Source organism: Lemur catta, chromosome 2 (genome assembly GCF_020740605.2).
Source record: "Lemur catta isolate mLemCat1 chromosome 2, mLemCat1.pri, whole genome shotgun sequence".
In the NCBI taxonomy this organism is placed as follows: Eukaryota; Metazoa; Chordata; class Mammalia; order Primates; family Lemuridae; genus Lemur; species Lemur catta.
The window spans coordinates 46570545-46631492 of NC_059129.1; the positions used below are offsets into that span (position 1 = coordinate 46570545).

At 44.9% G+C, this 60948-nt stretch overlaps 3 protein-coding genes and 2 non-coding genes across 6 annotated transcripts; 2 read left to right on the forward strand and 3 right to left on the reverse strand.

Moving 5' to 3' along the window:
• The first annotated feature begins 13779 nt into the window (after positions 1-13779).
• Positions 13780-18952, forward strand: PIM1 (Pim-1 proto-oncogene, serine/threonine kinase). Of its 2 annotated transcripts, XM_045541868.1 has the most exons (7): positions 13785-14268; positions 14375-14481; positions 14586-14636; positions 14733-14777; positions 14943-15099; positions 16528-16704; positions 17469-18952. In XM_045541868.1, exons 1-7 carry the CDS (start codon positions 14187-14189, stop codon positions 17624-17626), a joined length of 777 nt encoding a protein of 258 aa, XP_045397824.1. In that variant the 5' UTR covers positions 13785-14186; the 3' UTR covers positions 17627-18952. The 2 variants fall into 2 exon arrangements, with proteins under 2 accessions (XP_045397823.1, XP_045397824.1); XM_045541867.1 differs by having other exon boundaries at positions 13780-14268; positions 14733-15099.
• An 11799-nt stretch (positions 18953-30751) lies between these two features.
• LOC123633698 lies at positions 30752-30858 on the forward strand. Its single transcript, XR_006733719.1, has one exon. It is a non-coding gene; the product is annotated as a U6 spliceosomal RNA (small nuclear RNA).
• Positions 30859-37741: 6883 nt separating this feature from the next.
• On the reverse strand, positions 37742-37885 carry LOC123633619. Its single transcript, XR_006733648.1, has one exon. It is a non-coding gene; the product is annotated as a U4 spliceosomal RNA (small nuclear RNA).
• A 5586-nt stretch (positions 37886-43471) lies between these two features.
• LOC123632082 (transmembrane protein 217) lies at positions 43472-44018 on the reverse strand. Its single transcript, XM_045542204.1, has one exon. The coding sequence runs from the start codon at positions 43991-43993 to the stop codon at positions 43472-43474; it is 522 nt and encodes a 173-aa protein (XP_045398160.1). The 5' UTR covers positions 43994-44018.
• A 14913-nt stretch (positions 44019-58931) lies between these two features.
• TMEM217 (transmembrane protein 217) lies at positions 58932-59539 on the reverse strand. The gene has a single exon (XM_045541869.1). The coding sequence runs from the start codon at positions 59537-59539 to the stop codon at positions 58973-58975; it is 567 nt and encodes a 188-aa protein (XP_045397825.1). The 3' UTR covers positions 58932-58972.
• Between the last annotated feature and the right edge of the window lie 1409 nt (positions 59540-60948).

The window sequence follows — 60948 nt, forward strand, 5'->3', positions numbered from 1 at the left end:
AATGAGCCGAAATGGAGAGGCAGTGATAAGCAAACAGAGATGGGAAAATGCAAGTCTCATTCTGGGGACAGCAAGTACTATCCTGCCCTTACCCTCTCTTCATACTCATAGGGAAAGAAAGACATGCATTGTGAGCAGAAGACCTCAGAATAGCTGCACCTTAGTTTCCTCATCTGTAAAACTGGGATAATGACAGTATCTGCCTCATGGAGTGCAGGTGCGGGTGGGGAGTGGAGGTGTTACAAAGCACTTAGCACTGTTCTTGGCATACAAAAAGGACTCAATAAATGTTAACCATTATTTGCTATATTAGATTAATTCCATCCTTTCATGGGGGAATCATACTGCTTACCAAGGGGATGTTTCACAGGTACCTTGGGATCAAACCTATTACTCAAACTTAGACTCAAGATCTCTGAAAGATACACGTGGTACTTTGGGGCTTTTCTGTGTTACTGACGATTCTAACAGTTGACCGGCTGAGCAGTACTGAGGGAGACCTCCCGGGACTGAGACTACCACAAAGATGGGAGTAGGGGTGCACGATCTATGTGGCCACACAGAAAGGGCTTCATGGAGAGAAGTAGCCTGGTTCTGAATTCTCCAGAGGCACAATTAAGACCAAATGAAGGGTAGTTACAGGGAAACATTTTAATTTAACATTAAAAAGCTGGCCAGCCATGGTGTGAAGCCAGGCCTCCCCGAGGGTTGGGATTACAGGCGTGAGCTACCGTGTCCAGCCCTCCTTCATTTTGAGTAATGGTAATCCGGGTCTGGATACCCAAAAATGATGTTCCAGGACCCTCAGCTTTAGGATTTTTTTTTTGTTTTAGGCTAGTCAAGTGAAGCAGTGGGAATAGAGAAGGAACAAATAAATCTATAACTGGTTGTGATCAATTCGTTGTAAACACCACTGTCCTGAGACCAGCCAAGATTCTTGATTCTGAAATATGAAAGGCTGTTAAGCAGCTGTTACTTCCATGAACTTGGGAGTCCAAAGACTTGCCTTTAAATCCCAGATGTGCCATTTGACTATGGGCTAGTCACTTACCCTATCTTTGACTCAGTTTCCTTATCTGAAATGAGCAGAAGAGCTCCTACTTTCCTGAATATCAGAGAATTAGCTCTTTTAATATAAGTGAAATGCTTAGCACAGTTACTATGTTAACATAGTTAACACCTGATAAAAGGCAGCTATATAGGTATTATCAGGTTCAATGTTCTTTCATGTGTGTGCTCATATAAATTCACATCGATGTCTAGGATCTTTTTACTTGTGAAGATTATATTACCAGTCCCTCCTCAGTGCTCATTCATTTTGGTTCAGCTAAGCACTAGTCATTCAGCTATCCCTGGAGAAGGCCCTAAGTCTCTAAAAACTTTTGTATTGTTTTCAGAGTTCATTTTGCCACAAATCATAGGGCATTAACTGATGGTTTCTGATTTGAATTCTATGTCTCCTATTCTTACAATTTTAGGTAGAGAAGAGTCTTCTCTAAGCTCAGGGAATGTGTGCCTTCTGGGTGAGTTCCAGAGTAAATGCCATTTTCCTTTAAGTGACATAAATAGTCCAGCCACTGCTTCCAAGCTCTGTTAAGAAGAGGAACAGACCCGTTTCCTCTGGTGTCCCCTGAGTGCTGATAACGGGATGCCAAGGCGCTGGCCAGATCATGTGGGATAGGCAGCTGTCTCCATGGTGTAATTTGAGGGGTTTGAGGAAATCCCCCTTCTTAAAATATCTTCCCCAGTGGCCCTGACACATGCCTGAAATGTATTTCTTACTCTTCAGAGAAAGGTGCTGCTGAAATGCAATTTTTATCCAGGAGTGGACTTACATTCAGCCATTATCACTCGTTAGCACCTCAGTTTAAATCTATTTATCAGATTAGTTGCCTGCTAGAGTCCCCAGGACAAGCAGCACAAGACAGTAGTTTTAATGGGGAAGGCGATCCCAGAGGGTCCAAAGTATCGGGCACTAGGCACTAGGTGAGAGGCGGCTACGAGGATGGTTGGCACAGTGTGGGGGCAGCTGGGAGAGCCTGGGCAAAAGGCAAGAGAGGGGAGATGTAGCATGTGGGTTGGAGAGGATCCGAAGATGATCCCAGAATTTCTCTATTCTGAATATTACTACAATAAATATGTTTTTTTAAATAGCACTTTTTTTCTCTTTGGGGTTATTTTCTTAGGTTATTTCCCCAAAGTGGAATTCCCAGGTTAAAATTAAAGTTTTGATTGCACAATATCAAAATGCTACAGAGCCACTGGTTCTGTGTAAGTATACATGGGTTGAAATGTCTTTGTACAATTTGTATGATGATCTTTGCAGAAGGCCATTCATTCTTTCATTCAACCGAAAGTTGTTGAGCTTATAGTAAGTGCCAGGTGTCGTATTAGGCACCAGGGATACAAAGACAAAATCAACAATCCTACCTTCATATAGTCTAATTACTCATCAATTAGAGGCAATTCAACTATTCTTGAGTGTTATATCTTTCTATTACATTCCTGACTTTCTTATTCTGTCTTTTATTCCCCTTGACTCTGCAATTCATTTCTTCTGAAAAATACCATTGTCATCTTATACAATCTTTTAAAAAGTTACCATAGTACTACATGTTTGTTGAACTGACCCAAACATTTTAGTAAAATTTTGCTGTAATCCCATCTCCCAGAGAGAGCCAATATAAATAATTTGGTTAATTATCATTTTTAAGTCACCATGTACTGAGTGACTATGATATACTTGCCAATTATTGAATTACGTCTAGGAGGGACCTATTATTAGTCTCAAATTACAGAAGAGGAAACTGAGTCTTTGGAGTCTAAGATTACACAACTCCTAAGTGGCTGAGTCAGGACTCAAACCAACCTTTGTCTGACTCCAAAACCTGTGCTCATGAGGAGTATGAAAGAGTAATTTCTTTTTTCTTTCTTTCTTTCTTTTTTTTTTTTTTTGAGACATAGTCTTGCTCTGTTGCCCAGGCTAGATTGCAGTGGCATCATTGTAGCTCACTGCAACCTCAAACTCCTGGGCTCAAGCAATCCTCCTGCCTCAGCCTCCTGAGTAGCTGGGACTACAGGCGCACACCACTGTACCAGGCTAACATTTTCTATTTTTAGTAGAGATGGGATCTCACTCTTGCTCAAGCTGGTCTCAAACTCCTGGCCTCAAGGGATCTTCCCACCTCAGCCTCCCAGGGTGCTAGGATTACAGGTGTGAGCCACCACGCTCGGCCGAAAGAGTAATTTCTTAAACACTTCAATAGTTAACATCTAAAAATAAGATTGTCTTGTCATAGGCTTGGATGGGAGTTCCTGGATTTCGGTCAGTGTTTTAGTAAAATTTTTTATATAAAGTATACACTAGTTTGATAGAGCTGCCATAGCAAAGGACCACAGTCTGGTCGCCTTAAACAACAAAAATTAATTTTTCTCACAATTGTGGAGGCTAGAAGTCTAAGATCAAGGTCCCTACAGGGTTGGTTTCTTCTGAAGTCTCTCTCCTTGGCTTCTAGATGGCTCTCTTCTCCTCTCTGTATTTGCACATGGTCTTTTCTCTGTGTGTGTCTGTGTCCTCATCTCCTCTTCTTATAAGGACCCCAGTCACGTTGCATTAGAGTCTACCCATATGACCTCATTTTACCCAAATTACCTCTTAAAAGCCTTATCTCCAAATACAGTCACATTCTGAGGTACCGAGAACTTGTGACATCAACACGTGAATTTTGGGAGACACAATTCAGCCCATAACATACAGTAAACCTAAGGTACTAATCATTATACGAAAAGAATTGTAGAAGGGAATGTTGATCATCTGCCTTGCCATGTTCACACCTACAATTCAGTTTCAGAAATATTTATTAACATCCTCTCTATTCAAAGACGATACTGGCTAGGGAAACAAAACCTGCAGAGGACGTAGTCCCTGCCTTCAAAGTTCACAGCCTCTCCGGAGAGCCATTAGATAGAACACGGGTTCTCAGACTCCAAAGCACATCAGAGTCACCTGGAGGCTCATTAAAACACAGATCACCGGGCCCCACCCCCGGAGTTTCTGATTCACTGGGTCTGTGGTGGGCCCAAAGATTTGCATTTCTGCTAAGTTTCCAGGTGCTGCTGGTCTGGAGACCACACACTTTGAGAACTCCCGAGCGAGACATATCAAGATCACGGGTGATGTGTCTGACTGAGGTGGCACAGGTGCACAGGAGCACAGAGACGGGGCTATTTGTTTTTGTGCTGAAGCAGCTGAGGAAACAACTGGGAAAGTCCCGCTGCACCTGAAAATTTCCCAGAAAAAGTTTTAGTTAGCATTTAGACCCTGAACTTGTAAACATATGACGGTAAGAAGCACACATTACCTATACCATTAATTTTCCTCTGGGCAGATACCATCTTTCATTACTAATTATATCTCTATCAGAGAATAGAAAGAGCCTGGGGTAGCAGTCAAGTCTAGTTCTACCCTTGCTCTGCAAATGCTGTGGCAACTTTGGAGAATCACTTCCCATCTCTGAGATTTGCTTTTTTTGGTCCTCTGTAAAATAAAGAGATTAGATGAGAAGATCTTTAAGTTTCCATCTAGCTCCAAATCTTTATAATTCTCTGTACACACACACACACACACACACACACACACACACACACACACACGTGTATCAGATTATATATGATCCTTATGCAGGAACTGGGACCACCACGTTTTGCCTCTATGTATCTCCATGGTACTTTAAACATGGTAGCTCTTCAGCAAATGTTTATTAATTTAGTTATTGAATCAGTCAATACCACAAGAGCTTCTTTTCTCACTGCTATAAAGATTATAGCTTCCCCTTATGCTAAGGCTAACCCTTACCCCACATGCCTAGCCACTAAAAAGTCTCATTTTCAGCAGACATTCCTCTTTGACACCACTCATCCACGTAGTTTACTTTTAACATTGTTCCAATCCCCATTCATTTGTCTTGGACACAATATTGAAGGAAATTATCCACTGACTCTATTGTCTTTCCATTCATTACCTTACTTCCTGATTTTATTTAATCTGGCTCATAGCCCTCTGTGCTCTTAACATGACCTCCAACACACAAAGAGCTATCCCATACATTGTCCATGAATTAGGTCTTGTGTTTGTCTTGTGTTTGACCTTGGGAAAGTTATTTGCCTTCCGGGGTATCAAATTAAGAGAATTAAAGAAAAAATATAAAATATATGCCATATGACATATAACATATGAGGTCTGTCCAGAAAGTATCCAGCTATGTAATATGAAAAATAGAGACATTTACTAAAGAAGATACAAGATACAGGAAACATTGTACATACGACAGTGACACCTCAGTCCCCCTCAAAGTAGGCACCTTGGAACCTCCCACACTTCTCCCAGCGTCTCTTAATCTAACCCATAGATGTTTAACATTCTCAGGTGTTCTGCTTGTTGCAGGCCTTCCAGAACGTGGATCACTTTTGACAGATTCTCCATCATCTTTGAAGCATTCGTGCCACACTTTTATTCACACTACACTCATTGCATTGTCCCCGAAAGCCTTCTGAATTATCCGAATAGTTTCTGGGAAGGAATGTTCAAGCTTAACCCAAAATTTGATGCAGATTCATTGCTCTACTCACTCATTTTGAATGCGACGGCCACAGCAGTACACATGCTCACTCAGCGGGGTGTAGTGTCCCACTGACTAGCACAGTGAAGTCGTCATTGTTCCTGCATGCACATACCAGTCCACTCTCCTTGGCTGCCAGGTTACACTGATGTCTCACAAACTGTTCTCATTATATTAACAATGGTTGGATACTTTCTGGACAGACATCATATATATGAATATATATGTGCCATACATGGCACATAAAGTGATTACTTAGAATGTTGCTTAGCACATAATAATTGCTCAATTAATATTATTATTATATTTTGGTTTTCCTCTCAAAGAAAATTATTATTATTATTTTTTGAGACAGAGTCTTGTTCTGTTGCCCATGCTGGAGCTCTATGGTGCAATCATAGCTCACTATAGGCTCAAACTCCTAAGTTCAAGGGATGCTCCCGGCTGGGCGTGGCGGCTCACGCCTGTAATCCTAGCTCTCTGGGAGGCTGAGGCGGGCGGATCCTTTGAGCTCAGGAGTTTGAGACCAGCCTGAGCAAGAGCAAGACACCATCTCTGCTAAAAAAAAATAGAAAGAAATTAGCTGGACAACTGAAAAAAAAATATATATATATATATAAAAAATTAGCCGGGCATGGTGGCACATGCCTGTAGTCCCAGCTACTTGGGAGCTGTGGCTGGAGGATCACTTGAGCCCAGCAGTTCGAGGCCATCTTGGGCAACAGATGGAGACATGGTCTCAAAAAAGAGGCCGGGCGCGGTGGCTCACGCCTGTAATCCTAGCACTCTGGGAGGCCGAGGCAGGTGGATAGCTCAAGGTTAGGAGTTCGAGACCAGCCTGAGCAAGAGCGAGACCCTGTATCTACTAAAAAAACAGAAAGAAATTATCTGGCCAACTAAAATATATATAGAAAAAACTAGCCAGGCATGGTGCCACATGCCTGTAGTCCCAGCTATCCGGGAGGCTGAGGCAGTAGGATTGCTGAAGCCCAGGGGTTTGAGGTTGCTGTGAGCTAGGCTGATGCCATGGCACTCACTCTAGCCTGGGCAACAAAGTGAGACTCTGTCTCAAAAAAAAAAAAAAAAAGAAAGAAAAGAAAGGAAATTACAATATAGTCTCTGCACTTGAGCATGTGATGGTCTCATTGGGGAAACATGGGTCCTTTCAAGGTGGGCACTCAATACTTGTTCTCTTAAAGATGACATTATAATCATTACAAGGATCGTAAATACTTGAATACTCTGTCAGATTACTAGTACAAATAATTGCTGCAATGTTAAAAACTATTGGCTGGTAGTAAGGGAAAGCTGCAAGAAGTCCAAGTGGCCTGAGTTGGTCTGAAAGGACAGACTCAACTTGGGGATATGTGTGCAATTTGGGTTAAAGAATGTAATCTGTAGAGCAGGGCAGTGGCTCCTGCCTGTAATCCTAACACTCTGGGAGGCTGAAGCGGGAGAATTGCTTGAGCTCAGAAGTTAGAGACCAGCCTGAGCAAAAGCAAGACCCCTGTCTCTACTAAAACTAGAAAAAAAATAGATGGGCTTGATGGCATGCATCGATAGTCTCAGCTACTGGGGAGGCTGAGGCAGCAGGATCGCTTTGAGCCCAGGAATTTGAGGTTGCAGTGAGCTATGATGATGCCACTGCATTCTAGCTGGGGCAACAGAGGGAGACTCTGTCTCAAAAAAAAGAAAAGAAAAGAAAAAAAGAAAAAGAAAGAAAAGAATGTGATTTGTGTTGTCTTTACAGCCCTGCATCAGAAGTTTGGCTATTTGCCAACATAACTCCCATTCATAAGAGTGACTTCAGATATAACTCTGATGACTGCCAATGATAAGTTTGAATTTCTCACCTAGTGAGTGGGTGTCTCTTTAATAAAGTAACATCACTGAACACAGAAGCAAGATTAACCTATCCAGGGAAACATAACACCATTTCTATAAAGGGAACAGCACAACTCACCAGTTCTCCAGAGTGAGCAAAACTGTATTTAGACATTCAAAGAATCTTTGACAAACTTATACATTGAAGGCCATAGAAAATAGTTTTGTGTCTATAGTATAGCTGTTCTAGTTCTGGCTGTAGTGAGCTATCCATGTTTGTTTTAGCACCATGCCACATAAAAAGAGAACTAAAACAGAGCTGGAAAAGAGGAAGTATTATGTCGAAAATGTAAATTTCTCCAAATTATTGAGTGGATTTCATCCAATCATGTTAATGCATGTCTGTTGCCATTTGGAGCTTGGACACCCTATGTATTCACCACAATGTAAGGTAATATTCCTAAAGTATAAGCTTCAAAAGATTATTTGAATAGAGAATATTCTTAGTTTCTTCTTCAACAAAGATTGAAATAAAGTCTATCATCTTTTTCATCTTTCTTTCACCTTTTGCATCATGACATCAGGAGGTCCTACTGATTCTTTCTCTGGCTTTCTGCTTTTGATTTATTTAAAGAAACTTTTATTCATTCATTTCACATGTATTGGGGAATACAAAGAACATAACACAAAGCATCTTCTGCTTCAGTTCCTGACTTTACTCACCCCATTACCTCTCTCCTCTCTATCTGCTCATATCTTACTCATCCTTTAAGATCTGAGTTAAGGGGCCAGGTGAGGTGGCTCACGCCTATAATCCTATCACTTTGGGAGGCCAAGGCAGTAGGATCCCTTGAGCCCAGGAGTTTGAGACCAGCTTGATCAACATAGGGAGACCCTCTCTCCACAAAAAAATAAGAAAAATTAGTCAAGTGTAGTGGTATTTACTTGTAGTCTCAGGTACTTGGGAGGCTGAAGCAGGAGGATCACTTGAGCCTAGGAGTTTAGTTTGAGGTTGCAGTGAGCTATGATGATGCCACTGTGCTCTAGCCTGGGCAACAGAGCTCAAAAAAAAAAAAAAGATCTGAGTTAAGGTCTACCTCCTCCATGGAGCCTCCCTTGACCTCTTCAGCCTCCTCTGAACCCTGCTCTTGTGGATAATACCATCAGAACTCAATCATAGCATACCCTGTTAAATCCCTTAAACTCATCTCATGTTCCTTGGAAAAACAGAGAGGCAGGGTGGCTAGGAGATTACTCTGCCTCTTAGCTGTATAGCCTTGGGCAAATTACTTCTCTCTGTTCTAGTTTATCTGTAAACCAATGAAGATAGTAAAACTGCCCATGTCATAGGGTTTATATGAAGATACAAAGTGCTTAGAACAATGCCTAGCACATCGTTGATGCTGGCTGTTAGTACAGTGTCTCTTTTTGCCCCTTCCACAACCCATTTTCAGCACTTAGCCTTTTTGTTCAATGAAAGGATGATGGTTTCTGCCCTCAATACATTTATAATCTAGTTGTAGAGACGAGACAAATACAGAATAATAAGGCTGTATACTATCAGATGACAAACGAGATATGCAATAAAGAAATGTTTTCATTAGCATTTTTGTAGGGCTTAGTAAGATGTTCCACAAAATCTTTTTGAGCAAATATTGTTTTCTCTTACCTAGATGCACTTTGTGGTTTTTCCGAAGTCTTAATTTTATTCTACTTTTTAAAAGATGGCAGACAATCCCTTCACCAACTCCCAGACATACGACATGCTCTGTCTCTCTCCTACACACACACACACACAGACACACACACACACACACACACACACACGATGGCCCCTTTTCTTTGTCAGTTAGACATGCAGCGTTTTTGTTCATGTGCCTGGTCTTTTTGATCTGAGGCATACATTTTCCTAGTCTTCTAATAAGGTATTTTATAACAGTCTCCAGGCTTCCTGTAGCCTTTATATGTTCTAAGCTACTCCTTTTTATTTTCACCTATCCAGCAATACTCTAGGAACTATAAAATCTTTGCGTACAGTGCCTTCAATAAATATTGATTATTTTTACTCAAATTGTCAGTACTGAATGTGTAAAATTCCAAAAATAAATCTAGGTTATCTTTATTTCCTTTAAAAAAACAAGTGAATTGGGAATGAATTTAAATATACTTTACTGTAAAATAAAAACCCTTTCTTTCTCTAACCTTGCTGAAGAAACTGAAAACTGGCTCAAAGAGATTTATAAACTTGAAACAAATGTCACATCTTATCAAGGACAAGAACCAGTTCTAACCTGACTGCACAGACTCCCCGCTCATTCTGAAGTTGGGACAATCTGGGTTTCCTAGCTGTCCGCCACTATCACAATTATGACAACTTAAAATTTTAAATTTAGAGGCTTTAAATTTTTAAATTTAGAATGCTTTATGTCTTACAATTGGTAGTAGATTTTCAAATATATGTGAACTTTTAATTTCTCTAAATAATTTTACAGCTGTTGAGGTAATTTTTGATATTTTGAGTTATGGAAAAAAGTGTATTGCAGTTGGTTTTCTCCAAATTTTCCCCTTTCTTACTTCACCAAATAATGAGAAAATATAATAAAAAGTGATGGGTTTTTCAAAATTAAACTTTAAACTTAAAAAATGGAGTAATTTATTTTAGGAGAAAAAATAAGTGATACACACTCAAATCATCTCCACCTGAATAACTGTGAATCATTAAGAGAGAAAAAGCTATACAAGCCTAGTTACATAAATGCATTGGCTAGGCTTAGAGGTACTTTTAAAAAAATTGATATACAGGGATCCCCTTCAAACCTACTTCTAAACTTCTATGATTGTAGAAATTGCTGAAGTCATTCCTTTGACAATGACTTGATTAAATCCATATCAGGCAGATTATGGAAACCATCTAACGATTAATTTGGATATTGTTCAAATTAATATTAACAATCGCTCCTCTTTCCAGAGAACTGTTAGCATAATTGTGGTCTTTATCTTTCCAAAAGCACTTGTCATTTAATTATTCAGGTGATTTTTCTGATTCTTTGTCAGATTCTTTGAGACAGCACAAGTGGTGCTTATTATTAAAACTATATTTTGATGAATCAAAACATCAAGTTCCCTACCCGTGAAGAGTAACTTTTAATGCAAACGCACTTGAATGTTTAATAATTCTTTAAAAGCATTTTTTTTTTTTTGAGACAGTCTCACTCTGTTGCCCAGGCTAGAGTGCTGTGGCGTCAGCCTAGCTCACAGCAACCTCAAACTCCTGGGCTCAAGTGATCCTTCTGCCTCAGCCTCCTGAGTAGCTAGGACTACAGGCATGCGCCACCATGCCTGGCTAATTTTTTGTATATATTTTAGTTGTCCAGCTAATTTCTTTCTATTTTTAGTAGATATGGGGTCTCGCTCTTGCTCAGGCTGGTCTCGAACTCCTGAGCTCAAAGGATCCACCTGCCTCGGCCTCCCAGAGTGCTAGGATTATAGGCGTGAGCCACCGCGCCCAGCCTAAAAGCAGTTTTAAGTAAATAAAAGCTCTTTGCCAAGCAAGGTCCATGTTTTATAACTTCCAGCTGTGAAGCACCCCCCCTTATAAAGCAGATATATATTAAATGTTAATCACTTTAGCTCTAACTAGTTAAATATTTAGTTCTGCAAAGACCTGGAGAAAGTGAAAAAATAACGTTGAACTTGATTTAATGTATCTAACTATTTTGAATCACGTTCTCTCCCAAGATGGTTAAAATCCAACTATCTATCTAGCATTTCACCTTTGGAACCTACAAAGTATAAGACCGTTCCAAAAATCTTTTTCATCATCATTGTCACAACCACCATCAGCATTATTACCAGTATCACAGCTAATATTTATTAGATGATTACTCTGTGCTAGGTTATACACTTTACAAGCAGAATTTTATTTGCTCCTTACAACAGCCCTGTGAGGTGGGTGCTATTATCTGCATTCAGTCTAAAGCTTAGCAAGGTTAAGTAACTTGACCAATGTCACATATCCAGTAAGTGCCAGAGCCCAGATTTGAATCAGGCTAACTCAGTTTAAAGCCTTTGCCCCTAACCTTTACTTCATTTTGCCTAAGCCTGCTTAATTCACTTAAATTTGGTTTAAATTGATTTTAATTATGATCTTTTTGTTGGGACCCATTATGGTTTTCTCCCTCATCGACAAATGTTGGATAAAGTATGCATTCAAGGAATAAGAAGACAAAGTATAAATAATTGAAACGTTAACGAACAAAAAGATTTTTTTTTTAACCCCACAATTGTCAGATGAGTGAAATGGACAGTCAACCAATGCTTGGAGTTTGTTCAGTAATCTGTGGTGGAACTGCAATTGTTTCCTGAAGGGTGGAAAGGCTTTGGATAAAAGCGGAGAGAAGAGGGCACTCCCAAGCCAGGCGGACCGGCTCTGCAAAGGCAGAAAGTCTGGAAAGTGCTAGGTGAGTGGGAACCAGGTGGAATAGTCCTGTTTGGCTAAATCTGAGGGCTGGATAAAGGAATGGGAGGACAGAGGGATGGGGGCGGGAGTCACATGCATTTGCTGATGTCCTGTTCAGTGCCGAGGACAGTTTTAGACCAAGATAAGTGGAAAGCTTTGATATTCAGGAGTTGAATTTGGGCCATTTCATTCTCCTCCCTTAGCTGTTCTATTAGCTGTTGTATGACCCTGTGTCATCCTACTTATGTTTCATTTTCCTATCTGCAAAAAGGGAATAATTGTTGTTCCCTTGGGTTTTCTCCTAGTCATTAAATATGAATGAGTTAGGCCACAGCACACAAACAAAAGAAAAATATATAATATTTTATAAGGTAAATTCATAAAAGTTGTGAAGTATCTGGGCTTTTTATAAAACAAGCGCTGCTGAAAACTTTTAAAGGAAACACTTAAATTCATTAATGATTGCAGCTATACAGATGCTCATTTTTCCTTTAAACTGCAGGATCTTGAAAAATTAAAACGTGACGTAGTTAGCTTTCAACTACTTAGGCCACTGACAATTCAATTTATGGATTACATAGAATTTTAATTTACTCATTTCACACGTCGTTATCAACTCTACATGAAGTTTAAAAGGACAAAGGATGAAAGTGGAATCGGCCAGTTTTCCGTGTTATTTCTATGGTGGTGGGGGAGGGTGGGGGGAATTTCCTTTGAGACAAGGCTGGGGTCGGCTAATAATTGCTGGTATTGCCTGACTGGTAATAACAGGCTGATGAAAAGGTGACTACAACGTGAAAACTCTGATTAAATCAATCGCACCCTCCCACCCTCGTTTTAGATGAGGAATTTTCCTCCCCCTCCCGCCCGCGCAGAGGGGGCTGAGGCAGCACCTGGCATCATAATGCTAATGTTTCGTGATTTCCTCTTTATCGGGCACTTTGACACACATCACTTCTTAGGAATCAGGATTCACGGGCACCTTTCTGCATTTCTAAATGAGAATCCCGGGGCCGACCTCCTAACCCGCTGCAACAACCGAGGTCTGCACCCCTCTCCCGAAGCAGGAGCGGAGCTCCCCCCAGTTTCGTCGCAGGCCTGGGACTCCTCCACTCCCTGCGTGACACCGCCGTGACTCACGTCCTGCGGATCCTGCGCCCCCCACGCGCCCCCGACACACAGCCCCCGGGATCCCCAGCCTGCAGCGCGTCAACCCGCCCAAGCAGACGCGGAGGTCTCGGGTCTGAGTCACACAGAAAGACCACCCTCGTCGGCATCCCCACACACAGTCCCTCACACCCCGGCGCGCCGGCCTCCCCGCCTGACACACCAACGCCCGTCCTCTCCGCGCAACTTGTTATGTTCCAGCTCCAGCCCTAGACCCAAAAACCTCCGAGAAACCGAGAGCCGCAGAGCCGGCCTCCGGCGGCCTTTGATGGCTTTGTTATTGTTTGGGTTTGAATCGCTACGCCCCTCCCCATCCTTCCTCCCTCGCGGCCCTACACCCAGCTCCCGCCTCCCCTCAGCCCTGCGCCCCTCCCCCTCCATTTTGGCGCCTTTTCCTTCCCGCCACGTCGTGGCGGCGTAGAGACCATTCTGACCGCGAGAGCGGGGCGGGGCGGGGGCGGGACGCGCGGCGCTATGCAGATCAGTCGGCCTCTGGTTGGCTGGTGGCGCGCCGGCCGGGGCGGGGCCGGGGCGCGGCCTGGAGCGCGCGGGGCGGGGGCCGAGGGGAGTCGCCCCGTCCCGCCGCTTCCCCACCCCCTCTCCTCCCTCCGCGGGCCCTGCAGCCCCGCTCCCCGCCTTGGCCTCCCGGCGAGGCCCCGCCCCGTCCCCGCCCGCCCGCGCTCCCTCCCTGCCGGCGCGCTCCGCCCCTTTACTCCTGGTGGCGGGGCGAGCCGGGCGTCTGCTGCAGCGGCCGCGGTGAGGGAGGAGGCCTGAGAGGAGTCGGCGGCAGCGGCGGCGGCGGGACCCGCAGAAGCAGCAGCAGCAGCCACGAGCCCCCTGTCCCGCGGCGCTGCCGCACAATCCCCCACGAGCCACTCACCCCGCCGCCCTCGGCGCTGCCTGACCCCACGGGCGCGCCCTCCCGCCGCCAGTCCCGGCAGCGCCCCCAGTTGTCCTCCGACTCGCCCTCGGCCTTCCGCGTCAGCCGCAGCCACAGCCGCAACGCCACCCGCAACCCCAGCCCCAGCCATAGGCACAGCCGCCGGCACAGCTCCAACCCCTGTTCCCGCTGCAGCTCCTCCGGGCACGGTCCCTGCGCCGACACCCTGGAGGTTGGGATGCTCTTGTCCAAAATCAACTCGCTTGCCCACCTGCGCGCCGCGCCCTGCAACGACCTGCACGCCACCAAGCTGGCGCCCGGTGAGACCCCCGCCAGCCCGGGGATGGGGGGCGGCGGGATCCCCAGGCTTGGGAGCTGGGGGCTCGCGGGCCGGCACTGAGTCCCCCGTGCCTCCCCCTTTCCCAGGCAAGGAGAAGGAGCCCCTGGAGTCGCAGTACCAGGTGGGCCCGCTACTGGGCAGCGGCGGCTTCGGCTCGGTCTACTCAGGCATCCGTGTCGCCGACAACTTGCCGGTGAGTGGGCGCCCCGCCGCGGGGAGGGCGCGCCGGGCGGGGGGCGCTCGGGCACGCTTTAGCCTAGGCAAGGGGACCTCACAGAGACTCTGGGGGTCTTTCAGGTGGCCATCAAGCACGTGGAGAAGGACCGGATTTCCGACTGGGGAGAGCTGGTGAGTGCCCCGGAGGGAACGACCCCCGGAATGAGTGGGTGGGGTGAGGGGCGCCTCTAACTCCCGCCCTAACTTGCGGCTCCCTCGCCCCTGCAGCCCAATGGCACCCGAGTCCCCATGGAAGTGGTCCTGCTGAAGAAGGTGAGCTCAGGCTTCTCCGGCGTCATTAGGCTCCTGGACTGGTTTGAGAGGCCCGACAGTTTCGTCCTGATCCTGGAGAGGCCCGAGCCGGTGCAAGACCTCTTCGACTTTATCACTGAGAGGGGGGCCCTGCAAGAGGAGCTAGCCCGCAGCTTCTTCTGGCAGGTGCTGGAGGCCGTGCGGCACTGCCACAACTGCGGGGTGCTCCACCGCGACATCAAGGACGAGAACATCCTCATCGACCTCAACCGCGGCGAGCTCAAGCTCATCGACTTCGGGTCGGGGGCGCTGCTCAAGGACACCGTCTACACGGACTTCGATGGTGAGCCGGGCCTGGGGGGGAGCTGTCCAGGTGACTCGGCCGGCCTGGAGGCCTCGGCCCTTTGTAAAGGTCATTGGGCCGCCTGGCCCGGTGCTAGCAGGGGTGGGACGAAGGAGGGCTTCCCGGCGTAGTGAAGCCGGGCATTGCAAGCCAGCTGAAGCTGTGATATTTCTGGCATGATTTTATTCTTCGAGTGGAATTCGGTGGGTTCCAAGCTTTCCCCATGAATAAGAGGTTGTGGGCAACCGGCGGTAGCCCAGATTTCTGAAGTCTGACCCAGTTTCCCCGCCAGTAAAAGGATTGGGAGGGGGTGAAAAATTCATGCCGGTTTTGCAATTTTTGTTTTGTTCTGTAAGGGAGTTTTCTGCTAGGTAGTTTTTAGAGCTTCAGTTTATTTCTTCTCTTTGATCTAGGGAAGGTTAAGGGATAGGAACTGTAGTTTCACTTTTTTTTTCCTGTGTTACGGGGTGAGGGAGTCAGGAACAAATGTTGTGAAATAAGATCTGTTGCTGGTTTGAAAATTAGTTGGGTGTCTGCAGAGGATGAAAACCTATCCTAGGGAGGGGCTTGGAGCGGGTTCTTTCAGAAGAGAAGGAATGGAGAGCCTGAGATCAAAGCAAAGCAGGGTGGGTCATCATCTGAGCGGCTTAACCTAACAAACGACAGCCTTTCAAAACTTGTGACTCGGGCTTGTGGTTTGTGTTTATTTGCCCTTGGAGGACGCTGGGTTGGGCTGCATTTTTTGTATTTAACAGTTAATGGCTGGCCGGGTCCTCCCATGTTTTTTCTTTCAAGTCTTTGCTGCCCCCTGGTGAGCACCAGCGGGATGGCCCCGCCTTTTTTTTTACTACCCAAAGTTTGTAAACAGGAATCACGTGGTCTGAGACCAACCCCCGCAGCGCTGTCTACCTTTCCAGTCTAGGGAGGAAAGGGCGTGGATGTCTGCCTCTGCGCTAGAGGGTGGGGAGGAAGGCCTCCCAAAGGGCACCCTGACTTAGAATGTGCAAGGACGCTTGCTGGGATCCTGTCTGCCGTAAGAATCTCACCCGGACTCCTGGGCAGTGTCAATTGCAGTTTAAGGATCATCTGTGGGATACCTCCCTTGATGGTGCAAACATTTCGTCCCTTCATCCCTTTGCGGGTGGTCCTACCACATATGGCCTCAGGCTTTGTGTCTGCAGCCAGCCCTGTTTGTTTCTTGGAGCAGTTTGTAAAGAATTTCAGTTTATGGTTTGGGCTGGTCGAGAGGTGGGTAATGCTTTGGGTTGGAGAGATGCCATCAACCACTCCTCCATTCTCCTTTTAGCCCAGGGGGAAAATGGAGTTCACCCAGCTCCTGAGAGAAGGGAGATGGTGCTTTTTCAAATAAAGAGTTGCTTTGTACTTTTGCTAAAAGCGTGTTTTCTCTTCTATTCCCTTGGCTTGCAGGGACCCGAGTGTATAGTCCTCCAGAGTGGATCCGCTACCATCGCTACCACGGCAGGTCGGCGGCCGTCTGGTCCCTAGGGATCCTGCTGTATGATATGGTGTGTGGAGATATTCCTTTCGAGCACGACGAAGAGATCATCAGGGGCCAAGTGTTCTTCAGGCAGAGGGTCTCTTCAGGTAACGTGGAAGCTCCTGGGTACAGAGAAGCAGGGATCACAGGCTGTTGGCCATTACAGGACAGTCTTGGAATTCTGGAGAGCTTCACTCTCCAGTAGGTGCCATGACCTTTGGCTTAGATTGCAGGCCAACGATTTACACTTGAGCTGGCCCCACAAATCACATGGTTTGCATTTGAGCTTTCCTTGGGAGGTCAGAGGAAGAGCATGTATGAGCACATTAAGAAGAAAAGACAATCTGGTTTCTCTGAAAAAAAAATTTTTTTTTTTAAAGTACCAACAGAGATCTGATTCCTCAACTCCTGGCTGTTTAGCCAGGGTATAAAAGGTTGAGGGCTCTTTTAGCATCTCCCTTAAGGCAGCAGCTCCCTAAATATTGTGGTTCCAGTGACCTCATTGTGGGTGGTGTTCGAGTTTGTGAGTCAGTAGGTGAGATGAATCACCTCATCACGCTCAGTGGTGTCTCATCTTAATTCCTTGTCATCACCCTTCCTATTTCAGATTGAGTGGGTGTCGTGGGAAAGGCCCCCACTATTGAAGTTTGAAAACCACAGGTTTAAGAGGGTAGCTGTTTTTTATCTGAAAACACAATGAAGGATCTAGATACTGGCTAGTACCTTCCCATTGAAGAGCACAATGTTCTGGAAATGCATGGCCTCCTTGGGACCCTAGACTTGTGGGCCCCTGGGAAGCAAATTGGGAGACATTTGCCTTGCAAAAACAAGTTCAGTCATTCATAACCTCGGTCTGTCCTGCTTTCTGCAGAGTGTCAGCATCTCATTAGATGGTGCTTGGCCCTGAGACCATCAGATAGGCCAACCTTCGAAGAAATCCAGAACCATCCGTGGATGCAAGATGTCCTCCTGCCGCAGGAAACTGCTGAGATTCATCTCCACAGCCTGTCGCCAGGGCCCAGCAAATAGCAGCCTTTCTGGCAGGTCCTCCCCTCCCTGTCAGCTGCTCGAGGGAGGGGAAGCTTCTGTCTCCAGCTTCCCGAGTACCAGTGACACTTCTCGCCAAGCAGGACAGTGCTTGATACAGGAACAACATTTACAACTCATTCCAGACCCCGGGCCCCTGGAGGCTGCCTCCCAACAGGGGGGAAGAGACACTCCAGGTGCCCAGGCCTCAACCTCTCCTGTAGATGCTCTCTCCTTCTCACAGGTGTCCAGCGTTGCTGGGCTCCAGAAAATCCCGGGGGTGGGGGGTGGGTTGGAACCTTGTCATGGAACTGTTCCCTTCATCACGAGTTCTGCTGAATGCCGCGATGGGTCGGGTAAGGGGGGAAACAGGTTGGGATGGGATAGGACTAGCACCATTTTAAGTCCCTGTCACCTCTTCCGACTCTTCTGAGTGCCTTCTGTGGGGACTCCGGCTGTGCTGGGAGAAATACTTGAACTTGCCTCTTTTACCTGCTGCTTCTCCAAAAATCTGCCTGGGTTTGGTTCCCTATTTTTCTTCCCTGTCCCCCTGACCCCCCCTCCTTCATATGAAAGGTGCCATGGAAGAGGCTACAGGGCCAAACGCTGAGCCACCTGCCCTTTTTTCTGCCTCCTTTAGTAAAACTCCCAGTGAACTGGTCTTCCTTTTTGGTTTTTACTTAACTGTTTCAAAGCCAAGACCTCACACATACAAAATGCACAAACAATGCAAATCAACAGAAAAGCTGTAAATGTGTGTACAGTTGGCATGGTAGTATACAAAAGGATTGTAGTTGATCTAATTTTTTGAAAACTTTGCCTTTAAGTTATTTTACCTGTTTTTGTTTTTTGTTCTGAAAGATGCGCATTCTAACCTGGAGGTCGATGTTATGTATTTATTTATTTATTTATTTGGTTCCCTTCCTGCTCCGAGCTTCCACAGCTGCTGCCCTAGTTTTCTTTCCTCCTTTCCTCCTCTGACTTGGACCTTTTGGGGAGGGCTGCGACGCTTGCTCTGTTCGTGGGGTGACGGGACTCAGGCGGGACAGCGCTGCAGCTCCCTGACTTCCGTGGGGCCCCTCACCCACTTCCCCGCGTGGGTCCGGGCTCCGTGGCTGGTGGGGGAGGGCGTTGCTGACTGTGTATATAGGATAGGTATGAAAAGCAGTTCTGGATGGGTGCCTTCCGGATCCTCTCTGGGGCTGTGTTTTGAGCAGCATGTAGCCTGCTGGTTTTATCTGAGTGAAATACTGTACAGGGGAATAAAAGAGATCTTATTTTTTTTTTTTTTATACTTGGCGTTTTTTGAATAAAAACCTTTTGTCTTAACTTGTGGCTTCTAATCATTGTCCATGCGGAGGCATGCTAATGTGCGTTTATTGAACATCTGGTAAGTGCCAAAGTCTTGTACTAGTAGGAGAAGGGGAAGCTTTCAGACTAAATCTGGTTTCCTTCTGTAATGGGAGTTCTGGGATGGTCACCTTTCCCAAACAAGTATGTGGCCAAGGCATAGGACCGATGTATGGACGAGATTTAGCATGAAGAGCCTAATAAAATAACCTTTTCTTGGATTCAAGTTTTAGAGTCATGCGAATGCAGTACGTGTGGCTATTTTCAAGTGTCAATAGCCATTTGTGTCTAGTGGCTACCTGATAGAGCATTTATATCATTGTAGAAGGTTCTATTAGACATAGCTGACCTAGGGACAGCAAATATGTCCCTATTACCAAACTAACAATTGAAGCTTTTTTCAATCATCTCTCCCACCAGGAAAACATTTTGAGCATGTCCCTTTGGTACATGTTAAATTTTACTGAAAAACGTACCTGTGTGACTCTCAGTTCCTGATTCAAGTTCCCTTCGGCTTTAGTGTGAGGTTTAGTCATTAACAATAGTGGATGGGTGGAAATGTGTGTTTCTTGTTTATTTTTTTCAGAGGCAGAGCCTTGCTGTGTTGCCCAGGCTGGAGTGCAGGAGTGTAATCATTGCTCACTGCAACCTCCAGCTCCCAGGCTCAAGCGATCCTCCTGCTTCAGCTTCCTGAATACCTGGGACTATGGACGTGTGCCACCACACCCACTTAAAATTTTTTATTTTTATCATATTTTTTGTAGAGACAGGGTCTTGCTATGTTGCCCTGGCTGGGAAATGTGTGTTTTGACTTAACAGGGTTTCCCCCTCCAATGTGCTTGACAAAGGGCTTATCCTAGGAGTAGGTGAAATGTTAGCTCTGCCATTTTCTTACTGCTTGTTCTTGGATAATTAGTATTTTTAGTCTATGGTTTCTTTGCAGGAATCTGTTTAATAGGCCCCTTGTCCACTTCATGAGTTTAGTTTAAACTGGATGTTGGAACCCATGAATCTACTTAGTACATGTGGCCCGAATACATCCCGGTATTCTAAAAGCACACTGAAATTTCTGCTGCTGCCAATTCATGTATTAAGTATTAGCAAAGGTTGGTTTTGTTTCTTTATAAACAGCAGCAGCAGTTATAATATTCTTCCCTCCCTCTGGGTCGTCTTGCACCCTCCCTTTGCATTGTTGGAAGGCCCCTCGGTGCACCCACACACCCTTGGGACCCTGGCCCAGAGGCACCGACCAGGTTGCTTGAGGGTTCAGGCCACAGTCCCCTCACTTCTCACTGAGTTCTGGGGTTTGTCCTAACCTTTAACTTGGACTAGATCCCAACCCCCAGCACAGCCCTCATGTGGCTTCGGAGGGGAAGGAAGGATGTCTTGGTTCTGGGGGGCTAATTTCCCGAGGTTCCCCTTTTCTCTACACCCCCCCAACCCCCCACAACTTGCACACATGACCAACCTTTGGAGCCTGAGGGTTGCATGCCTCATGCTTTCCAGTAAAGGGGACACTTGAACAATTGAAAGTTGCTCCAAACTTCTAAGGAAATCTGGCAAAGCCCCACCCTTCTCTTGAAGTGAGTTTCTGGCAGTTTCCCCATCTATTGAGACTGCTAAGGGTGATGGAAGGTGTCTCTTTGAAGAAATACAGATTGTGGCTCCTTTGGGGTGCAAGATATTACTTGTATGGGAAGGGTGAAAGGTCATATTTTGTTGTTCTCGTGGGAAGTTTAAAATCTAGTGTGGAAAATGAGTCAGATAACCCATAAGGTGGTGTGAGGTCAATGCCACAGCTATGGAATATAGACAAGAACAGTGGTTAGGGGCATTGACTTGGGATCCTGCCTTGGGCTTGGATTCTACCACTGTCACTTATCCAGAATCCTCGAGCAAGTATTATACTCTCTGAGGCTAATCTTAAATAGAGATACTCCTGGATTGGATAATTAGAAGAGATTGGATTAAATAACATGTACTTGGAAACGAACAGCATCTCCTTGCAGATGCATATATACGCAGTAAAAGTACAAAGAAGAACAGGATGGCAGTAAGTTCCCAGAGTTAGGCAGTGGTCGTTACCTCTGGGGAGAAGGAAGGGTGGTTGTGATTTGGGGACAAGTGTCTGTCTGAGACCGTCAATTGTTTTGGCAATGCTTTATTCTGTAAGCTAGATAGATGGTGAAGACTAAGGTGTTTGTATTAGCCTTTATAACTTTTTGGTTTCTTTCAAATATTTCATGATACACTTTAAAAAGTAATGAACATATTTCTGCTTACCATGTAGGAGGCAGCAGATGGAGTTACTACTGGCCTTGGCTGAGGTGATCTGGGAAGACTTCAAAGGGGAGGTGGCATTTCAACTAGATTTTGAAGGGTGAGCCTCAGTTGTTCACCCGTAAAGTGAGGCACTGAATGTGCAGACAGGGCAGAGAAATCCAGAAGGGATAAATGTTTTTTCTCCCACTAGACCCGGAATCAGCAAATGATGGCCTGCTGACTTGAGTCCAACCCACTATCTCTTTTTGTACAACTTGCAACCTAAGATTGGGTTTTACATTTTTAATTTTTTTTTTTTTTTTTTTGAGACAGAGTCTCGCTGTGTTGCCCGGGCTAGAGTGAGTGCCGTAGCGTCAGCCTAGTTCACAGCAACCTCAAACTCCTGGGCTTAAGCGATCCTCCTGCCACAGCCTCCCCAGTAGCTGGGACTACAGGCATGCGCCACCATGCCCGGCTAATTTTTTTCTGTATATATATTTTAGTTGGCCAGATAATTTCTTTCTATTTTTTAGTAGAGACGGGGTCTCGCTCTTGCTGAGGCTGGTCTCAAACTCCTGACCTCGAGCGATCCACCCGCCTCGGCCTCCCAGAGTGCTAGGATTACAGGCATGAGCCACAGCGCCCGGCCTACATTTTTAAATAGTTGAAAAAAGATCGAATGAAGAATAATGTTGTGTGATACATGGAAATTATATGAAACTCAATTGTCAGTGCTCACAAATGACGCTCATCCATTTCTGTGCTGTCTGTGGCTGCTGTCATGCTGTGCTGGCAGAGTCCAGTGTGGAGACAGACCGCGTGGCTGGCAGAGCCAAAATATTTACTATCAGGCCCTTTACAGAAAAGCTTTGCTGACCTCTGCACTCGATTGTGGTCCCCTTGATTCCTCTGCACCTTTTTTAATTTTAATTTTAATTTTTTTTGAGACAGAGTCTCACTCTGTTGCCAGGGCTAGAGCGCAGTGGCATCAGCCTAGCTCACAGCAACCTCAAACTCCTGGGCTTACGTGATTCTCCTGCCTCAGCCTCCCAAGTAGCTGGGACTATAGGCACGTGCCACCACGCCTGGCTAATTTTTTTTTTTTTTTGATTGCGTGGCTAATTTTTTCTATTTTTAGTAGAGACAGGGTCTCGCTCTTGCTCAGGCTGGTCTCAAACTCCTGAGCTCAAATGATCCTCCCGCCTTGGCCTCCCGGGGTGCTAGGATTACAGGCATGAGCCACCGTGCCCGGCCTCCCTCTGCATCTTTTGTAACGCCCCAGTGCCAGGCACACAGTAGTGCCTTAGTGATAATAGCTAACACGCATTTGATACCTACTATGTGCCCAGCACTGTTCAGCATGCTTTGCACATTTTAACTTATTCATCCTCACATCTTTCCACAAGGTAGATGCTATTATTTAATTAATTAATTTATTTTTCGAGACAGGGTCTGTGCTGCCCAGGCTGGACTCCCAAGTAGCAGGGATTATAGGAGTGTGTCACCACGCCCGGCTTAATGCTACTATTTATTTATCCCTGTTTTACAGATGGGGAGAACTTAGGTGTGGAGCAGTTAGGTGTCACATCAAAGGTCACATACTTATGAAAACTGTCAATTAGTAATAAGAAAAAAAAATAGAAATAAAAGGTCACCTACTAAGAAGTGGCCAGGTCAGAGTCTGGACCCAGGCAGTCCGTACTCATCACCACTCTGCTACACTGCCACTTAATAAACTTTTAGGTGGCTCAGTCATTTCAAGGTCCCTTCAGGGCCCAGGATCTGGAGATCAAGACAGTTCTTTCCCAGGCTCCAGAGAGCCGGGTACGCGGTTCTGTCCTGTGGAAATACCCATTGTTGCCTCCGTGAACTGTCCTTCCTTGGGCGGGCTGGGGAGGAAAACTTGGAGGCCATAAAGGGAGGAGAAAGGGGACAAGGGGGGTGGGTGGGGCAGGGGCACATTTCTTGTAAATGTTGCTCAGCTCCCTCAACTGCTGTGCTGGTTCTTGGAAACCCTCACCACAAAGGACCTATCGAGAACAGTGTTAAAGCAGATATGGCCTCATCCCCCCCGTTCACTTCCTGCCCAGCCTTGCGCTACTAACCCCGATTGCCAAGAGCAAGGTTGCAGTGACCCCTCAGCATCGCTGCGGAAGGAAGTGCAAAAATAAGCAGAACTAGGGTCAAGCTGACAGCGTTTATTTATTTTTATTTATTGTAACAGAACATCCGATGCACAGAGTTGGATTCCTCATAATCCTTGGTCAGACCATGGCCTGGTGTCATTAATACTAGTATATTTCATTACATTAGCTAGTGAACCCACCAGCCAGCTCAAGGAGCAGACCATTAGCAACAACATCCATCTATGTGACCCTCTCTTAGTCTATCCCTTGCCTCTCCCACATATAGCCCACTGTCCTGCATTTTGTGTTGGCATTCTCAAACTTATAAAAGTTTTATTTTATAGATATGTGTCCCTAAATTATGTAGTATTTAGTTCTAATTATTTTTGGACTTTACAAATAAAAATAGTACCACGTGTGTATGTGGTGGTTCAGAACCAGCTCTTTCCTCTCCACACTGTGTTAGAAGGACGCATGCATGTTGTAGCATGTAGTGTGCTCGTTTTCACTCTAGAATATTTCATTGTATAGACAAGTGTTTGGGTCGTGGCCAGCAGAGGCCAGTTTTTAGGTGCCTGCTGGGTTAAATCACTTAGGAGGTCAGCACTCAGCCAGGTGCAGCCCTTGCCCCGTACCCCAGAGTGGGAGCCAGGGGGCAGCGCCCACGTAGCCCTTCCGTTCACGGGGCACTTCCGCTGCACCAGGCACTGTGCTGTACACACCGGGAACTCCTTTCTCATGCAGGAGTGGACAGAACCAGGGCTTTTCTCACCGGTCCCCTTCAGGGTTCAAACTGATGCCCGCAAATAGACAAGCGTCACAGCAAAGCAAAGATCCGGCGTTCAGTGGGCTCCCAGTGAGCTCTATGGGTCTGGCAGAGACTGCTGTGTACGTGGTGTGGGTGTGTGTCTGCCGTGGTGTAGGGGTGACAGTGTGTGTACGTGTGCAGGCGTGTCCCTTTGGTGTATGCGGTGTGAGCGCGAAGCATGGTGGTGCTATGTGTTGACGTGGGGGTGTGTATGTGTGGATAGAGTGGGTGTGGGTGTTGCACGTGTGTGTGCCCCGCACATACTCATTCCTGGAGTTACTACGTGGCCTACCTCACCTGGCTAAAGCCCGTCTTCTTCACTCCGTGGTCTGGTCTGGCCACCTGCTTCCCTGCCTCTGTGCTGATCCTCCCTCTGCATCTTTCCTCTCCTTCCCAGCCTGCAAATCCCCCCACGACCACCCACCCAGTTCCCATCACTCCCCTGCCAGCTCCTCCTCCAGATGGCCCATGCCAGTTCAGCTTTGAGCTCTCATCCTTATTTGACCTCCCTCCAATTTTGGTAACACTGTTGACCCCCGCCTACTTCTTGAAACGTCTCCAGTGGTTTCATAAGCCCTGGTTTGCCTTCAGTTTCCCTGCCACTTAGGCCCAGTTTCCTCTCCCTCTCCTTGCTCTTTAAACCTGGGTGCTTTTCCCTCCTCACTCCAAGCCCTCTGCGTGGGTCAGGATCCTGGCAGGAAACAGATGGCACTCTCCAGCTGGGGAAGGCGAAGAGAGTGTAGAAAGAACCATTTGCAGAGGTGTGGGGCAGGTGTTGGGGACCTGCCACGGTAGTGCTGGACTCTGGGGCTTACACAGTGGGAGCATGCCTTCCCGGGGCGGAGGGCTGGTGAAGGGAGCAGCGCTGGGACGGGGGGCTCTGCGTGGGTGCGGAGAAGGCTGCCTGACAGGGGCTGTGACCTTCATTGGGGAAAAGCAGTCAGTCTGCAGTAGCCCCACCTGGAGGGAGCCACCTGCTCTTCTCCCACCAGGGCCTCCACTGGCTAAACCCAGTGGGGAGCCGGGAGGTAGGGAGTCCCGTGCTGCAGTCTCTAGGGCAGGGAGTGGTTCTGGAGAGACCAAGAAGACAGCCAGGGCAGCCGCTGCAGGGCTGCACCTTCCCCCAGCTGCCCTGACAGTTTCTCAGGACAATTCCCGTAACTCCAGCACAGAGCCCGCTCCGGAGCTCCAGGGCTGGGATCGATGGCCTTCCAGACACCACTGCCGGGGTTGGAGTGGGGGGTGGGGGGGCAGACACCCAGTCACTGGCATTGCATGTGTGCTGAAGGGAAGTGATGGCGACAGAACCAACCCCTGAATCCCACCTGGTGGCAGCTCACCTCTCAGCTCCACTCACACAGTGAGGGAGCCACAGGGAGGCTCACGTGTTTTCTAAGTGAAAATAGTTTTTCATTCTGCTTGTAAAAATGAGGCATGCATTTTATTAAAATAATAATATAAAGTGAATTAAAGTTGTGTGATCTAATCCTACCACCCCAGAGAGAGAAATACTTTGAGCACATCCAGACTTTATATATACGTATATAATTTTACAGAACAGACCTTCTATTTTTAGTAACCTTTTCTCCACTTAACAATGTGCTATTGCTATATTTCCATTGCAAGAACTATGGGTAGACACAGTAATTGTGTATGGCCACAAGGTGGATCTACATAATTAATTTTGGTAATTTACAAAATTCCACCATTACGTATAAAATATTCTATTACCAGATAGGGCTTTGGGCAGAGATTGATTGTGGCCTATGCCATATGAATTATCTTCATCTTCCTTGGTAATAGAACCTCTAATTTTTATTTTTATTTATTTTAGAACCTCTAATTTTTAGCTAGTCGTGTGGGCTTCCTTAAGAAGAAACACTCAATTCCTCAGATTCTCTTGCAGCTAGTTGTAGACACAGGACAAAGTTGAGGCCAATGAGATATAAGCAAAAATGTTGTGGGGGCAGATTCCAGGAAAGTTCCTTGGAAGACATCTGGCACATGCCCTTCACTCCTGGAGGAAAAGAGGGGCTACTATGAGAAGGAGACGGTGGGGGTGGGAAAACATGCAAAAGTGGCTTCCTCATGCCACCGCATTCATCTGAGCCCTCCTCACCATCACCTTGTTTTGTGACAAGCTTTTACTATTTCACCAGAAAAATACTTCTCCCCTTTAAGTTGGTGATTTGTAAAAAGATGTGTGGTATCTTTACTGAAAAATCTATACTGAAAGTATACTCTTTCACTGCGTCTCGGTCCCAATGTCTGCCCCCTCTGACCCCTCAGGACACATCTCTGCAATTGTATACGTCGGTTAGAAGGTGAGACCGGATATCAAACCAATTCTCATTTACTCGTATCGACCCGTGGGGAAAAGCATATGATGTATGAATTGTCTAAAATGAAAGATAACTTAAAACATATATTTGGTTCTGGAATACGTTCCTTAATCCAACATAGTTTCATTGATGGAGAAAGGAAGGGAATGAACATTTAAAAAAAAAAATCAACTCTATTAAGGGATAGTTTACATACACCAAATAGCACCCATTTTAAGTGAACAGTTTGATGTGTTTTGACCAATGCGCACACCCATGTGACCACTGCCACAGTCAGAATATAGAACATTTCCACCACCCCCAAAGGTTCCCTGAGCCCTCTGCAGTCAATTTCCCCATCCCACCCCCACTGGCCCCAGGCAACCACGGATCTATTTCCTGTCACTCTAGGTTAGTTTTTCCTGTTGTAGGATTTCATTCAAATGGTGTCATGTAGCATGTGCCCATCGTGGGACTGATCATTTATTGGGTGCCTAGCACATGACTGGCACTTTACAAGTGTATAATCATTTCCGTTTTAGAGATGAGAAAACCAAAACTCAGAAATTAAATAATTTACCACAGTCACATGGCCCGTAAATGACAGAGTAGGATTCTGACTAAGTTTGTGTGTCTCCAAGTTTAGGGTCTTTCCTTACACACCATTTTGCTGCTGTCTTTGGTTTCCCGGAGGCCCTAAAAGATGATCAATATGTTACAGGCAGGTATAAGGTCAAGGCTTGCAGTCTCCAGTCTTTTTTTTTTTTTTGCTTATTTCTACAAGAATGAAAGGCTTATGGTCTTATGAAAAGGCAAGGGTAAGGCACACAGATAAACTGATAACAAGAGGATTCATGAAAAAATGATAAAATAAGTTGTAAACAAGCACCGTAAATGCGTTGTCTGTGCTATAATGGCACAAACAGCCACCGGAGGACTGAGAAGAGAATGCCCACTGCAGGTGCCACAGCAGGGCCTTAGCAGGGCGGGATTATCTCTTGCCCTCTGCATTTGTTTACTCCAGACAATATCCTGAAGCCAGGTTGGGCAAATGTGACTCAGAAGGGGCCAGGTCTCAGCTCTTCTTTTTTCTCATATAGTCAAACTCATCCTGGTATTTGAAATTCAGAAAATCATAACTTAATATGATAATCACAGACCTTAGTCCCCAAATCCAAGAACAGTAGCATTAGGAGGACAGCTGGATGTGTCAAGGAGTGTAAGGACAAGTTAAAAGAAGACTAGACAGTTCTCCAGCTTATGAAGGATCACGTTTCAAAAGTTTGTTTATGTATCATTTGTTTGAAATTCAACACATCTTCCCATAGAAACCGCATTACAAATGGAGGTTGGGCTCTCAGATCCACCCTCAAATGCTGAGTTAACACATGAGGCAGCGGAAATGCTATACAACTGCTATGACAACAGGACAGTGGCCGGGCTAGGCTCAGACAAAGCAGTGGACTGTGGGCTCGTGGGCATCTGAGTCTGCTCTTTGCTGTCAATCTCCCCATCCCACCCCTGCAGCTTGGGACACCTTGCTGTCTTACCTCCCTCCCACGCTGTAGCAGCTCCGACATAGCCCTGCTGGTAGGCATTCTGCCTCAGCCGGGTCCACTCACCTTCCTAGACAGCTGGAAAATTCTCCCTTGTTTCAAGTTGATATTTGTCTTCTGTTGTCTTTTATTCCCTGATCCCAGCTCCACCATCTGACTACATGAATTGGATAACTCCCATGTGACAAGTGTTCAGCTAGTTAAGGGTTCGTGTCTTGTTCCCCAGAAATGTGTTCATTTCTGTCCTTCAACAGGTCTGTCCTTCAGTTATTTGATAGATGACCTGGTTTCTAGAAGCCCTTGCCCAGTGGTGTGCTGGAGTTGGCTCATGCCAGCTCAGGAGAACTGAATGCTAAGTGTTCAGAAGTTTCATGAGACAACTGATGTCACCTTGGTAGGCACAGTAGGAGTATTTAAATCATGGAAAGCAGAAAATGCTGCAAATTTGGACTTTCCCCCCCCCTTTCTTTCTGGAAAACCAGTTATTAAACGTTTACCAGCAGACCGCTACTTTCACCATCCTGGTCGCCAGCAAATGTTAGTTTGCCTTTAGGAAACAGGACGCCCAGAATCTACCTCAGTATCTAACAGAAGAAATACAGTCAGTTTTGTCGAAGCGAAGGAAACTTTCCACCCTCTAAAGTTTCAATAATTTGAATCTCTGGAATAAACTTGACAGGTTAACAGGAGAAAAGATATACACTGGAGCGTTAAAAAACATGACTCCAAGAAGGCCAGATGATTAAAGTTTTATACCATCCTGAGACTACAGGAAAGAATAGGAGCCTTGGCTCACACCTGTAATCCCACCTCTTTGGGAAGCTGAGGCGGGAGGATTGTTTGAGACCAGGAGTTCAAGACCAGCCTGGGCAACATAGCAAGATCCTATCTTTAAAAAAAAAATTAGCCAGGCATGGTGGCTCCTGCCTGTGGTCCCAGCTACTCAGGAGGCTGAGGCAGGAGGATCACTTGAGCCCAGGAGGCTACAGTGAGCTATGATTGCTCCACTGCACTCCAGCCTGGGTGACAAAGTGAGACTCAGTCTCTAAAATAAATAAATAAACAAATAAATAAAAGAATGGGGCTTGGGACTTCTGAGGGGAGGTGGCAACACAACTTCTAGAAGGGCGAAGGGAGGACATGCATGCAGGCCAAAGTTATCTTTTTTTTTTTTTTTTTTTTTGAGACAGAGTTTCACTCTGTTGCCCGGGCTAGAGTGTCATGGCATCAGCCTAGCTCACAGCAACCTCAAACTCCTGGGCTCAAGCGATCCTCCTGCCTCAGCCTCCCAACTAGCTGGGACTACAGGCATGTGCCACCATGCTCAGCTAATTTTTTTTTCTATACATATTTTTAGTTTTTTGGCTAATTTCCTTCTATTTTTAGTAAAGATGGGGTCTCGCTCTTACTCAGGCTGGTCTTGAACACCTGCCCTTGAGCAATCCTTCCGTCTCGGCCTGCCAGAGTGCTGGGATTATAGGCGTGAGGCACCGCGCCGGGCCCAAGGTTGTCTTATCATGCAGATAAAGTCTCTCAGAAGAATAGGTGACCACCAGTGGTCATCTCTGTGGGGTGTAGGCCCCCAGTCTCCTCTTCCTATAACGTAATCTTTCCTAGAGCCATCTTCAGGCAGACAAGGGGGCTTCAGAGAAAGTCTCTGCTTGCATCTGTTTACTAATGTAGAGTTCCTTTGTAGCTGTAAATTTCTTTTACAAAGTGACAGCTTTCCTGAGCTATTCATGCGTCTTCAGTTTCTCTCAATAGCCATCTGGAAATATGCCAAAGAAGTATATTTTGGGGTGGTATAGTTTAGTTTCCCACAGGCATATTTTGGGGTGATGTGTCCTGAGCCCCAATGGTATGTAAACCCCTACTTACTTTTCCTTGACAGCCATTTCTGTTGAGTTAATCAGTTTGAACTCTTTGGTCTTTTTTTGCATGAACTACCCAATAGCCCTTGATATTTGTATCAGTGACAGTCTATCTTTCCTTTCTGGCCCTGTTGTTCCAGGATATTTCTTTGTGATTGGACAGTCCAATACCTAACACATAAACTCTTCTCATTTTAACGTCATCTGCAGACTCAAGAAATTTGTCTTCTAACATGAGACCCATGACCTCATGGGGAGGCTTCAGTGGGAATCCCCCCAAAAATGCATAAAATTTTGTGAGCATATGCGTTTGTCTGGGGACAGTTTATATAACTTTCATTAGATTCTTAAAAGAATCTGTAACCCATAGACGTTTAAGACCCTCTTGTCTGAGACAATGATGAAATGGACAGGATAGAAACGAGACTTCCGGCCGGGCGCGGTGGCTCACGACGCCTGTAATCCTAGCACTCTGGGAGGCCGAGGCGGGCGGATTGTTTGAGCTCAGGAGTTCCAGACCAGCCTGAGCAAGAGCGAGACCCTATCTCTACTAAAAATAGAAAGAAATTATCTGGACAGCTAAAAATATATATAGAAAAATTAGCTGGGCATGGTGGCACATGCCTGTAGTCCCAGCTACTTGGGAGGCTGAGGCAGGAGGATTGCTTAAGCCCAGGAGTTTGAGGTTGCTGTGAGCTAGGCTGACGCCACGGCACTCACTCTAGGCTGGGCAACAGAGTGAGACTCTGTCTCAAAAAAAAAAAGAAAAGAAAAAGAAAAAAAAAAAAAGAAATGAGACTTCCTAGAGACAATGAGTACCTAAATAGTCAGATAGTGCACACTCGGGCAGTACATATACTACAGTTGAGATGATACCGAGAGAATTAGCATGGCCTCTGAGCAAGGATGACATGCAAATTCGTGAAGCATTCCATATCTCCAGGATTTTGAATATTCCCACAACAAAGAAATGACAAATATTTGAGGTGATGGATATGCTAATTACCCTGATTTAATCATTACACAATACGTACATGTATAGAATCATCATCATATTCTACCCCATAAATATGCACAATTATGATGTGTCAGTTGAAAATACAAATAATTTAAAAGTAATAACCAAATAATAACAAATGGCTTTTGATGTACCTTGAAGACACGCCGTGCAGCACAGCAAGTCCTACTGGTGAAGAATGTGTCGCTGAGCGTGACAGAGGCGGATGCTGGAGGGGGTCAAAGCACTTCAGAGGAATCAGATGGAACCTCCAGATGCTTGTTATACGTATTCTATCCCGAGAGTTTGGCTGTCTGGATTCTCTCTTCCTTGATGAAGGTATGTGGCTAGTAATCCTCTCGGACAAGTCATAGTTAGGGTGCCTTTCGGTTTATAACAGGAACAAAAGGAAAAGAGACGTGTTTGAGATTTCCCGAAGTGGAATTAACTGAATGAGACCAAGGAGAATGCCAGGCGAGTCCCCGTGTGTTCTACTGGGCAAGGAGAAGTTGTACTCAGGACATTCCCGGGCTCCGGGGCGGCCAGAGCACATGCTCGCTGGAGGAGCGGGAGTCTCTGCGTGAGGGAGGAGGCGGCGGCAGGGTGTAGGCAGGTGCTCTGGAAGGCCTTACGGCAATCAAAGGGATCTTCTGGGCCATTGTTCCCATAAATCATTGTCTGGGACGTCCTGATTGTGGTTTGAATATACAGCCACTATGCTGATGAGGGCATTCAACTTTACGTTTCTGTCGTTTTCTTGGGACATGTGGGAAAATCTGAATGTTCACTGGATATTAGATGATACTACGGAATTGTTGTTTTCTTAGGTGTGATGAGAGCACTGTCGTTACATAGGAGAATAGCCTTGTTTTTAGGAGATGCATGACACAGTTAGAGGTGAAGTATCTTGATTTCCACAACTTACTTTCAAATGTAAGCAGTAAGCAAAAAGAAAAACAAAGAAAAAGTGTGTGTGGAGAGAGAAAGCACAAATATGAGAAAATGTTAGCAATTGTAGCAATTAGGTATCTAAGTAGAGTGGAGGGTATATGGGTGCTCATTTTACCATTTTTCAACTTTTCTATATGTTTAAAATTTATTATAATGAAAAGTTGCAGGAAATTTTTGAAAAAAAATCAAGTGTCTGTCACCTGGGCATTTTTCTCTCTGAAACTGGCAAAAACTGCATATGGTAATCAGGAAAAATTATTAACCTACTGGAGAAAAACTGGGACCACAAAGTAGCCAACTAATCAGATATCTGTCAGAGGTGAGAAAATGGCAGGAAAACCAGCCAACTTCAACATTTGTTTCGTTTTGTTTTGGTTTTGTTTTGTGTTTTGAGACAGCGTCTCCCTCTGTCACCCTGGGTAGATAGAGTGCAGTGGTGTTATCGTAGCTCACGGCAACCTCAAACTCCTGGGCTCAAGTGATCCTCCTGCCTCAGCCTCCTGAGTAGCTGGGAATATAGGTGTGCACCACCACAACCAGCTTTCACCACGCCCAGCTTATTTTTTCTATTTTTGGTAGAGATGAGGTCTTGCTCTTGCTCAGGCTGGTCTTGAACTCCTGACCTCAAGCGATCCTCCCGCCTCGAGAGTGCTAGTGTTACAGGCGTGAACCATCGTGCCCGGCCCCATCTTCAACACTTGACTGGCAGAAGCCTTAAACCAATACCCTTTTTCTAGGATGTTATAAGGAATGTTTGAGACCAGATGAAAGAAAGCACAGGCTGGGTGAGGCACATACAAATGCAGTAGATTTTTATTCTTTGAAGTAGTAACGTTCTATAAAGTTGCCATGAACACTGAATTAGTGAGTACTGAACCATTGCTCCTGGGAAAAATACAGGGTCAGGTTCCTCCAGTCTCTAGTCCCATCATTTTTGTCAACCAAGCAATTCATAATCTTATTGTATGTATGTTTCTGTTTTAAGACCCCCTAATGTAATACATATTGTTGACTCATTAACACTGAACTCATGTCCGACAGGGCCAAGTGTTAACACACAGCTGCCCAGCCAGAGACTACATCTTCCAGCCTCCTTTGCAGTCAGGTGTAGCGATGTGACTAAGTCTGGCCGGTGGGATGTGGGCAGAAGCGGGATGTACCACTTCGGGGCCAAGCTCCTGAAAAGAACCGGTGTGCGCTCCTTTGTGTCTTTCCTGCTTCTCACTGGCCGGGATGCGGACATGCTGGTAGGAACTGGAGCAGCCACTGTGGGCCCAGAGTTGGAGGCTGTGTATTGAGGGTGTTGGAGCCCTGAAAACCTCACCCCTAGATTGTAAAAGAAAGTCAAATCATGCGAAAGAGAAGTTAACTTTCCATCTTATTTAAGGCACGGTTACATTTCTGTTTCATTATCTGAAACCAATCCCTATGACACACACACAGGCACATGCACACACGTGATATGTGTTTTATATGTATATGTGTATGTGTTCACAGGCCCCAGACTATACTGTGAATTATATTTATGACTATGGATTGTGGTTAAAAATGCAGAGAAACTCCCTGCCCTTAAAAGATGTTTTAAGCAGGTGAGCAATGTGATCAGGTTTGTGCTCCCAAGCCGAAAGAAATGTTAAGGATAACTTAGCCCAGTTACTCCTTCTTCCTATACACGGGAAACTGAGGCCCATTGAGGCTAAGCAACTGATTCAAGGTCAAGAGTTGGACCTTGGACCCTGATTTCTGAATGCAACACCCTTCAGTGCCATTTATCTTGATCTCTCTTTCAACCCTTAAATACTTTTCTACATTACTTTATTCCCCTAATCTTCTATTTAATTCAGTTCAATCCAGCAAACACTTATTGTGAACCTATTATACACAAGGTTGTAAAGACATAGTCTTCTGTGAAGCAGGGGAATGGATTGAGGGAAAACTTTCAGCCTCTATCACAATGCACAAACCTGAAAAATTTTTACAAAATGGCACTCTTACTATAAGAGTATCGCTTCTCTATTTTATTCTGGTCTAGTCTATTCCGTTCTATTTCATTTTCATTTTTCATTTCTTATAAATGCTGGTCCTGACCTGCTAAACTGATTTCACAATACTCCAACGATTACAGCCCCCACTTTGAAAAGTGCTGCCCCAGAGCAAAGTGCGAACCCCTCAGCACAGCACGGGGCTGCCTGGAGCCCTGGCCGCTGCTTCCTCTCCAGCCCCTCCCCGGCTGCCGCCCGCCAGGCTGAGCTCCCACTCATGCAGTCCTGCTCCCACTGCCTGTCACAGCACTCACTGTTCCTCCACCTGGAGTCCCGTCCCCAGACCCTTGCCCCACCTGCTGCCCCCCAATCATTGGCCCGACAGATCGTCCTCAGTTTTCAAAGCCCAACTTGTGTGTCACCTGCCCAAGAAGCCTTTCTTACCTGTAAGTCACCTGTGAAGAGTTGATCTACCCCTTGGCACCCCTCCGGACCCTTTATTATCTCACACACAATTAGCATACTTAGCTGTCTCCTTCTTCGCCTTCCTGTGAGCCCCTCCAGGGCAGGAAAGCAGGCCTCATCCATCTTTGTACCAGCAACACCTTGCTCAAGTCGCCCCCTAAGTCCAGGTCCAATGCGTGTTTGCCAAATGGACCAGAGGATGGGAGATTTCCTTTGAAGGAGGGGATGCCCGCCCTGATTTCCTAAGGCTGCATGGCTTCTACCTCTGCTTCGCTCCCCTAATGCTTTCCTTGGGCCTCACACTGCCACGGTGCGATGAACGGCAGAGGCTCTGGAGCCAGGCCGCCTGGCTTCAAATCCCAGCAACTCCACTTTATGTGTGACTCTAGGAAAACGACTTAACCTTCCAGGCTTCAGTTTCCTCATCTGTAAAATGGGAGAAACAATATAATTTACTTCATAGCATTGTCATGAAAATGGAGTTAGTTCATTCAAGTAAAGCATCTGGAGCAGTATCTAGTAAACACCCAATGAGCAGGAGTTGTCATGGTCTACCTACCTCTTTCTCGCCATTACACTGTAAGCCCCTGGAGGGAGGCTTTATATCTCCCTCAGAGCTTCTGTCCAGGACTTGCTCCCAGTAGTGCTCCATACATGCTGACTTTAACTGGCAAGTCACCTGGAAGTCCAGACCAGTATCGCCTCCACACCCGGCTGACCTATAGAATTGTAATAAAGCAGCGGTCCTCAACCCTTTTGGCACCAGGGACTGGTTTCATGGAAGACAATGTTTCCAAGGATTGGGAGGGCTGGGTGGGGTGCCGTGGGGAGGGGACGAGGTGTGGAGCTCAGGTGGTGATGAACAGCCCGTTTCCTAACAGGCCACAGACAGGTACTGGGCTGTGGCCCAGGGGTTGAGGACCACAGGTAATAAAGGGCAAGTCACTGACTGTCTGGCCAAGGCCGGGCGCAGTGGCTCACGCTTATAATCCTAGCTCTCTGGGAGGCCGAGGTGGGGGGATTGCTTGAGGTCAGGAGTTCAAGACCAGCCTGAGCAAGATCGAGACCCTGTCTTTACTAAAAATAGAAAAATTCGCCTGGTGTGGTGTCTGTTACCTGTAGTTCCAGCTACTTGGGAGGCTGAGGCAGGAGGATTGCTCGAGCCCAGGAGTTTGAGGTTGCTGTGAGCTAGGCTGACGCCACGGCACTCTAGCCTGGGCAGCAGAGTGAAACTGTGTCTCCAAAAAAAAAAAATAAATAAATAAGAACATCTGGCCAAGTGTAACCTACTCAGAGAAAGATGGCTAGAGGAAACCATGCCTGCCACATCTACTCAAATATTTAATACTTTGAGCAGTTCAACAAATATGGCAAAGAGAAACTTCTGGACTTATTTATTAAGACTGCCAACAATTAATTCTTTGATCAAGTTTGAACAACCCTAAAGTGAGGAGAAATCTTTTATTATGAATAGGGACTGGGCTCTGTCCTGGAAAACAGAAGGTAGGTTTAGTGGGCACTTCTCTTTGTGTGCGTGTGTGTGCATGCGTGCGTGCGTGTGTTTGTGTGTGTGTGTGCGTGCGTGCGTGTGTGTGTGTGTGTGTGTGTGTGTGTGTGTTTCCAAGACAAGGTCTCGCTCTGTCGCCCAGGCTGGAGTGCAGTGGCATCATCATAGCTCACTGCAACCTCAAATTTCTGGTCTTGAGTGATCCTCCTGCCTCAGCCTCACAAATAGCTGGAACTATAGGCACATGCCACCACACCTGGCTGATTTTTTTTTTTTTTTTAATTTTTGTAGAGATGGGGTCTTGCTATGTTATTCAGGCTGATCTTGAATTCCTCACCTCAAGCAACCCTCCTGCCTTGGCCTCCCGAATTGCTGGGATTACAGGTGTGAGCCACTGCACCCAGCCCTAGTCACTGGCTTTCTGACTGTTCTTTGAACACACCAGATTTGTTCCCCCGCTTGGAACTTTGTATTCGCTCTTCCCTTTGTTCTAATGTCCTTCCCTCAGATCCTCGCGGTACTGTTAAGCGTTGCCTCCCCAGAGAGACAGTGCTTGTCCAAAGGCCTCCCGGTTGCCCCTCTCCATCGGGTCGTGGGCCTATTCCTGAACCAGCAATCACAAGAGCATGGGACTACTAGGACTAGCAAAGTCTCATTTTCTGGGACCAAACTCTCTATTCTAGTACCTTGTTTTATTTTCTTCATAGTACCTGTCACTACCCAAAATTATTACACAGATGTGTATGTTCACTTGCTTAGTGCTTGTCTTCCCTCCTTTGAATGTAAGTTTCGTGAGAGCAGGAATTTATCTATTTTCTTCTCCCCTGTCACTCCAACATCTAGAACAAGGCCTGATTATATAGCATGTGCTCAGTAAACATTGGTTGACTGAATCACTGGCAAATAGAGATAACCTAGCACTTCGGACTTATTCTCTTAACTGATTTTTTTTTTTTTTAAGAGATGAGGTCTCACTATGTTGCCCAGGCTGGTCTTGAACTCCTGGCCTCAAGTGATCCTTCCACCTCAGCTTCCCAAAGTGCTGAGATTATAGGCATGAGCCACCATGCCCAGCTCTGTTACCTGATTTATTGCATAACACTCTAATTACTTCCTTGCATGCTCCCTTCTTGAATCAGGGCCAAGACTGTATCTTGTTTTTTATTTTTGCCTCACTTAGCACAATGCCTGGCATACAGTTGACGAGCCATTTATATTGATGAATGAATAAATGACAGTAAGAAAGAAGGTGTAATGCCTGTGTTTAGGAAACGTAGGTATGTTCCAGGATATCAGAAGGTGGAGAATGAGGGTGTTTATTGTACAAAGGTTATCAAACGCTTAGTAAAATAATCTCAATTAGGCCAGAAAATGCACAAGATCTTGGATCAAAGGGTAGGGCAAGTGGGGTCGGGCTGAGGTCAGCATAGCAGGCAGGAGGCTTATCCTGGAAAGATGCAGGGAGCTGGGAAATCCTTGGAAAGAAGCTGCAAAGTCTCTGTTTGCTGAATCAATAGCACCTCGAGTTGCTTCGGCTCTTTTCTTTTATTATTATTTATTATTATTATTTTTTGAGACAGAGTCCCACTCTGTTGCCCGGGCTAGAGTGCCATGGCATCAGCCTAGCTCACAGCAACCTCAAACTCCTGGGCTCAAGTGATCCTCCTGCCTCAGCTTCCTGAGTAGCTGGGACCACAGGCGCTTGCCACCACGCTGGCTATTTTTTCTATTTTTAGTAGAGATAGCTAATTTTTTCCACGTTTTTTTAGTGGATACGGGGTCTTGCTCTCGCTCAGGCTGGTCTCCAACTCCTGAGCTCAAGCGAACCTCCCACCTCGGCCTTCAGAGGATTATGGGCGTGAGCTACCGTGCCCGGCCTCTTTCATTATTTTTTAAACTTATTTTTTATTTTTTTAGTATGGTCTCCTTAGAGACTGCCAAAAATTGCTAGTGCCGACTATATTTCAAGTCGTCCATCAGTGTGGGATATTGGGAAAAGTTCTCAATTAGCAACAAATCTGCTCAGATGAATCTCATTGGTGACAATACTGCCACTGCACGAAGCTTGGGATACTTTGTACAACTGTCTCCCAATGCCTCAGAAAGGAATCCTTTATTTTCCCTGAAACTCTGTTTGAGAGGCAGGCTGGCTTCAAGTTCCATTTCCAATCATGTCATTCATAAAACACACCCTGTCAGTGTCATGCTGTCAGAGTGAGAAAAAAATCAAACATTCCATTTTAAAGAAGATGCATTCTAGTGTTGGCCCTTGTGGGATATATTCTGAAGGGAAAAGGCAGCCTTGGTAAAAGGCAGGAGGAGATTTTAAAAATGTGTAAAGCCCCCAAAATTTTGAGCTCTTTATATCTGTATCATGTAAGTTATTTCTGCTAATCACCAAATAATTGTTTAACTCAGCCTTTTACATATACACAAACGCAGAAACACACACATACACAAACACAGGTACCCAGACACACACACACCCAGACACAACATACGCAAATACACACATTCACGCACACAAACACACACAGTCACACATGCCTAAAGCCCTTGCTAAAACAAAATAAGGTCAGAAGGTGTTTGTAAAACCTATTTCCCAGGGAATAAAATCATAATTTATTTGTGGAAAATAAAGTAGGCATTTAAACGAGTTTCTCTTTTACTAATAACTGGTGAGGGGTTGAAAGGGACAGGAAGGGAGCCGTCCCCTGTGCACGGTCCCACGTCCCACGTGGGAGCGTCTGAGAGCCAGGGTGCAGTCTGGCTCCAGGCAGCCTCGGTGGGGGGGCTGGTGCTCAGGGGCCTTCATGAGACCCTCACGGGTGGGCATGGTGCTGGGAGGAAAGCAAAGCATCCGTCCCTGCCAGCAGTTGGAGGAGACCGAAGAAAGCGAAGAGGGCTGCAGAGGCCAGGATCGCTAGCAACGGACGTGGGGAGGACCTAGGGGAAGAAGTGAGGGGGACGCACAGCAAAGTCCACAGGGTAAAAAAAAGTGAACCAGACGGGCCATTTGCACATCTTGAATCGGCGGGGGGAAGCTGACCTCCTGTGGGTCAGGAGTCTGTCCTCCGTGGGACGCGGTTGCTGAAAGAGACTTGGAGTTTCAGGCGCAGCAGTCAGGTGGGAAATTTGGTGAGCAGTACTCAGTGGTTGGACACCTAAGCGCAGAGGCCGTGGGAAAGGGGAGCCCTTCTTCTCTCTGGGGAAGTTCCGCGCCTGCCTACTTCCTCTTGACAACGTCCTCCTCGTCCCCCGCACAGAGCCCCTTCCTTCAGCCCAGGTGGAAATGACCGAGAAGAGTTGCAGCCTCAGTAGCCCAGAGGTAGCTGACCCTCCCAGGCTCCCACTGCCCCCTTTCCTCTCCCCCTGCTAAGGGCTAAATTACACTCTCTTCCCAGACTTGGCTTAAAGGTCTCCTCCTCCAGGAAGACTTCCTTGACTCTCCACCCCCCAAGAGTTGGGGGCTCCTCCTGTGGTCCCAGTGTTTTCTCCAGCACCTATCACATGGGGTCCAAGTGGCCTGAGTGACCAGGCCGCTTGCTGGGCTGGGAGCCCCTTGGAGCCCCCCAGGGTGCTCCCAGGTTCATGGCTCAGGGTCTATACAGCGCATGAGGAAAAGAGGAAGGAAGGCCAGAGGATCTTCACAAACTGAAGGTGTCAGGGGCGGTGACAGCTCTGAGTGTCGCCTTCGCAGCGACACACCTGCGCTGCTAGAAAGGCTGTTTTTACCCTTGGCAAGGTGGAGCTGGGAGACAGGTGGTGCTTCCGGTGTCAGCAGTTGGTGTGAGGGACGAGGCCTGGGGGGAGGAAAGGGACAAGGAAGCTGAAATCCGAGGCCCGACGCCCTGCGGGTATGGACCTGCAACTACCTAGAGTCTTGACCGAAGACCGCAGCAGGGCGTGGGGGGAGAAAAAGGCGCAGCAAAAGGCGGCTGAACGGGCAGTGAGAACTTGCCCCTCACCAGCCCGTACCCTCAGGTGGAAAACCGGAACAACGGCCTTCGGGTCTGCTGAGGGCTGTGTCCATTCGTCCCACAAATCTTTGTCACGCGCCAGTGACATGCTGGGCGTTGTTCTAGCTGCTGGGAACACAGCGGTGAAGTAGACACGGTGCTCACCGTTTGCGGGGTGGGGGAGGTAACTATATACAGCAAGTCAGGCGCTAATGCGTGTTATGAGAAAACACGGCAGGATAAGTGGGACGGGGGGGGCAAGGAGGGGCCGTGGCACGTGGGTTGAGGGGGCCTCTCTGATAAGGTGACTTTGAGCAGAGGGAGCCGCTGGATATCTGGAGTAAGAACATTCCAGGCCAAAGGCACAGCAAGTGCAAAGTCCCAGAGGCTGGAGCGTGCTGGGTGTTAGAGCAAGGAAGCCAGCATGGCTGGGGCAGAGGGAGCGAGAACAAAGACGTTAGAAAGGAGACCCGAGGGGTGACAGGGAACTGGGTCACTTAGCACCTAGCATGCAGTGGTAAGGAGTTTTACTCTGAGCGTGGTGGGGAGCCCTGGTAGGTTAGGAACAGAGAATAGAGTAGGGACATGAGCTGACTTAGGTTTTGACGATACCCCTGTGGCAGCTGGGTGAAGAATTGACTGTAAAGGGAACAGGGTGGCATCGGGAGACCATTCAGGAGCTGCTACTGCAAGAGCCTGGACAAGAGATGGTGACGGCTTGGGCCAGGGAGGTGGCAGGGGGTGATGATAAGTGGTGGCATCTGGATCCGTGTCGAAGGGTGGGCTGATGGGTTTGTTGAGGGGAAGGATACAGGCTGAGAGAAAGGGAGGGCCCAAGCAGGACTGCTGGGTCTTTGTCCTGAGCAGCTGGAAGGGAGAAGGTAGGAAAGACTGGGGTCAGCCAGGTTTATGGGAGAAAATCAGGGGGTTGGGCTATGTTTTGAGATGGCTACTGTGCACTGGTACAGAGATGTGACGTGTATTAGTTATCTGTTGTTGTGTAGCAATTTACCCCAAAGCTTAGCAGCTCAAGACAGTGCATTTATTACGTCCCGGTTTCGGTGAGTCAGGAGCCCAGGCACAGCTTGCCTGGTCCTCTGACTCAGGACTCTCAGGGTCTGACTCAGGGGCTGTCACCTGCAGTCAAGGTGTCAGCGGGGCTGCAGTCCCCTCAGGACTCAACCGGGCAAGGATCTGCTTCAGGCTCACTCCTGGGGCTGTTGGCAGCACTCAGTTCCTCATGTGCGCTTGGCTAGTGACACCAGTTGCTGGCCATGTGGGCCTTTCCACGAGGACACCCCTAGCATGGCAGCTGGCTCCCCTCAGAGACAGTGAGCGACACTGAAGTCATCTGTCTGTAACCTGATCTTGGAAGTGACATCCCATCCCTTTTGCTACATTCCATTTGCTGGAAGAGGCTCACTGGGTCCAGCCTACATGCAAGGGGAGGTGAGCGTTGTGACTGTCAGTTGGCAGGGATCTTTGGGGACCGTGTTAGAGGCCGTCCACCACATCAAGGAAGCAACTGGATGAACAAAGCCAGAGTTCAAGGGAGAGGTCCAGGCTGGAGGTTATCAGTGACGGGCCTGGAGCAGGTGAGCTGGGAGCCACCGACGCAGAGAAGACGGTGGACCCAGAGGCTGAGCCGAGGGTACCCCAGTGCTAGGAGGTCGGATGAGGAGGGGCCAGCGAGGCAGGTGGGCAGGGGGGCAAGAGGCAGCCCCGGAGCGCCCCCAGCCAAGAGAGAAACCTGCGGCGGGAGCGGGAGGATCAGCGGGTCCAAAGCCGCTCATGGAATGGGTAAGCGCAGGTGGAGAATTGACCACTGGGGGGCGCCGTGTGGATCACCTGGACGAGAGCAGTGTCCGGGAGTGGTGGCGGGTGAAGACCAGAGAGGACGGGGAGCAGGGAGTGGAGGCAGAGACTACCATGCTCTCGAGGAGTCTTGGTGGAGAGGGAGCACAGCCTTGTGTTAAACTGTCCCGCGTCAAGTGACCCTGCCTTGAGCTGGTCCTTGGAGCTCTCCTCCCCGCGCTCCTGCAGTGCACAGGTCTCCAGTCCCCAACCTCCCCAGCCCAGCGACCCCACATGGGATGGGGGATCAGAACCCAGACGTCCGCCCATGTTTTATTTTTTGTGTTTCTAGTACTAACGAGTCCCAGTCAGACCAGGCACACCTTGCGAGACTGGGGCAGACACACGCTGTTCGCTCCCAGTCATCAGCTCGAGGCTTCAAGCCCCAAACGGTTACCTCTCAGGGCCTGGCGCGGGGGGCGAACCGCCCTGAGCAAGAGCCGGTTGCCGACTGCCATCTTGTGGTCACTTTGGGAACTGGCCTCGGTTTAAATGTAGCCCTCGGAGGGTGGTGGGAAGAGCCGGAATGGCACCTGGCACTCATTAAGTGTTCGGTAAAAGCGAGCTACTGTCATCATGCTTATGGTTTAGAAGAGTGTGGTCAAAACAAACAGGATCCCTTGACTTCACACCCAACATTTTTTGAGGGAAAAGGAACTATCCCCAAAGGAGGTCCTTCCTTTTTATCTTGGTAAGAGTATGACTTCAGTGTATGAAGTCAGATGATCTAGCTTAAAGTCTGGCTTTTGCTGCTGTGTGACTTTGAGCACATCACTTAAGCCTCCTCAGCCTCAGTTTCATCAAACCATAAAATGGGGCTTTAGGATTAAAACTGCTGGGGGGTGGGGTGAATGTAGGGAGCTCTCAGTACGCAGGACTTTCCTTAGTTCCCAGCACTGAGGTGTGTTGCTTTAGAACAGCGGTTCCCCCAGGGGGCATTCGGCAATATCTGGAAATAGTCTTGGTGGTCACAACGGGGGCAGGGGGACGGGAAGTTGCTACTGGCATCTAGTGGGTAGAGGCCAGGGATGTTGCTAAACATCCTACAATCCAAAGGAGAGCCCCCACAAGACAGATCTATTCAGTGCAGAATGTCAATAGTGCTTAAGTTGAGACATTCTGGAGCTTTCTTAAATGGGGATTCTTCTTGCTGTTTCATTATGAGCCAGCAGGAGGAAGTGCTTTCTGTTAAAGTATGCGGGAAGCAGAGTGACGCATGAAGCGGGGAAGGGGCCCTTTCTCCGTGGCGATATGTAGTCAAGTGAGTCTCCAGAACACTGCTCTCCAGTATGGTAGCCGCAAGCCAGCCACACGTGGCTATTGAACTTGAAATTAATTAAAATGGAATAAAATGTAGATTGTGGATACTGGATTGTCACAGCCACATTCCAAGAGTTCAGTAGTCACACATGGCCAGTAGACAGCATAGATATAGAACATTTCCATCTACGGGACAGTTCTATTGGACAGCACCACTCCAAAAGGACTCAGCAGAATCATGTGTCCATGGGACAAACCACAGAGAAAAATTAGAAACTGAGGAAGTGCAGAGAAGAGGGGACTATGGGAGACAAAAACATACACCAATGAGACGGTTAAGTAAACAAAAAGACAGCATATCATTAACTGCTAAAACAAATCACACACACACACACACACACACACACACACACGTGTGCAATAATTGCTCTATACAGCCCTCTTTTCCCCAAGAATCACTCTTCAATGCGTAAAACTCAAAAACTGAGAAGGCAAGCAGCAGGGACAGAGGGCAGTCGGGCAGGGAGGACGCTGCCGCTGCGGAGCGCTTCTCTCTCTCCCTCTTCTTCATGGAATGGCTCAGTTTAGCCTGTGGTCCTGTGTGCTGAGAGAGGAGACCCTGCGCTGGTGCACCTTGCCCACAGTCCGGGGGACCTTGTAAAGGGTGTATGCGTGCTTGACAACGAAGGGCAGACAGAAAAAGTGCAGGAGCGTGCGTGAGATTTGCAAGGTCAGGTACAAGGAGCTCAGCTCCTTGAACTGCTTCTTGATGGTCCTGTTGATGAGCAGGACAATGGAGAAGCTGGTGAGCTCGTAGGTGGCGATCCACAAGGTGTAGATGAGCAGCCCCACATAGATGCTCCTGTGGACAGAGTAGAGGAGGAAGCAGCTGACCAGGATGGTGATGAGGGACAGGCCAATGCTGATGTTATAGCTGAAGGTTGTGATCCAAGAGACTGGTCCAGACTGTGCGTGCTGGTAGATGCTGAAATTGTCCTCATAGCCAAGCTGTGTCAACTGGCTCAGGTCAAAGATGAGGAACTGGATGGTATTGAGGACAGAAAAGATGCCCACCATGAGGGACAACTTCCTGGGATTCATATTATACTTGTTTTACCAGAGAACCTCCTGCAGAGGAAAAAAATCATTGTGATACATGACAAGATGGCAGAGCTAGACCCAGACAACCCCCCCCAAGCCACTAGATGCAAACAGGGGAGCTAAGAGGAGTGATGGGACGTGGATGGGCAATGGGCTGGCAGTCAAGGCCCGTGGGGCCTGGCCCCCGCTCTGACCTAACTAGATAGAGGCGACCATGTTGTTGGGAAATGAGGGCATCTCTGGACTGGGATACTCTTAAGGTAGCTGCCAATGCTGCTGTTCCAGCTCCAGCTTTGCTTTAAGGTGGCAAAAAGAATGATCCTGTTGGTATAGGTCTGTGGGAATTAGAAGGCTCCCATATTTGGAATGGTGATGGTGTGAGTTCCGGGGAATTTGCTTCTCTGAAGTCAGAAAAATATCATGGCTCCTCATGGGCTTGGAATCATCCTTGACCCTCCAATGGGCCCCCAGCCCCAGCCACTTGCTCTTCCCTTCCAAGCCCTTAGAAATGGAATTTCCCTGCTTTGCTCACTGGGCGCACCCCAGTCTGGTCCCAAGTCACAGGGTTTGGCTAGCAGGCGTGGACTGGGGGAAGGTTCATGGGTCCAAGACTTATTATGGCAAAGATGTCTTAACAATAAGCCACTGTTGTTCAGGGAAGGCCCAGCAGGCTGACGTGCAGCTGCAGCCCAGGCTAGACCTGAGCTCCAGAGGGCGTGTCTATGACAGGGCCTAAGGCTTCTTACCGGCTTCCCATTCAGAGGACTCCTGAGCAAACCTCTCTCCCCTTCATTCGCCACACTGGCGAGAGACCCCCGTGAGGGGAGAAGGAAGGGGGACAGTCACACACAAGGGGAACACAGACCTGTCCTCTGGCTGATAAATTTCCAATGACCGGCCTCTCCCTGAGGTGACAGCAACGGGTCCCACCCAGCCTGGCAGAGAGCACAGACAGGCTGCCACTGACCTCCCTCCAGCCCCCTCCTCCTCACTCTCCAGATCAACCCCAAATATGATGGGATGTAGACAGTGTAAAATTTACCACTTTAGCCCTTTTCAAATGTTCAAGTCAGTGGCATTAAGTACATTCACTTTGTTGCATGTCCATATCACCACTCATCTCCAGAACTTTTTCATCATCCCCAACAGAACTGTGTAGCCATGAAATGGTAACTCCCAGCCCGGCATGGTGGCTCACGCCTGTCATCCTAGCATTCTGGGAGGCCAAGGTGGGAGGATTGCTTGAGCTCAGGAGTTTGAGACCAGCCTGAGCAAGAGCGAGACCCCGTCTCTACTAAAAATAGAAAAATTAGCCGGGTGTGGTGGCGTGTGCCCGTAAGCCCAGCTACTCGGGAAGCTGAGGAGGATCACTTGAGCCCAGGAGTCTGAGGTTGCAGTGAGCTATGATGATGCCACTGCACTCCACCCAGGGCAACACAGCAAGACCTTGTCTCAAAAAAAAAAAAAAAAAAAAAGAAATGCTAACTTCTCATTTCACCTACCACCACCCCATTAACCACCATTTTACTTTCCATCTTTATAAATTTGACTATTCCAGGTACCTCATATAGGTGGAATCATATAAGATATGTCCTTTTGTGTCTGGTTTCTTTCACTTAGCATAATGTTTCAAGGTTCTCCCAAATATTCTTATACTTTATTCCCCATGACCCTCCCGACCCTGTGTGATGCCAGATGCACAAGCCTCTCCTGCACCCTAGGCCTTGGAGGGTCCCAGGTGGAGTGGGAGAGGCAGTGGGTTGGCCAGTGAATAGCTGCATTGATAGTCCTCTGTCCCCACCAACCAAACTTCACCTCCGCCCTGCTTGTAGGGTAGCTTCCAGAGCAGACACTGTCTATGGGATACTCACCTGAACTGTCCAAAAATAGGACCCTGAAGCACATAGGTGTGTTCCTTTGCTTTATTCCTACGTTCCAGGTTTCAAGGCAATGTCTGAACCCGGTTGGTTCCACATCTCTGCTGCCCCAGCCTTGGTCTCTAGCCTCAGTGCCTCACTCCTGGGCCACTGTAATAATTGTTTAACTTCTTTTTCTGCCCCTTGCCAAGATCCTCTGGTACATTCTACCCATTCAACACTCACTCAGAAAATATCTATTGAGTATCTACTATGTGCCAGGAGCTGTTGGTTCCCCGGAGATCTGATTGTTAAAAAAAACCCTGACACCTCCCCTCTCTCTCTTGTTCCCTCTCTTGCCATGTGGCACTCTGATTCCCCTTCGCCTTCTGCCACGAGTGGAAGCAGCCTGGAGCCCTCCCCAGGAGCAGATGCCGGCACCGTGCTTCTTGCAGAGCCTGCAGAACGAGGAGCCAAAGAAACCTCTTTTCTTTATAAATCACCCAGCCTCAGGTGTTCCTTTATAGCTACAAAATGGAATAAGACAAGCTTCCACTTCACTGCTACGCTTTCCTAGCATTTAGCCTCAGCGACACGTCCTTGCGGGGCAGGATGAGAAATGCCCGTGTCCTGCTCCTCCTGGGAAGAAAACTCTCTGAGGGGTGGGGAGAGAACTTCGCGCTCTTGCCGCACCCGTCTGGAGTAGCGTGTCCAGCTCTCTGAGCTGGGGGAGGAGGAGGAGGAGGTGGTCTTCGTTCAAATACCACAGACTCTCACTTTTCTTATCAGATCACTGATTTTCTTGAATAGATGTTTCTTCGTCTGCTGTATGCCCATTTCCAGAGGCATTATAGTCTTGTTTGTATGTTTTAAAAATAATTTTCACCAGTTTCACTGGGGAGCAGGTCCGTAGACTTCCTCATGGTGTCATAACAGAAGCTGGTCTCCGAGTACTGTTTACTGACATACACTTGGCTTTTTAAAAAATGCAATGTATGTCCATTTACATGCAATTTAAAACATAAATTTGGATGGGGAAAGAAAGGAGAACAGCAAAAGGGAGAGATGTTTTATAATGTACCTGGGCATGACTGTTAGCATCTCTCTCCTTTTTTTTAATCCAAAAGAAAGCAAAGACCAAGGATCAAGGACAAGTGATCCCTGGTTGCTGCGGTATTTTGGCACATAAGTATTCTGTGGAATATTACCCTGTCTCTTTGTGACATATTAAAACCACACTTATGTTTTAAAACCTGTCAAACTCCATCTCCTTAGTGAAGCCATTTATGACCACTGCAGCCCATGCTGAATCGATCCTCCTCTAGCCCTTTTAAAAACTCCTATAGCATTTATAGTTTCTTTTATTTGCCTTAGCATTTGCAAATAGGATGTTATAAAATCTCCCCTCTTCAAGAAGAAAAACATTGAAATTAGAAATTCAAATCTGTCTTTAAGAAGAGAATCAATTTGGGTTAAGGAACTACTATGAATCAATTATTTATACCTTTTATTTATCTGAGAACACTGCAATATAGGTGTTTCACCTTGAAGTATTTACACCTTGTCAAGTACAAAGCCCCTAACTGCACTCAGGCTAAAATCAAGCGTTTTCATGCGTATTGCGATGGGCTATATTCTCTTCCTCCTCTTGAGTCTTCAGTCACCTGAAGGTCCATGGACCAAGTAGATAAAAATCTATAAAATGTATTGTGAGCTGTCTTTTTCGTTTTAAAAATGCAATTCCTAAACCCTGGTGTGCAGGAATGTCAATGAAACATATTTAGATAATTGCAGGAAGTCATCAAACACAGTTAGTATAGAAAATAGTGACAGTTAATAAGTTATTTCTACTATCAATCTCTTATCCCTTAAGATATAAATGAACTCATGATAAATTCACTAGTTTATTTTTTTACCTCTTTGTATTTACACCTTGGGCTGGGTCCTTTGTTTTATTACACTACTGGTGAAAACCCAATACGCGCTTCTACATCTATCCTAGGTGGAGGCACAGGGGCCAGATTTACCCTCCTGCCTGAAAAAACCAAAAATGCATAAAATACATAAAACACACAGGACGTTAGTCAATGAAGGACATTGATCTCCAAGATATGGGACACAGAGGAAGTGAACACTGTGATTACCCCAGCTGAATGCCTTGCGGGAATTTTAAGGCTGCAGAACAGGAAAGAGAAATCCATGAAGAATCCTGAGTTGAAGAGAAGGAGTTGAGAGTCTGGGAAGACCAAGGCAGCTGGAATTCACCAGACAGAGTAACAAGGAGGACAGAGACACACAGAGAGAAAGCTCTGGTTCTGCAGAGGGAACCCCTTGTGTAATCAACTGAATGCTAACGACCACGTGTGTGTGAGGGCACTACCCCAAAGCTGGGGAAACAATCACTCAAAGGGATTAGAGGTGACAATTGTTTGTCAGGTGGTCAGATAGGGCCGGAAATGGTGACTTTTCTCACCAGCCAGACTGGAAAACTTCATGATTCATGGGGAATTATGTAGAGTACACAAAAAGGTCTTGCCCCTGTAGTGGGGAATAATTAGCCCTAGACTGAGAAATATATCAGTCCTACCTAAGAAATATTAAAAGCAAGACCTGAAAGGATCAAACTGTTTCCAACTAACTAACTGCATCCCAGAACAAAGCTAAAAAATATGTGTAGGAATATGAAAATATCAATCATAAAACAAGGCAGAGATCACAATGTCTACCATCAAATAAAAAATTCCAATGTCTACCACTAATTAAAAAAAATTCTTTTTTTTGAGAGATTCTCACTCTGTTGCCTGGGCTAGAGTCAGTGGCATCACCATAGCTCACTGCAACCTCAAACTCCTGGGCTCAAGCGATCCTCCTGCTTCAGCCTCCTGAGTAGCTGGGACTAGAGGCACATGCCAACCATGCCTGGCTAATTTTTCTAATTTTTGTAGAGACAGGGTCTCATTATGTTGCTCAGGCTGGCCTCAAACTCCTGGCCTCAAGCAATCTTCCTGCCTTGGTCTCCCAAAGTGCTAGGATTACAGGCATGAGCAACCATGCCTGGTCACCAAATAAAGATTAACAGATATGCAAAGAAGCAAGAAAAAAAAAGATTCATGAGAAGAAAAATCCATCAGTCAAAACCAATCCAGAATTGACACAGATGTTAGAATTAGCAGACAAGGATATTGAAACAGTAATATCTATATTCCATGTGTTCAAAAAATTAAGTAGACACGGACAATATTAAAAAATCCCAAGGATTATACACCATAACTAAGTGGGATTTATTCCTGAAAATGCAAGGATGGTGCTGAATAGGAAAATCAATCACCTGGGTGCAGTAGCTCAACCCTGTAATCCTTGCACTCTGGGAGGCCAAGGTGGGGGGATTGCTTGAGGTCAGGAGTTCGAGACCAGCCTGAGCAAGAGAGAGACCCCCCCCTCCCCGACTCTACTAAAAACAGAAAAAAATTAGCCAGGCAACTAAAAATAGAAAAAATTAGCTGGGTGTGGTGACACACACCTGCAGTACCAGCTACTTGGGAGGCTGAGGCAGGAGGATTGCTTGAGCCCAGGAGTTGGAGGTTGCTGTGAGCTAGGCTGACGCCGTGGCACTCTGGCCTGGGCAACAAAGTGAGACTCTGTCTCAAAAAAGAAAAAAAAAAAAAAACCCCAAAATTAATCAATGTATATTGTCTGAAGGAAAAACAAAGAATATCTCAATTGATGCAAAAAAAAGCATTTGACAAAATTTGATACCCTTTCATGATAAAAACTTTCAATAAACTAGGAATAGAATGAAACTACCTCAATATAATAAAGGACATATATGAAAAACCCACAACTAACATCCTACTCAATGGTGAAAGGCTGAAATCTTCTCTAAGATCAGGAACAAGACAAGGAAGCCCACTTTTTCCACTTCTATTTGACATAATACTAGTCTAGCCAGAGCAATTTGACAAGAAAAAGAAATAAAATGCATCAAAATTAGAAACAATGAAGTAAAATTATCTCTGATTACAGATAACATAATTTTATATGCAAAAAATCCTAAAGATTCTAACCCCGCCAAAAAAACTGTTAGAACTAATCAATGAATTCAGCAAAGTTGCAGGATACAAAGTCAACACACAAAACCAAGTTGCTTTTCTATACACTAACAATGAACAATCCAAAAGAAATAAAGAAAAATTCTTTACAATAGCATCAAAAAGAATAAAATACTTAGGAATAAGCACAATCAAGGAAGTGAAAGACTTATATACTGAAAACTATAAAACATTACTGAAAGAAATTAAAGACGACACAAATTGTTGGAAACACATCCTGTGTTCATGGACTGGAAGACTTAATATTGTTAAGATGACAACACTACAGAAAGTCATCTACAGATTCAATCCAATTCCTATCAAAATTCCAATGGTGTTTTTTTGCAGAAATAGAAAAATCCATCCTAAAATTCATATGGGATCTAAAGTACCCTAAATAGCCAAAACAATCTTGATAAAGAAGAAAAAAATTGGCACTCTAGCCCAGGCAACAGAGTGAGACTCTGTCTTAAAAAAAAAAAAAAAAAAGAACAAAATTGAGCTCTTACACTTCCTAATTTCAAAACTTATTACAAACCAAGAGTAATCAAAACAGTGTGAGCATCTGGCACAAAGGCAGACATATAGATACAGAGAATAGACAGCCCAGAAATAAATCCTCACATATATGATGTTATAGGCTAAATTGTGTCCCACTAAAATTCATATGTTGAATCATTAATCCCCCATGCGACTGTATTTAGGGATATAGTGGGTGGGACCCTAATGTGATAGTATTGATATCCTTATAGGAAGAGGTAAAGACACCAAAGAGCTCTCTTTCTCTGCATGTGCACAGAGGAAATGCCATGTAAGGACACATGAAGGCAGCTGTCTGTAAACCAGAAAGAGAGCTCTCACCAGAAACTGAATTTGCTGGCATGTTAATCATGAACTTTTAGCCTTCAGAACTGTGAGAAAATAAATATCTATCGTTTAAGCCATGCAATCTGTGGTATTTTGTTATGGCAGCCAGAGCAGACTAATACATATGGTGAAACGATTTTTGTTAAGTGTTCCAAGACCATCCACTGGGGAAAGGGCAATCTTTTAAACAAATGATGTCAGGAAAACTGGATATCCACATGCAAAAGAATGAAGTTGGACCCTTACTTTATACCATGAACAAAAATTAACTCAAAATGGATCCAAGACCTAAATGTAAAAGCTAAAACTATAAAACGTTGTCAAGAAAACATAACGGAAAAGCTTCATGACATTGGATTTGGCATTGATTTCCTGGATATGACACCAAAAGCACCGACAACAAAAGAATAAATAAACGAGTTAGACAACATCAAACTAAAAAGCTTCTGCACGGCAAAGGAAACCACCAACAAAATGAAAAGGGAGCCTACAGGTTGGGAGAAAATATTTATGAACTATCTATCTGATAAAGGGGTAACATCCAGAATATAAAGAACTCCTATCTACAATTCAACAATAACAAAATCAACCTGATTTTAAAATGGACAAAGGATTTATAATTTACATTTCTCCAAAGAAGATATACAAGTGGCCATAAGCACATAAAAAGATGCTCAACATCACTAATCATTTGGGAGATGCAAATTAAAATCACAATGTGATACCACTTCATACCCATTAGGATGGCTACAATCAAAAAAGCAGAAAATAACAAAGTATTGGAGAAGATGTGGAGAAACTGAAGCCCTTGTTCTCTGTTGGTGGGAATGTAAAATGATGCAGTTCCTATGGAAAACATATGGTGGTTCCTCAAAAAATAAAAAATAGAATTATCATATGATCCAGCAATTTCACATCTGGGTATATACCCAAAAGAACTGAAAGCAGGATCTTGAAGAGATAGTGTAACCCATGTTCATAGCAGCATTATTCACAATAGTAAAAAAGTGGAAGCAACACAAGTGTCTACCAACAGGTGAACGGATGAACAAAATGTGCCATATACATAACAATGAAATATTATTTAGCCTTAAAAAGGAGAGAAATTCTAATTCATGCTACAACATGAATGAAACTTGAGGTTATTAAGCTAAGTGAATTAAGCCAGTCACAAAAAGACAAATAATTTACAATTCCACTGATGACTACACTGATATTCAGAGTAGTCAGGTTCATTGAAGCAGAAAGAGAATGGTGATTGCCAGGGGCTGAGGGAAAGGTGGGATAAGGAGCGATTGTTTAATGTGTACAGAGTGTCAGTTTTATAAGATTAAGAGAGTTCTGAAGATTGGTTGCACAGCAATGTAAAGGTACTTAATACTATTAATACTAAACTGTACACTTAAAAATGGTTAAGATGGGCAGGGCGAGGTGGCTCACTTCTGTAATCACAGCACTTTGGGAGGCCAAGGAGGGAGGATTGCTCCAGGTCAGGAGTTTAAGACCAGCCTGGGCAACATAGCGAGAGCCTATCTCTATTAAAAAAAAGTGTAGCTGGGCATGGTGGTGTGTGCCTGTAGTCCCAGCTACTCAGGAGGCTAAGGTGGAAGGATTGCCTGAGCACAGGAGCTAGAGGTTGCAATGAGCTATGAATGTGACACAGCACTCCATCCTGGGTGAGAGAGTGAAACCCTGTCTCTAAAAAAAAAAAAAAAAAAAAAAAAAAGATTAAGATGGTAAATTTTATGTTATGTATATTTTACCACAATTAAAAACTTTAAAAGTTTAAACTAAAAAGATGAAGGTGGCTGGGCGTGGTGGCTCACACTTGTAATCCTAACACTCTGGGAGGCCGAGGCAGGAGGATCACTTTAGCTCAGGAGTTCGAGACCAGCCTGAGCAACAGTGAGAGCCCATCTCTACTAAAAATAGAAAAAATTAGCTGAGGGTGGGCATGCCTGTAGTCCCAGCTACTTGGGAGGCTGAGGCAGGAGGACTGCTTGGGCCCAGGAGTTTGAGGTTACAGTGAGCTATGATGACGCCATCATGCTTTAGCTGGGGTAACAGAGTCAGACTCCATCTTAAAAGAAAAAAAAAGAATAAAGAAAAAAAGATGAAGGTGAAATAATCATTTTCAGACATGCAAAAGCTGAAAGAATTCATCAGCAGCAGACCCACACTATAAGAAATGTTAAGGGAAGCCCTTCAGGAAGAAGAAAAATGACACCAGATAGATATCTGGATCTATAAAAGGAATGAATAGCACTAGAAATGGTAACAACATGGGTAAGTATATAACATATTTTTCTTGTTATTTAAAGCTCTTTAAAAGATCATTTACTATCTAAGCAAAAATAATAACAATGTAGGATGAGGTTCATAATATATGTAAAATTAAAATGTATGACAACAATAGCACAATTAGAAGAGGAATATTAGAAATATACTATATAGATGATTCCAGATAGTGAGGAAAATAAATATAAAAAATAAAAAAATGAGAATAAAGAAATATACTATTATAATGGTCTTATATCTATACATGAAGTGGCATAATATTACCTGAGGGTAGACAGTGATAAGTTAAATATGTATACCATAAACTCTAAAACAGCCATTAAAACAACACAAAAATGAATTGTATCTCATAAAGTAACAAAGACAATAAAATGGAACCATAAGAAATATTGAATTAATCCAAAAGAAGGTAGAAAAAGAGGAAAAAGAAGCAAACAGATGGGACAATTTGAAAGCAAATAACAAGATGACCACTAAATATAAATGATCTAAATATCTCAATTAAAAGGCATAGGTTGTCAGATTGAATAAAAAAGCAAGACCCAACTCTACAATGCCTGCAATAAGCATACTTTAAATATAAAGACAGAAATAGGTTAAAAGTAAAAGCATGGTAAAAGATATACCATGTCAACACAAATCAAAAGAAGACTAGAATGGCTTCCTAAATAACAGATAAAGTAAATGTCAGGGCAAAGAATATTCCCAGGTACATAGAAAGTCCTTTCACAATGTTAAAGGTGTCAGTAATGAAAAGAATATAACAATGCTAAACATTTATGCACCCATATATAGTTTAAAAATACATGAAGCAAAACTGATGGGATTACATAAAGAGACAGACAAATCACAATTTTAGTCAGAGATTTCAATTCTTCCCTTTTAGTAATTGATAGAACAGGTAGACAGAAAATTGGAAAAGATATTAGAAGATTTGAATAATACTATCAAGCAATTTGGTCTAATTAACATTTATAGAACAGTGCACCCAACAATAGCAGAATAAATATTCTTTCCAGGTGCACATGGAACATTTATCAAGATGGAACATATTCATTACTGAGACCAGTTTCAGTAAATTTAAAGTGATTCAAATCATACAATGTATGATCTCTGCTCATACCAAAATTAAGTTAGAAGTCAATAAGAGAAAAATCTCTGGAAAATCTCCAAATATTGAAACTAAGTAGCACATTTATGAATAATCCATGGATCAAAGAAGAAACCAAAAGGAAATTAGAAAGTATTTTGAACTGACTGAAAATGAAAGCACAACATATCAAAATTTTTATGATCCCATTAAAGTAGTACTTAGGGAGAAGTTTATAGCTAGCACTAAATGTCTATATTAGAAAATAAGAAAGGTCTTAAATCAATGACTTCAGCTTCTACCTAAAGAAAGTATAAAAAGACAAAGTAAATTAAACCCAAAATAAGTAGAGGAAAGAAAATAATAAAGATCAGAGCAGAAATCAATGAGATATAATACAGAAAAACAATAGATAAAATCAATGAAACAAAAGCTAATTTCCTTGAAAACTGATAAACCTCAAGACAAACTGCTCAGGAAGAAAAAATGAAAGAAAACACAAATTAACAATATGACACCACTACACTCTGCAGACAAAGGGATAATAAGATAATACTATGAACAACTTTATGATAATAAATTTGGCCACTTCGATAAAATGGACAAATTCCTTGGAAGACACAAACTACCAAAGCTTACTCATAAAGAAATAGATAACCTGAATAGTCCTGTATCTGTTTTTAAAATTTGAATTTGTAGCTGAAAACTTCCCACAAAGAAAGTTCCAGGTCCAGATGGCTTCACTGACTAAATTCTACATAACATTTAAGGAAGAAATAAATACCGATAGTACATAACTCTTATAGAAAATTGAAAAGGAACAAATGCTCCTTTCCATGAAGCCAGTAATACTCTGCTACCAAAACCTGATGAAGACACTACAAGAAAACTACAGACAAATATCCCCCGTGAACATACACGCAAAACTCCTAAACAAAACTTGACAAATCTAATCCAACAATATATAAAAAGGATAATATTGTTACCCTGACAACAATCCTAACATTATGACCAAGTGGAGTTTATCTCAGGAATACATGGTTGATTTAATATTTGAAAATCAACCAATGTAATTCACTAAATTAATAATCTAAAAAAGAAAGACTATATAATCATCTTAATGGAGTAAAAAAGAAAGCATTTGACCATGCATCCATTCCTGATTTTAACAAACCTTCAGCAAACTAAGAAGAGAAGAGAAATTCTTCAATCTGAGATAGGACATTAATGAAAAACTTACATCTAATATCATACTTAATGGTAAATGACTGAATGCTTTCCCTCTAAAATCAGGTGGAATAAGACAGGAATGTCCTTTCTTACCACTTCTACTCAACATTTTACTGGAGGGTCTAGCCAGTGCAAAAAGGCAACAAGAGGAAGAAGTAAAACTTTCTTTAGTTGCAGACAACATGATTGACTATGCAAAAAATCTGATGGAATCTACAAAAACATTATTTGACCTAATATATGAGCTTAGCAGTGTTGCAGGATAGAAGATCAATACATACAAAAAATTATATTTATATATACTAACAGCAAATAATTGGAAGTGGAAACTCAAGAAATAATAGCATTTAAAATATCATCAAAAATATAAAAAACCTAAAATAAATCTGACAAAAGATGTGAAAGACCTATATATTGAAAGCTACAAAACATTGCTGAGAGAAATTAAAGACTAAAGTGAATGGAGAGATAAGACTGTTCTCGTGGGTTAGAAAACTACATATCATTGTTAATTCTTCCCAGATTGACCTAGAGATTCAATGCAATCCCCACCCAACTCCCAGCAGGCTTTTTAAAAATAGAAATTTCAAGTTAATTCTAAAGTTTGTATGGAGATGCAAAGGACCTATGCGGTGACTTGAATGTTTGTCCCTGCCAAAATTGATGTTGAAATGTAATGGCCATTGTGATGGCATTGGAAAGAGGGAGCTTTAAGAGGTTTTTAGGTCACCAGGGTGGAGTCCCCATGAATAAATGAATGCTGCTATCATGGGAGTGGGCTTACGTCCTCTTTCTTACCCTATTTCACCCTCTTTTTTGGTCCTTCTGTCATGTGATGCCTTCTGTCATTTTATGATGCAGCAAGAAGGCCCTCATCAGATGCTGGTCCCTCAATCTTGGACTTACCAGCCCCCAGAACTGTGAGTCAATAACTTTCTGTTCATTATAAAGTACCCAGTCTTGGGCATTCTGTTATAGCAGCACAAACAGACTAAGACAGCCTAAAGGAACTAAAACACGATGGCGGAATGTGATTTCAAGACTTAATATATTTTTTTATTTTTCTTTTGAGACAGAATCTCACTCTGTTGCTCTGGCTAGAGTGCTGTGGCATCAGCCTAGCTCTTAGCAACCTCAAACTCCTGGGCTCAAGCAATCCTTCTTCCTCAGCCTCCCGAGTAGCTGGGACTATAGGCATGTGCCACCATGCCTGGCTATTTTTTTTTCTATATATAGCTGTCCAGATAATTTCTTTCTATTTTTAGTAGAGATGGGGTCTCGCTCTTGCTCAGGCTGGTCTCAAACTCCTGACCTCGAGCGATCCTCCCACCTCGGCCTCCCAGAGTGCTAGGATTGCAGGTGTGAGCCACCACACCCAGCCTAAGCCTTATTTACTGTAACCAAAACAGGGTGGCATTGGCATAAAGATAGACAAGTAGATTAGTGGAACAGAATGGAGACCAATATTGTATATACAAAGTCAATTCAGTGGACAAAGGATAATTTCTTCAACATTGGTTATGGAACAATTGGATATCCAGGAGCAAAAAGTGAACTTTGATCCATATCTCTCATTATATACCAAAAAAAGTGCTAAAAATGAATAATAGACCTAAATGTAAAACCTAAAACTATGACTTCTAGAAGAAAACAGGAGAAAAGCTTCATGACCGTGGATTATGCAAAGATTTCTCAGATCTGATAACCAAAAGTGTGATCCATAAAAGAACAAATTGATGAGTTGGACTTCATTGAAATTAAAAATCTCTGCTCTTCAAAAGTCACTGGTAAGAGAATGAAAAGACAAGGCACAAACTGGAAAAAATATTTACAAATCATATATCTGATAAAGGACTTGTGTGCAGAAAATATAAAGAACACTCAAGACTCAATAATAAAAAAAAACCCAAACAACCTAAGTTTTTTAAATGGACAAAATATTTGAACACATGCCTTACCAAAGGAGACATGGGATGCAAACTAAGCACATGAAGGCATGCCCAACGTTATTTGTCATTAGAAAAATTTAAGTTAAAATCATAGTGAAATAGCACTCTATGCCTATGAGAATGGCTCAGATGAAAACTTGCTGTCCATATTAAATGCTGTGAAGCTGTGGGGGAATGGGAATATGAAGTGGTATAGCCACTCTGGAAACACAATATGCCAGTTTCTTAAACTGGTGGTCTTATTTATGAATACTAAAAACTGCAAACTACTAGATGTCCTTCAATGGGCAAATGGATGAACACACTGTGTTCCACGTATGCCATGGCATACTACTCAGCAATAGAAAAGAATGGACTATTATCTATACACAACACAGCATGGATGAGTCTCAAGGCATCATGCTGAGTGAAAGAAGTCAGATCAAAAGAGAGTACTGCGCAGTTCCATTTATGTAAACTTCTAGTCAATGGAAACTGATATATAGGGACAGCACTTCAGTGCCTAGTGATGGTAAGTGGGGGTTCGGAGACAGGCAGGAGGCAGGGATGATGAGGAGACCTGGGGGTCATATACATGTTCATGAACTTGACCGTGGTGATAATTTCGCCAGGATATACATATGTCCTAATTTGTTAAATTATACACTTTAAATGTGTGTAGTTTATTGTATATCAATAACTCCTCAAGGAAGCTATTAAACAGATAAAAACTCAACATAATGTCTAGTGTTTGAAGTAGATAAGTTTGTAGAGAACGTAGTTTCTCAGTTTGTTTTCCATCCCAGCTTAGAGTGCTTCTAACAGTTTCTGAACCTGAATGCAAAGTGGTTTGTTGATTTGTGATAGTGTGTAGTCATATACTGTCTAATATGCTGACTGATTCATAAACAGTAATTTAGGCTCTTCTACTAAACTACAAAATCTTCACAGTCAGCCTTCATATCTTATACATTTTTTTATATCCTGCAGTGTATAGCACAGTGACAGACATAGAAATAAGTCTAATGTATATCTTTTGATTAACCAAGTGTCTTTTGTACTCCTTGACAAATTTTGTGGCGGGGGGTACTCAAGACAGAAAATGAAGAATGATTTTTCTCAATTTTAATTCTTTTTCTTATCTGAACTATAACATAGAAAACATAGGGAGGAAATTAAGGCACAAACCCACCCCAAGGCCAACAGTATCCTTTGTGCTACAAAAATCTGAGATACAAACCCAGATTTATCCCAGGGTTAACGCAGAGAGCTATGGGTTGAAGGCTGATGAAGAGATTGAGGTAAATGGATTGCCATACTGCAGTTCAGCTTCACGGCATTCCTTTGTCTTCTTCATTTTGACCAACAAGGTGGTACTGACCAGACAAAGAAGGCAGAACTCAGGAAGGGTTTGATAAATAACAGTGTCCTTTAACTAAACACCCTCAATGAGCAGGTTGTTCCACTTGTGATTATAATCACATTTTCTCCCACATTTCTCTGAAAGAGTGGCAGTAGTGTCTCTCCTTGCTGAACTTATTAGCAGAAATGGGAGAAAAATGGAAATAGAACTATGGGAACCTGAGGGAACTCCCTCTCAGGAGAAAGAACAGGCAACATTATTATTGTGGTGGATGAAATTTTGGTTTCTGCCGCAGAGAGTCTCCGCCAGTCACAGAAACGCGTCTGTTGTAGGAAATGATATTGCTCGGTCTGTAATTTTTGTAGCATATGTGGCTGTAGGTGACGACAAAGAATATCCAGAAACAGTGCATGCATATACGGGTCACCAAGCCAAACCAGCGCATGACTCTGACATCTAAAACGATTCTGTCATCATTGTTGGTGACAATTTCTATTACAACGTTTGCAGTTTCGTAGAGAAAGATCCAGATGATGTAGACTATCAGACCCGTGTAGATCTGGGTATACACCGAGTACAGGAGGAAGCAACTGATCATGATGGTGATGAGAGATAGCAAAAGGACAATGTTCCAACTCCAGCAGTTGATATATTCACTGATTGTGGCACTTGTAGTCTTGCTCCACAGTGTGATGTCAGTGCAATTGCTAAGGCTTAGGTACTTCTGTTCAAAGATGAGGTACATATTTGTGACCATGATGGTGAAGACCCCTGACAACACTGTGCCAGTTTTGGCAGTCATCCCACACCAGAGCTGCTGTTTCATGCTGAGACCTCCTGTGAAGACAAACAACATGAGAGGGACTTCCAGAATCTGCCAACGTGGTAATTACCAGGCTTTCTGCCTCCCAGCTCACATCTACCTTAGAGAAACGATAGACAGAAATATGGAAAGCAGGAAATAACAGCCTTGGGAAGATGGAAGACTGTTTTAAATGGATTGGGAGTGGGGAGGAGGGAGGATTTTCGGTCTGGGCCTGGCACTAAAAAGATAATTAGAGCAGTGGTTCTCAACCCTGGCTTCACATTAGAATCACCAAAAAGTTCTCTGGAAGACACACAGGCAGCAGTATTTTTCAAAACCTCCTAGTAGTTTTCATAAGTAGCCAGTGTTGAAAAACACTGAGTTACAGGCCGAGCACCTATAAAAGCTGAGTTTAAAAAATAATAAAAGAGGCCGGGTGTGGTGGCTCACATCTGTAATCCTAGCACTCTGAGAGGGTGAAGTGGGAGGATCCCTTGAGCTCAGGAGTTTGAGAATAGCCTGAGCAAGAGCGAGACCTCATCTCTACTAAATACAGAAAATATTAGCTGGATGCAGTGGCATGCACCTGTAGTCCCAGCTACTCAGGAGGCTGAGGTGGTTTAAATTATGTTCTTATCCCTCCTAGCATTGCCTTGGGCAACCATTGCTGCCCCTGAGGGTGAAAATTGTCTGCACTAGTTCAGACCTCAGTGCAGGTGTCTCAGGAGAACAACCAAGGCAGCACAAGGGCCCTGCTCGGGTAAGGAGTTGATAAAAGCCGGTGGACCCCAACTGGTCTTGGGCAATCACTCCTCCACTATATATCAAAACTTATGGATTACAGTGAAAGATGTACTTTAAGGAAAAGTTAAGAGCCTTAGAATAAACTAGCCTTATAATAGAAAAGAAAAAGTAATAATGAGCCAAGTGTTCAAGAAATTAGAGTGTGCTGGGGGGAGAAACAAGAACAATGAAAAAGCAGGAGGAAGAAAATAAATAGAAGAGCAGAAATCAATGAAACAGAAAATACAGTAAAGGGAATTCTGATTGGTTAGATTATTTGAGCCAACTCACTGCTAAAAATGACAAAATATGCTGGATAAAGTAGTTTGTAAATATTCTTAAAAGCTCCAAAGTAGTGACCAGCGGGGGAGGAAATGAATTTTGCTCTGGGGATGTTTGCCAATCTGAGCAAACACAAATTTCATTATGATAGCCTTACAGGGTAAAGAGGAATGAAATCAAAGCTCAGGGTCTACCCAGGTGGGCAGTCTATTAGGAGGCACCCCGTATGTTAGTCATGGCTTCCTGAAGGGCTATGATTGAGTAATGGTGAATTAGAGTTAAACCGGCCCCCACATCTTTCTGCCAGGGGACTCCAAGAAAAGTTGACTTAGTATTAACTACACAGAGTAAATGGGGAGAAAACT

Bases quoted from the DNA above. Each gene is read 5' to 3' on its own strand.
- PIM1 (XM_045541867.1), top strand. From the start codon at position 14,187: ATGCTCTTGTCCAAAATCAACTCGCTTGCCCACCTGCGCGCCGCGCCC. The intron at 14,637-14,732 runs GTGAGTGCCCCG...TCGCCCCTGCAG, and splicing joins TTTCCGACTGGGGAGAGCTG to CCCAATGGCACCCGAGTCCC. The intron at 15,100-16,527 runs GTGAGCCGGGCC...CTTGGCTTGCAG, and splicing joins CGTCTACACGGACTTCGATG to GGACCCGAGTGTATAGTCCT.
- LOC123632082 (XM_045542204.1), bottom strand. From the start codon at position 43,993: ATGAATCCCAGGAAGTTGTCCCTCATGGTGGGCATCTTTTCTGTCCTC.
- TMEM217 (XM_045541869.1), bottom strand. From the start codon at position 59,539: ATGAAACAGCAGCTCTGGTGTGGGATGACTGCCAAAACTGGCACAGTG.